Below are 61,711 nucleotides of genomic sequence, written 5' to 3'. Positions count from 1 at the left end.
GGTATCTTTTTTCGACCGTCGGATAAAGTAAACTAGGGTCAGTAAACTAGGTTACTAAGCGATCATAGTTTACTTCCTAGTTTACTTAATGGGCATTGTTTACTTCCTAGTTTACTAAGTGATCCTAGTTTACTTTCTAGTTTACTAAGTAGGCATAGTTTACTTCCTAGTTTACATCATGGAATGAGGGTGAATTTGGGTTTGGGACTTAGAAAATTTTGGAGCAAAATGTTATGTGCAAAAGAGGATTTGAACTCGAGTCACCATTGGAAACATCTTACCACTACACTATACATTCAAGCAACGAAACCATGTGGTTTCAAGCCATTATATTCTATGTTTTTCACCCCTAGTTTATTGGCCCTAGTTTACTGACCTTAGTTTACTTCATCCGACGGTCCAAAAAAGGCATCGCAATTTTGATGAATGCCATCCATTGATATCATCTGACAAGGGTCTTTAAGACCCCGTGGCACTTAGTCTCCTGAGGGAGATCGGACAGGGCTCAGACACCCCTTAGATTTCCCCGCCTGGCTCTAGAAGCCACCTAGTGAACTTTTTCTACAAACTAACTTTGGAGCAATGCTAACAGCTACTTGACCTAGCCGCATACTAAGTTTGGCCCCAAATGGACAAATTTGGCATTTTGCTATTTTTGGCAATCTGACTTGCTAAGTTTTTTGCTTGGCTAAAAATAGTAGTTTTGTAATGAAAAAGTAGATGCAATGTACCAATAGTGTCAACCATAGTACCAGCAATCTACATATTAAATCTTGTGCTAGTCAAACCTTGTTTGGCCCTAAAACAAATTGGATACAAGTCTGTTCACATCTAAGTGTGTTGGCTAAAAACCAAGTCAACTTAACATTATTTTTGGGCTAATTTATAGCCTACTTTCATCTGGATCTAGTGGATAGAGCTTATACCCTTTTCGGACAAGACTTTGCACCAAGCTTGATACTTATAAGGTCTACTCGGATACTTTCTGAGGCTTGGACTCATAAATCTACATATTGACTATCTACATATTAAATCTTGTGCCTTTTTGACAAATTTTGGCCTTGTTTTTGGACCCTCTCTCAAAAAGGCCCTGAGCTCGCACGTTTCTTGGCTAAAAATTACTACTCTGGAGTTTAAGAGATGAAATTATCCATTCCTATGCCTGGCTATAACTCATAGCTTATTGATTCAAATCAAGCAACATACCTTAGCCTTGTGTAGTCACTTCACGAAATATCTAGCGGGTGTAAGAGAACAAATCGAAATCAGAAACCTCCTGGATTTCCACGCCTGGCACTCTTTCTCACCTTGGGCAGTGAAACTCATCTCAGAGTAAGTTTGTACCCCAAAGTCCAAGCTTGTTAGCTCACGTCACTAAGGCAATATTGTAAGAGTTTATGTGGACAAATCAGAAAAGTCCTCAAGTGAGGGCAATTTTCTACGCTTGGCTCCAAAACACTTAATTTGAACTTGTTTTTTTTTTAAATTGAGTATAGGGCTATGCCTACAAAAGCTTGTACTATTGATGCACCAAGTTTGGTCTTGTTTTGACAACTTTGGTTTAGTGGATATGTTTAACACGTTCTTCCCTGACTTGGCTTAAATCAGTGGATTTGTGGCTAGATCCCTATAAGCTAATCTCATTGAGGAAAAGATCCTCATATCTTGAGATGACAAGGAAAACATATATTTTTAGCACTCTATGAAGGTAGCCCCCCCAGTGAACTAGTGCTTTGAAAAGTTCTTAGTTTTTCATGACCAAAATAAGATTTTCAAGCCAAAAAAGTTAGCGATCTTGGTTTTGGAATATCCTGAGTCAAATTAAGAACAAGCACATTCCCCAAAGTGAAGACTCCCAAGATTGCTATTTTTAGTAGGTCGTGCTTTTCGGCCAAAATTGAACAATTTTGTATTTCCAGTGTTAGGATTTCTTTCCACGAATGGAGCACATGAATGGTGTGATTGTAGATCCATTGTTTTCGCGTATAAGGAATTTGCTCGAGACTATCCAATTTAGAATACTGTAATTGATTCGCGGATCTTATGCATTTGAGCTAAGAGGAACACCTTGTTAGTTGATTGCTATCAGCAAACTACTTCGGATCAAGGTTGGAAAAAGAATCTTATGCACTAGTTGTGTTGCATCCTTGGAATTACAGAGCGTGTTGAATTTGTCACTATCACTTTCGGGGATATTCCCGAGACTGGTATACAAGAAAATACTTTGCTAAACTAAGGGCAACTCCTTTCTAAGATTTCAATCCATTTATAAACTTGATTAACCGATTGCCTTTCTCTTTTGATGAGATTAAAACTTGGAGAAGCGAAGACCTTGGTTACTTTGAAGAAACTGAAAATCAAGTGAAAGAGAAGTAATTTCTCACTTTTTCAGCGAAAAAGGACCTACTATCAAGAAAGTCTATTTAATGAAAGGCCCCTCCGAGTTTAGACTCATTTGGGGATTATTTATATGCCCTTGCATAAAGGAAGAATCTTAGGAAGCTCTTATTTTGGTGGTTCGAATAGAGCTTCTTCTTGCTTTCATAGCTGGCAGTGGAACTGAATCTGTCAGACGACCTAATAACGTTGGGTTGAGAATGGAGTCAAGTAGTGAGTCTCACCACATTGATTTTGAGCAAAGAGTCTTTGTTTTAAGATATTATGCCAGAAGCAATAACTACCGTTTCTAAGAAAGAAGCTGTGATGTCTAATTGTAATACCAACCCCTTTATTAGATCTTCTACTAGTGGAGAATTGGCTACACAAACTCTTAGTGATTGGGCTATAAAATCTTTGGGGACCTAAAAATTTTTAAAAGCTAATCTTGCATGAGTACACATCTCTGATGAACATAGCAGCTTCAATAAGGGGTAAGTATACTAATTCTTTAACAAGAAGAGCCCCACTCTCTTGATATGCATGTTGTGGACATCACATTAAGGCCAAGTGTTTGAATAGAATTTATAAGGATGCCCCATCAATGGTGGACAAAAACCCTATTCCATTGAATAGATGGTGCAATGGGGTTGTGGTATTGAGAATTTGCCCAAAGACCACCCCTATCGTACTACTCTACCTGCGTGAGTAGTGGACCTTGTGACCTACTATGGCTTTAAATATTTTTTGTGTCTCACAAAAAGGTCAAATATTGATTCTATCCTCATCTTGGTTAATGATGTGTTGACACGAGAACACAAGCTAAGTTTGCTAAAGGAAAAAGTGGCAAAACCGCTGACCTCGAATCTAGCACTTCTAAAAGTGCAAAAAGAAGAGATAAACATGAAAAGAAGATTATCCAAATTGGAAAAGGAGATGAGAAAGTCAAAATCTTGGATGGAATTGATTCTTCTGTTGGATCTCTACCTTCGATCCATATGATGAAGAAAAATTATGCTTCACAAACGAAAGCAACATAAGGTAGTCTTGCGAGCGAGCACTGCATATAGTGAGCACAATATCCTAACCCTATAAAAGAAAAGAAGCACCTTGTGGTAGCTCAAGGGTTGGTTAGGAAAACTTAACAAAAGATAGAGGGAGTACTGGGACCAATAAAGACACTACTGCCTAATATATCAGCATCTTTATCTACCATACTAGAGGGTTGGTTAGGCAAACTCAACAAGAGATAGAGGGAGTAATAGGACCAATAAAGACATCGATGCCTAATATATCAACACCTTTACCTACCATACTAGAGTCCGACCATGAAGTATTGATTGCGCGTGACTCTGAGACGATCTACTGGCAAGGGAGATGATGAAAATAAGGACTTTGTTGGTGATGATGAGTTGATTTTCATTTTAATGAGACAAAAGAAACATCTCCTCCTAGAAAGGTTAAATTTTTTCCTTCTTATTTTTTGAATAGATGGAAGATCTAAACCCAAAATGCTTTGGTAATATATGACTCCTGCATCTCTGCCTTGATCTAAAGTTCCATATATTAATGCCACTTCACTTCTAGGATCTTACAAAAATGGACTCGACCTTCATTCCCTGTCGGGCTCTTTGGGGACTCTTTCTTGATATCTAGGGAGTGAAAGTGAAAAGTAAAACATGCTAGAGAAACTTTAACCTTTTATAGCAAGATCTACATGATTTCCCAAGGAAGCCCAGGTGCACAAAAGAGGTAATCACCCTAGGTATTTAGAATTGTTGTAGACTATATTTATCTACTCCAGTCACCACTCTCCTAGGTTAAGTTTTACAAGGCAAACCTTTGATGTGGAATGATGTACGTGATTGGTTAGGAGGTCGGCTCAGTGCCAAATACAAAGAGTTTGATAATGATTGACGAGAGTATTCAAAAAGTTCCAATTAACAAGCTTGGTGAACATTGATACTATGAAGGTGAAGATATAAATGCAATCATTCCCATCTGATTATAAGGGATATTTAATTCTTGCCATCCTCCTTGATGGTGGAGTGACTATAGCAACTAACATGCTCTTGAACCCACTCTCTAGAAATTAGGCCTTAATAGGCTATGGTGGTTTAAATCTCTTCATTACGTATACAGAGAGATAGAGTAAGAAGAGATTGAGTTTAGAGAGAGAAGAACAATGGCCACATAATTTGCATGACTAAATAAAGATTGATTGTTGATATGTGACCTCCACCAAGTACATGCTTTTTATAGGCGTAAGGCCTTATCTTTTTATAGGCGTAAGGCCTTATCTTTTGACTTAATTAAAACCTAGACTAAGTCTCCCTAAGGAAACTTGCTACACACTTGCACAATACCTTGATTATCTTCAACAATAAAATCTTTGGTCTTATACTTCAAATCTTTGGTCTTTTACTTCAAAAAATAATTCTTTTCCTTATGATTCTTCTTACCACAAAATCTACATCCATCACCACAAAATCTACATCCATTATTGATGCAAATCCCCATAGGATCGATGTTCTAATGCCTAGGGAGGATTGATACAATGCTAGATACACATATGTTCTAACAAGCGATACATATCTAGATACATTAGAGATCTAATACCCATAGGATTGATACAAATCCTAGTTAAAGCTTTCCTGTCAAATGTTAGGCCAAGAGGTCCTAGTAGCAAGAGTAGCCTAAAAAGCCCAGCCACAAAATTGGCCTCTTTTGCTAAGGCCTCCGCTTTATCATCTTCTTCTTGATTATCTTCAACAATCAGCTTTGGTCTTTTACTCTTCAAAAAGCAGTTCTTTTCCTTATGATTCTTCTTACCACAAAATCCATATCCATTACTGGTTTTGTTGGTGAAGCCCTTGGAGAAATTTCTAGTGCTGGTGTAGTCCCTCTGCTTCTTCTTCATGAAGTAAGCCCCCCCTTTATCGCCGAAGATAGATCAGATGGAGCTGGAGCTTCTTTGCTTGATCTTTCTTTCCTCCTCTCAGAGAGAAGCTTCAATATCCACCAGTTTTAATATTGGTAGATTTGTAAGAGTGGTAATAATGTTACCATACGCTTCATCTAGAACACTTTTGAGTAAGAGTACAATTGTGACGTCTTTATCTATGGCATATTTGATACCTACTACCAATCGTGTTTACATGCTTTTCATTGAATTTAAATGTAAGAGGAGAGAGTCCCCCGGTTTCATTTTTAGCTCAAAAAACTTGGAGCATTGTACCAAGCCAAAGATTTGATACCATGTATGAGAAAGTAATGTGTGGTATACAAGAGAACACTCACAAGAAGTAAGATCTTTTACATCACAAAACTATAAAACTCAAATTGCACAATAATGGAGATAGAGAACACTCACAAGAAGTAAGATCTTTACATCATAAAACTTTAAAACTCAAATTACACATTAATAGAGATAGAGAAGAATATATATTACTAAAGTGATACAATAGATGGTAAATCCCTACACCCATGTGATCTTTTGAAGGGAGCTTCAATAGAGAAGAATATGTATTATTGAAGTAATACAATAGATGACAAATCCCTACACCCATGTGATCTTGTGAAGGGAGCTTCAATGGGCTGATCTGGAATAACTAAGATGGAGGCTAGTAAGGAGTAAACTCACACTAAGTGACTAATGAATTATGTGGAGAAGGGGTTGGCTATGTATCTATATAAGCATGTATATGGCGTAGGGTAACTCTGATGGTCCGCGGGCATAGTCGGTGGTGTCATCGTCCGCAATGTAGACTCGGTCCATAAAGATGCACTACACATTATATAGCAATATCCCTACCTCCCATGGCCATCCGGGCTCACATTGGTGGGCCATGTTTGGGCCTAAAATGTCAGGACAAGGTGTCTAAGAGTAAAGTCTACCTACTCCATGTGTGGACCATTGTGAGATAATGGTCTAGTGTAGCAGTATGTAGCCTACTTGGTAGTATGTCAAATGTAATCCATGTCATCTCTAAACCATCTGGCCTTATAGGCCACCTTCCTATGTGAGTATGAGGATGCTGAACACCCTGGCTACTCCTCATAATGGGGGCCGTTCAAACATGAGCTAATTAATGCCTGGATATAATACAATATGAGGGTAGAGCATTGATATCCAACACCCCCTACTAATGTCCACCCAAAGGTGAACTACCTCTATGGTCCGATACCGAGTCGATGAAGATGTCACTCCATTTGATCCCTGCTAAGAGATTTTGTGACAATGTTTGCACAACTCTCTATTGTTAGGAAGTAGACCATCTTGACCTCCTTGAACATGATGAGTTCACACATAAAGTGATAATAAATCTTAATGTGTTTTGTACAAGCATGAAACGTAAGATTCCAAGCAATGTCCATGCAACTCTAGTTATCACATTGTAGCATTGTAGGCTGCTTTTGCACCACTCCCATATCTTTTAGAATCCTCCTTAGTCACAATGCCTCACATGATACAAAGTATACAGCTTTTGTGCGCTCAACCTTTATCAATGGAGTGCAACTATGGGCTATGTCTTATTGATCCAAGAAATGCATCCCAAACCAAGAGAAAAATAATACCCAGTTATTGAGCACCTAGTGTCAGAGTCACTTGCCCAATCCGAGTCACACAAGCCACTAAGGGTCTTTCTTTGCAGCATAGGTGATGTATTTTTGATGTATCACAACACCCACATATCTTCTTTCCAATGATTCTCCCAAGAGTCATTGGAGAACCTGGTGAAAACACCAACAACAAAACTCATGTCTAGTCTAGTACTACACAAGAAGATAACACTACCAAAACAACCAGTTTCTTATATAAGGTCTCATCTAGAAGGTCTGAGGTGTCTTAAAAATAGATGGCTTCAGATCAACCTCCCTTGGGGTAGCCAACTACCTTACATTTAGTCAATCTAAATGCCTTAAGTATCTCACTTATATATTTCTGCTGAGAGATGAAAATGTTATTATCTAGATTTTTTCAAACCTCAATTAATAATACATGAGCTGAAGATCTATTATCTTAAACTCTACACTAAGCGTATGTTGTGTTTGAGAGATCTTTTAGTGGTGATCCTCTGTTAAGATGGGGTCATCTACATAGAGAACATGACCATATACTTCCCCTGCTCACAAAAGACATATAAATTTGCATTTGAAGGGCTGTGTAATAAGAGAAAAATACTCACAAAGTAAGTGTCAATCCTCTAGTACCATGCTTGCGGGGCTTGATTTAGCTTGTGGCTTCTCCATACAAGCATGAAGCACACATCTAATAGGTTAGAAGACTCAACATCAAAAGCCATCCAAGTAAGTTTCTAGAGTGGGGGACTTTGGCGATGGCAAACTGGCCCAAAGTACAACCCATCACCTAGATAACTTAGCTTTATGCCATTTTTACATAGCATGTTGTTCTTTGGTGGTGGGGCAACCCTAGCCCAAAGTACAACCCATCACCTAGATAACCTAGCTTTATGCCTTTCTTACACAACATACTATTATTTTATGGCATCTTTCAACAAGTGCACGCATGAGGCACTCTTAATGGTTTATATCCAAGTACATGCATTGCACTTGGATAATTGCAATGTTGTCAGCAAGACAGCCACTTCTAAAATATTCAAGACTCAAGAAGCTGACAAATAGAGAAGAAACTCTTATGGTTGCTTATAAGGTTTGTGATGCACTTCATTGACACTGGTGGAATCTCTCTAGATTCTTAGCTTTTTCTTCTCTAACACGAGAACCAAACCCCTGACTTTGCAATTACTTGTATAGATTCAAGGACGGACCTACATCATGTAGGGAGAGATGTTAACCCAATTTATGGCAATTAACTAGGTGAAAGACTTTGATAGGCTCTACCAATAAATTTTTAGTGTAGTCGGAGTATTTACTTGTAACAAACACCAAAAGTTTTATTTAATTAGGTTACCTTGTATTATAATTTTTTTGCTCTAAATGTAATGTCTGCATCACAAGGAGCACAAATACATAGTTTAGACTAAGGCCGACTGCCCAAGTCTGGGTGCAAGCACTTAGTAAGTTGTATAAAAGATAACTTCTCTAATAATGGGAATGGACATTTTCCTTGTGTGAGGTTAGAGCTCGTGTGGTACATTATCTCTTGCCTTATCCTTTCTTACATGAGTGAGAGAGAGAGTGTGTGTGTGCCCTTGGCAGGTTATAGTCTCATATCACCATAACTTCTTGCTATGAGGGGTTTGTCCAAGGAGGTCCACATCCAACACCATGGGTGACAATGGTGGAAGATATTATAAGGGTTAGATACAACAAAAGTGGTTAGAGAGTCTCCTTTGGGAAGCTCTAACTGGGTAGCACCTATGACAAAGGTAAACTTTTTGTACATTGTTTTTGAAGCTACACTATGGAGAGGATACATTTCCCAGTGACCCATTACATTGTGTAAAAATGGGCCTAACTATGATGAATCCCTAGAATCATATAAGTATTGGTGGGGTCTATGCTCTTAGGCATTTGCTAGAGTGGTCCACCTCAGTTTACCTCTTGGGCTACAATGTTTACTTTGACTAGAGACTTTACACTTTAGGTAGTGTTAGGATTGTAACTAGAGATGAGAGTCATACCCTCATTACATTCTTGTCGATGCCAGCAATCCTTTGCTATATGTCCCATCTTACCACAATGATGGCACTTCATCTTAGCTCTTGCTTCTGGTTGTGATCCTAGTCATTTGTGGAAGAATCCTTGTTCTCCCATTGTAGGTGCAATTCTAGCTTTGATCCTTTGGTCTTCCTCCATGAGTGTCGCTTCTATGCCTTCAAGCGTTGGGTCGGGAAGATTCTTCAAGGTGGCTACACCACCAATGGCCAAACTCTTCATCTAGCATGCTTTTAAATAGGATGGCAATTACATTTTCTTCTATAAGGGAGCCAATACTAGCTAATTATTGCATGCTCTTCAATGGGATGGCCATGACATCTTCTTCTTCTATGGGGGAGCCAATACTAGCTAATTATTGCGTGCTCTTCATTTTATTGACATATGAGAGAAAAGAATCATTTAATTTCATGTCCAAACCAAAAAATGAATTTTAAGGTTGATTTTAGATCCCAAATAATTTTTCTAATTCATCCCATTCTCCTTTGGAGTTCTCCTCCGATGCAATGTGGTGTATAAAGGCATCACTTAGTCTCAATGCAATAATGGATATAGATTTTTCACCTCTACTCTTCCATCTAGTCATCTTGGCTCTGAACTCTGGACACTCCTCTCCCCCATTTAGAATGCTCCACATACTAGCTTTCATGAGTAGATACTTATTTTTTACTTGCCATGTGTGGAAGCCCTCACTCGCAGTGAACTTCTCCTCTACACTAATACGTAACACATACATGTCTTGTTATTCTCATGGTAGACCTTTACTTCTTTGATTTTTGAAGTGCTCAAAAAGGGCAATGCATGGTATGCACTTACTTTTGTTGAGATTTTTCCTTCACACCCTCTTCTTTTTTCTTCGGGGACTTAAAAGCAAAGTGGTCTGATACTTTGGTTTTGGTTTCTTGGGTTTCCCACCTTCGATGTCTTTAAAATTGCTCTCCCTCCCTCCCTCCCTCCCTCTCTCTCTCTCTCTCTCTCTCTCTCTCTCTCTCTCTCTCTCTCTCTCTCTCTCTCTCTCTCTCTCTCTCGTAATTTTCTTGAGAGCCTTGTGAGAACTCAAGCTATTTTTCTTTAAACTTGGAAGTATCATGAAAAATATGGACATGTTAAATTGCATTTTTCAAAGTCTTAAAGGATTTTGATTGTACATGCAAATGTTAAAGGTTCTAAACCCATGATAATCATATATACCCTTAAACTTAAGGATGCACTCCTTGTAAGAGGCAATGTATTGGTCTAGAGGTTTTATGGATATTTACATTCAGCCCAAAGTAGTCCAAGCACACTTGAATTTTTTTTTTAAGTTTTTATTTTATCCTTTCTTTCTCATAAAAAATTGGAGGTTTCAAATCCCTATAGTGCCTAGAAGTTGCTTCCATTAAAAGCACTTGTTTTACATTTTTAGGTCTAGAAATTGAGGCCCTAGGCATATGAGTGTCCTTAATTTGAAGTCCTCGTAAATTATTAATGGAATCCATTAAGTTCTTTTAGGAGGTGTAATGGTATACTCCAGACTCCTAAACTTTCTAGTAGGGATTGTAAAATTTTATGGGTTAGCTTAGAAAACCCAAGCTACTTATCCATTATCTCTCGTCTTCTTGGTCATGGAAGTGTACAGACTCTTCCATTTCTTGATCACACTCCCTGATGATGCTTCTCCCTAATTCTCCTTCTTCCTCAACCTTCACATGATCTTTTCCTCTCTTAATCCTAAATTGTTGCTCGCTATTTTTAACATTTCTAAATTTTCTTCCAGAATTCATCTGACTATTAAAATATCAAACATGTGCCCCTCTCTCTTGTGGGAAAGCTATTATTGCATAAAATAAAATGGAAATAGAGTGAAAATTATCAGGTTAAATAAAAACAGGGCACTTCCTAATTTTTTGTTGGGAAGCTTGTTGGAGGAAAGAAATGCTAATTTTGCAAAGAAGATGCTTCAAGCTACAATGCATAACATTTTCTTGGACTCAATCACAACAATTGAGGGCTAGTCGAGACTCATGACATGCTCCCGTTCCTTAAAGTCAATGTTAAGATGGCATAGTATTATAAGTTGACCTTTTTTAAATAAAATAATATTTCTTTAAAAGGTAGAAGCTAAGGTATGAACGCTTATAAATTCTTTACTATTTGATTCTTAAAATATTTTTAAAAATAAAAAGGATCATCGCTTGCTCCAAAAAAATGGTAGATGGAAGCTTTGAACTGGGAAAAATTAGTTCATTTGGGCTTCACCTTACATCATGGGATTCACCGATGAAATATTCAATATCTATCTTCTCTAGTAGGCATACAATACAACCTCTAAATCCTAATTATAATAATAAATAAGTTAAAAAATATTGAGCATAAACATGTATAAACCCTAGAAACATTAGATGGCTTCCTTCCTTCTTCACCACCAGTATGGCCAATATTCTGCATGTCTCTTTTCTTGATGGTACAAAAGGACTTTCTTCAAATTGTGCTATTTTTATATGGTAGAATACACCCCCTTGCCCAATGCTTGCCATGTGGCTGATTACTTTTCTAATGTATAAACCTTTATTAGGGCTTTCACCTTAATCCTTTAATTAATGCCTTTAGGCGTCCCCTTAACTCACATCGGCCACCCCAAGGATTGGCTTCGCCCTCTAGACTTCCAATTATGCACCCACCCCTAGGGGAATCTTTTAAGGCAAAAAGGCTCACTCCTCTCCTCTTATCCCTTAGTGTTATGGGCATGATTGAAAAAACGATCCTGATCCACAATCAAGGGAGAGATCTTTTGTTCACTCCTTTCCAACATCCATTGCCACCTTTGTGCAACTTTGGTGTGGGTCCATTTCTAAATGGGTTATGCCCTCTCATCACCTCACACATGTCTCTCTCATAAGAACATTGTCATGGATTAAGAACACTATCATGGATTAAGAAAATGATTAGTAAGAAGGTAGGCTCAAATTCCTAAAGGGCATTGTCCTTGCATTATGAGAGAACCCTGGGAATCTCTATAAGCTTGTTGCCGCACACTTTTAAAGTGGGAATTACAAAAATAACATAGTTTTTGGTTCCACAGAAGTGTGGATGAACAAATATGTAGTTAGTGAGTGGTAAGAGATTAATCAACTTTCTTTGAATATATGAAGCTTGTCAAGGTTTCATTGGATATAAGTTGTCCCGCTTGTCGAGGCTATGCATGTGGTGGAGTGTTGGTGGAAGAAATACTTGATAATGAGAGACCTTTGTAAGTGGTGTAGGCCTATAAAAAGAAGGAAGGTGAGACAATGGGCCCATGAATTTGCTTAAATGTGCTGGATTTCAATTTACGTATTCTTTGATTGTAAGGTTTATTTCCAATAATCTAATGTTTTTATTTGGTGTTTAGAAATACTATTGACCTCATAGTATGAATTTCTAGTTTCCCTCCTTTCCCTTTTCCCTCTATTCCCACATTAATGGTCATAGATGCTCCCATTTTGTGGTAGAGATTAGGGTGAGAAAAAAGGGTTAAAGATGAAGAGTGTGTTGGTTTCTAGTGCCACAGAGTTAGAACCAAAAAACCATGTTACTCTTTATTGAATTTTCTTGTCACACTAAGTTTAAAGAAGAACAAAGCACATTCTTTGCAACATTCTTATTTGCTTTCTCAAGAATATGTACCCTCTCACTTATTTGGGGATCACAGTTTAAGAATGTGGTGGTACACTAAAGTTTGTATTAAAACTTGAGGAATGTGAGATTGTTAAAGGATAGAAGTTAGAGAGAGTAATCTTGACTCTTATGAATAGATCCTTAAGTTCGGACATCACAAAAGAGCATTTAGATTATTTTAGTGTTTAATCAAAAAATGAGATATGGTGGCTTGCTACTTTTGAAGTCCCAAAAGAAGCCATGAAACATTAAAGCTTTTATTTAACTGGACAAGGGGAGGAGTCCTAAAAGTAGATGAATTTGGTGAATACAAAGTGGCATCTCACATGAGATTTAAAACTATTGGGAATCCATTGTCCTCTTTTATAGGATGGTCTATTGGGAATACATTGGCCAAAGAAGTAGGAAGTGTCTTCACTCCATTCTGGGTACATGGTCAATATGGAATAAAGAAGCGGGAACAAAGAAGTGTCGAGAAGATTATCTTCAACTCCTAGGGGTATGTATCAACATTTAGAATTTTGGAAGTCCGGCATGGATATGCATGGGACCCTTTCTCACTATAAGTGTCGAGAAGATTATCTTCAACTCCTAGGGGTATGTATCAACATTTAGAATTTTGGAAGTCCGGCATGGATATGCATGGGACCCTTTCTCACTATAATGGTGAAGTTAAACTCCAAAATAATTAGCAACCATCAAGTGATGCTATTATGACCTATGGTGCAAGTCTTATTCACCAAATACAGTAAGGCATGATGGTCAATAAAGAAAGAAATTTTGATAGTGTATATACTTCTTTATAGCATATACTATGGTTAAATCCTATCTCTCTTGGTAGTGTAATTGCATTTAATGACATTGATGTCTAGCAAAAGTTACAAGGAAGTCCATGTTGTGCTCCCTCAATGGAGTGTGCTAACATGCATCCAATAGGGAATGATGATGCATCAATATGCACATCAAAATCAGATCCTAGTTAGGGGATCTCAAAATGAGTGTTCTTGCTAATTCCTTCTTTATCTTTTTGTATGTCCATTCATATATCTATTTGAAGATAATAAGTAGCATGTACAAAGGTTTGGCATATATGGCCCCAAGAAAATGAATCTATAATACCCAACATGCCCCATAAATATTTTTTGCACCCCTTGGTGAGAGTGGTGGAAACTCCAAGATGCCATTCTTGGAAACGATGTGTCCCTCAAAGATGACTCGATGCTTTACCTAGAATTGGCATTTGAGTGGGTTCAATGAGATTATGTGGTAGAGTCTGCACCTCTTGAAAGCATGCATAAGACAATATTTCCACTTGGAATGCATGCAAAGGTCATATATGAATATCTCTGAGATCTTTCAAAGGATATCCAAGTGCATCTAAAGCTCATGTATAAGACACTATTTCCACTTGGATTGCATGCAAAGGTTTTACATGAATATATGAATATCTCTAAGATCTTTCAAAGGATATCCTAGTGTATCTAAAGTTCATCTAAGATCTTTCAAAGGATCACCTAAAGGTATGCATATAAGACATGCTAGATCCTCTTTCCAAATATTCTCTTTCCACTTGGACTAGCACGCAAAGGTCATCTATGAATATATCTAAGATCTTTCGAAGGAGATCCTAGCGCATCTAAAAACATTGTCTATGAATATCCTATGATCTTTTAAAGGATATCCAAAGGAGATCTGAATGAGATCTTCCAAAGGATATCCTTCAAGGAAAGCATTGGAAAGTGGCAAGGGTGTTGGTTAAGCCAAATGGCATAACATGTGTGATATGTGTCATCACGTGTGTGATACATGTCACCCATTCCATAGAAAATGTTACCTTGTTGGATCAATCATTCACCCATTTCATAGAAAATTTTATCTTATTGGATCAATCATCACCTGCTTAAAGCCTGAGAAGCTATCCAAGAAGCTACATGCCTAGCTATGTACCTCTTCTCTAGAAACTCTATCTAGCACGTGGTCAGTGTGGCATGGGATAGTGAGTTTAGAGGCATTGATCATTTTAAGGTTAACACACACTTTGAGCTTTGAAGGAATTAACCATTTTAACATTTTTTTTATTTTAGGAACAATCACTATCAACAATGATAGCTCAAGCTTATACACAAACTTGGCATCAATGAGCTTGCCCAACTCTTCTTTGACCATTGGTCATACTTGGGATTCATGTGATAAGCTCTCCACTTTGATGGTTTGGCACCTTTAGTAAAAGGCATGGTGTGTTTCACCACTTCCACCAAAGGAATTACCTTCATGTTTTTGTAGTAGGCAAAAACATCTTAAAACTCCTTAAACAAGGCTATCACCTCTCCTTCTTACTCAAGGGTGAGGTCTTTGGCAATAAATAATGGTTTAGGCTCTTTGCCAAGGGCCTGTGAGGTTTACTTCCTTGACCTTGGCAGGGTCATTTATAAGAAGTATGAGAGGATCTCCACTTAGGATGTAGATATGCATGCATGTAGGAGAAATAACTTTTTGCCACATGGCTAGTGTGTTATTGTATATGAGTAGGTGTTTAAGCCACATGGCCAGTGTGGATCACATATGAGTAGGTGTTTAAGCCACATGTGAATGTGGATCACATATGAGTAGGTGTTTAAGCCCACATGTGAATGTGGGCTACTTGTAGTCAAATGTGCTTAGAGCAAAAAATAAGTCTAAAAGACAGCTGCAAACATCATGGAGTTGGTTTAGAAGAGATATGCACACTAAGTGAAGTGAAGAAAAGTGTTAGCCCATGCCCCATTGTGTTCTTCATATATCTGATATCAAATTAGTATATTAATTAAGCTTAATTAAGTGAAAAACACTGACAATCAAGCTACCACCATATGGAAGCTACAATTTCCTCTCTCAAGTCCCTAAACTTTAATTTCATATCTAGAAAGGATTAGGGTGTGTAGAAATGGATTAGAATAAACATCTTGACATAGTAGAAATGTACAAGTAGGAATGCAAGTACTACACTGACAAAGCTAATGACAAAAATAGAGCATAATGACAAGGCAAGAGGTTTAGGAAAAAGCTCATATGATAATCCATTAGATAGAGGGACTTTTATAGGCTTGGGTACATTTCCATTAGCCACTAACTATGGCCCATAAGCTTGATTAATTCACCCCTAATTTTTACTAGATTTGAGCATTATCTCCCTTTGATGAGAGCACCCACTTGGCCACTTTCACACCTTCTTCTAGGTACCTACTTTTGGCTTCCACATGGGTTGGACATTCCACATGTTCCTTCATATTTGGGCTCCCTTTGAGCCTTTGAACCATAGTCCATGCTTATGCAAGTTATATAATTGATTAAATTTCACATAGTACTCCCCCTTGCTCCTAACATTTACCCAACATTACTTTCTATTTCAACACCCATGAGGTAGGCTAGGAACTACAATCATTTAGGGAAAAGCCTTCTCTAGGAGGTAGGTTGGGACCTCCCCAGGAGCTAGGTTGGGACCTCCTACAATCGTATAGGGGGGAGAGCCTTTCCTAGGTAGGCTGGGACCTCCTACAATCATATAGGGAAGAGCCTTTCCCAGGAGGTAGGCTAGGACCTGCAATCATTTAAGGACTTTGCACAAGTCAAGAGATTCTCAACTTTTAGAAGGAGACATTTTCCCCCACCACAACTAGATTGACCACTAGCTTTGGTTGCTCACATGAGAGTGGCCAGTGATGGAGATGGATGTGAAGTCCACCTTTATGAACTGGCATCTTAAAAAGGAGGAGGTGTATTATGAGAAACCTCTGGGATTTGTGTTGTCTGGTTTAGAAGGCAAGGTATATAGAGTCTAGAAGGAATTATATGAGTTGAAACAGGTACCTCAAGTTTGGTATAAGCAAAGCGACAGACATTTTATGAGTATTGGTCTTTCTAAAATCTCATCAGATGCAAATTTATACATTTTCTCTAAGCAAGGCAAGTAGATGATCATAATTCTTTATGTGGACAACCTCAATTTGATGTGGAACTCTAGGAGGATTTTGATGCCTAGTTCAGAAGGCACGATATATAGACTCCATGAAGGAATTATATGAGCTAAAAACAGACCCCTCTAAGCTTGGTACAAGCAAATTGACACACATTTTGTGAGTATTGGTCTTTCTAAAAGCCCATTAGGATGAAAATTTATACATTTTCTCTAAGTCCTTTATACATTTTCTCTAAGTGAGGTAATCCACATAAGGGACTATGATCATAGTCCTTTATGTGGATTACCTCACTTTGATGGTGAATCATGATGAGAAGGAGGCGACTAACGAGATGTTAAGTTTAGAGTTTGAAATGGAAGACCTTAGGCTTATGAAATTTTGTTTGGGGGATTGAGGTTTGCAGATTACGTTTTCATTTCTCAATAGAATTATGCAAAAATTTGGTATGTCTGAGTGCAAGATTGATGCAAAGTTACCTACGTGGAAAGACACTTTTCCACTTGTGAATATGGAGTATAAGAAATTGGTGGGGAGGTTAATCTCTCTGTGTGTAAAACACGGTCGGACATTAACTTTTACAGTTGGTGTATTGAGCAAGTTCTTAAGTCATCCCAGATTTTGTGGTTTGGATTGGGTAGGAGATTGTGATAGCAAAGTTAGTTTCTCATTATTTTTTTCCCCACTTCGGTCTAGAGTTACCTCTTAGATGAGTACAAAAAAGCAACCTACAGCGCGGTGGCACTTTCTTCTATAGAGGTAAGTACAAGAAGACAACATGCTATGCTTCGTGTTTTTGTGAAGTAATCTAGTTGAGGAGAATTTTGGAGGACATGAGTGTGGTTCAAGAATAGAGAGCTAAGTTTTTGTGGTGATAATGAAAGGTACATAGTAATTCCAAAGTAGTTTGTTCCATGTGCGCATGATATAGTATCATTTGTGCACAAGCCGACCTTGGAAGGAGAGGTCGAGCTAGTGTGCCAATAATGGAGAATTGTAAGGATATCTTTACAAAGCCTCTTAGGGGGGGAGAGAGAGAGAGAGAGAGAGAGAGAGAGAGAGAGGGATCCCCTACTCAAGTGGCATCTTTATCAACTCAAAGTTTGTAGACCAGAGAGGTAGTTCACCTATGGGTGGACATTGAGATGGTTTTGGAATTTGTGCAAGTAGCAGGTTGCTTTATTTTGTAAGGCCCTCTATATAAGGGTAGTTATTGTGTTGATGAGAACTCGAGCAACTAAATTATCCCCAATTTGAAAATTGGGGATGCCGGCTATGTGTGGCCAGATGGTTACAAGATATGTGCCAAAAGTAGGATGCATGTTAGTGTGGGGCTGATTGGTCGTACTCTTGGTGGGTAGAAGGAGATCTTCTAGAGACTCCTTGTCATGGGGTTTTGGGGCTCAAACAAGTGCCTAAATGACCTCATATAGTTGCAGAAGGTCCATAGGTCTCTATAAAGTCCAAAGGTCTCTATTATAGTCCATGGTTCCAAATGACCTCAAAGCCGCACAACGATCGTAGGTCTTTATGTGGCCCGATTGGGCACACTCTTGGATAGAGGTTGCTCAACCATATTAAAATCTCCTCCCACTATCCAATGATCAACCTGGGGAATGACATTTGTAATGGTGTCCCAAAAGGCCACCCTTTCACCTCTCACGTTAGGTGCATAGATATTCAAGATTGCCAATTTCTGACCCTCATGCATGATCAAGATCCACTACGCTCTAGCAGGGATGATAACACCATGCCCAATAACATGAGGTGTAATAGATGCTGCCACTGAAATACAAACACCCCCTCTAGTCCCAACTGCCGAGGACCAGAAGGTATAATAGATGCTGCCACTGAAATACAAACACCCCCTCTAGTCCCAACTGCCGAGGACCAGAAGGTGTGGCCAAAAAGCATCTTACCAATTTTGCCACATTGAGATCTATCCAATTTGTGTTCCTGCAACAAAAGCACATCCATAGGCCCTCCTATAACAGCAGGGTGAAGTTGGTCCTTCAGAAGGCGCTTCCTACCACGGGTGGGAAGCCCTCCAAGGCCCTGAACATTCCATGCGATGATTCTCATGGAAGAGAAGAGGGTTTGACCCCCCGATCTAAGAAGACGATGGGTAGCCTGAGGACGCCTCTCATAATGCTGGAGGAGGGGAAAATCCACGGGGCAAAGTCCACTGACATGCCCTTGTCCGAGGCCCTGCACCGTGCCTACATATGTACGAGAAAAGGGGACAGCATCCGCCGAGGCAGTGACCACCTGGCCAGAAGATGTCGGCAAGGCGGGGGGCACTTGAAGAACAAGCCCAAAGGCAGACCCGATGGCCTCTAACATAGGCCAATATGCGCGAGGAAGACCTGGGAATCTGAGAGTAATCAGGAAACGGTTCCGGTCTTCCTCAACAGGGTCAAAATAGCTGGAGTAGGGAAGAAAGAATATCTTCCTCGGGCCCAATGGCAAAGGGCTGCCCTTCAAAACCTCTGAGGCTGCGTCCTCTGAATCAAAATCCACTTGGAAGAAACCTCTTCCAAGCAACCTGACATCTCGAAAGTGTAGAGCGAGGTCGGAGGGCAGTGCCGCCAGGACCCAATCCTCCCGAGCCTGGAGACGGGACGGGTGAGATCCAAAGACTCTGGCATTGAGGGTCGTTTTGGAGTCTTTTTCTATTTCGGCATAGAGCACCGCGAGCTTGGCTTCGGAAAATACAATGGTTCGCCCCGCCGAGGGAGAATGATTAGCCATGATGCTAATCGAGGAAAAAGGCCGACTTGAACCCAGACGAGGAGCAATCCGAACCAAGGGGGAGGCGTTGAGGCGGAGGAGAGGAAAGGAAAGGAGGGTGGAAAAGGGAAAAGCAAACCAAAAAAAAAAAAACAAAGGGCAATGCGGGGGACGGGCAGCACAACATTGCTGCACAGAGGGAAGAGAAGGCAGGGGCAGGGGCGGACAGAGTGGAGGGAAAGGCGAAATAGGGCGGGCAAAGGCAAGGAGGGGAGGCGGAGGAGGATGGGGGGCGAAGCAGGGAGAGAAGCGGATGGGCGCAGCGAAGGAGGATGGAAACGATGGAGGAAGGAGGGGGCAGCGAAGGAGGAAGGAAGCAAAGGCAGAGGAACAGAGGCGGAGGCGGAGGGGAGCGATTCAAGCAGCGAAGGAGGAAAGAGACGAAACAGGGGCGCAGCGAAGGAGGAAGGAAGCGAAGGCAGAGGAACAGGGGCACAGCCAAGGAGGCAGGAAGCGAAGGCAGAGGAACAGAGGCAGAGGAAGGATCAGAGGCGGAAGGGAGCGAAACAGGGTTCGGGGAGCTCGCCGTAGATTACAGAAGATGTTTGAAAATGTTGAACTTCTTGCAAGCCTTCAAGGACCTCCACAACCCGTCCTGGATGGCTTTAACCCACCTGGTGTGAATCCCTATCACTGTGCCACCACTACCCTGCCCATCATGGGACAAAGCAAACCATTTGAAATCTTTGGAAATTATGTTGAGGTTAGCCAAAAGCACATACCCATCCACCTTTACTTCCCGCAAACACATCCAGTCAAGAGACATTCTTTCTCCAAAAAGCCAATTCTTGATTACTGCAGCTCTATTCAGGTCAATCGGCCCCTTTGTGTTGAAAGATAAATCTTATTAAACATTATTTTCTAGGGAATTTTGTGCCTCGGTAAACTTTTCCTAACGAGGGTCTGCTCTGAGTGCCTTTTTCAAGTGGGATGGGAGACGCAATATTCTCCCCCACTTTAGAGATCCTCCTTTTGGAGGTAGAAAATTCTTGCAGAACAGGAAGAGGGAATGCTAACCCTGAAGCTACTTTGGAGTAGCTAGCCCCTTTCTACTAGGAGCTATTAATGCCTGCCTCTATAATTTATTGAAGGGACCCTCCTGGAAGCTTTTCCTCTTCCAGCGTAGGAAAAACTACCGGGCCTTCTTCTTGAAAATCCGTATCATCTATTTATTTTTCAAGATTGAAATCAATGGGCTGAATTTGAGAGTTGGGCACAACTTCAGTGTCCAATTCTCTATCATCATTGGACTGAGGGTGGGATGGATCTACAATATCCACAAGCAAGGGGGAGAACCTGTTCTAAAGTTTCTAGTCGTTTATTAGCTTTAAGATTATGGGGTCTAACAGCTTTCCCTCTTCTATTCACCTGTTTGAAACCCATCTTGGGCCTCTGTATTCCCTTCCGAAGCAGGAGGATGCACATTTGCAAGGGAAGAAGGGATGGGATTTTTGCTTTGGCAATCTCTAATAAAATGTCCCTACTTATGGCAATGGAAGCAAGCATTGGGCAGATTTTTGAATACTATAGGTTGTTCAGTACAAAAATCACCAAAGTTAATGGCTAGTTTCTCCAGGAGCTCCTTACTCGTGTCCACTTCAACCAGGGCTTGTGGATGCCATCTCGGGTTTAGGTCAGCAACAAGCCTTTGACCAAGCAACTTGCCTATGGGTTCTCCACTATGAGGGTTCAGCAGAGGATGAAGGTGTATGGGAAGGTCAGGAAGCTCTACCCAGACTGGGCAAAAAGAGGGTTTTGGGCCGTGCGGGGAGAACTCGTGGTACCACCTGAAGAGGGAGAGGGGGGGCATTCTTTGTCATCCATTGCCCTACACCTAGAATACTGAGTGCCATAGCCTCATCTCTAAACAAGAAACAGAAGCAATTATTTGGAAGATATTGAATATGATCAATAATAGTACCTCGAGAAGCCCAATTTACACTAATCCAATTCCTGAGTAGATCAGCTGGGGGTCTAGGACCATGACACATCCCAACCAAGGCTTTCATCTGGTAAACACGACACCATTCTCTTACCAAATTGAAAGGAAGAGAGACGGTCAGTTTACCTTTTGAAGCTCTACTATCCCCTTGGTGAGAACACAACTTCGGCCCGCCCCTCTAGCCGTCGCCTCGGGCTGTCCTTTGCTCTGAGCTCTGAAGGGTGCAAATGCCGCCTTGTGCCGCCTCTTCACCACCAAACAAAAAGTGCCCAGAAACACCCATCCGTATGAGACAGAAGAAGAGTACTCTAAACCTGGTCTACGTTGATGCGAGCATGTTGTGAGTGGTTTCCCAGTTCTGCTGGTAACTTCCCGGTCAACTGGTTGTGAGAAAGATCTAGAGCGCCAAGAGGGATAGAACCCCATCCAACAAGCCAATACCCATTCAGGATGGGTGTCATGTATCCACATCTCATCTGTTGTTGCTAACCCCATCACTGTGTCAGGTTCATGGGTTCCGTCAAAGCCTGGAACCTGTACAATTGCAAGCTTCGCATGAGCCTTGTCGGTCATAGTGGCTTTGTCAACACTGTGACTGTCTCTCCCAATGGATCTTTGCTCTTTGCCATTAATGTGAAAGACAATGGCAAGTTGCCGTCACTCTCTGCATGATGGACTCATGAGGGCCACTGGTGAGATCATAGCTGGTCACGTGGTGGTTGTTTGTGGGTAGGGTGGTGTCGGTAAGGGTTATGCTACTGCCATGAACGCTGTAGTTGCACGGGTGGTTGTTACTGAGATTGATAGCATATGTGCTTTGCAAGCTTCGATGGGTCTTACCTCCGAAACAGGTTGGTGTGACTGCTGTGACTGCTGGCATCTTTGTCACTACTTCCTGTACCAAGAACATTATAATGGTAAGCCACATGAAGAAGATGTCACTACTTCCGGTACCAAGAACATTATAATGGTAAGCCACATGAAGAAGATGAAACACAATGCCCTTGTCTGTAATATTACCCACTTCAACAATGAGATTGACATGCATGGATGGGAGACCTGTCCTAGAGTAAAGACAATAACCATAAAACCTCAAGCCTGACCGTTGGGCGTTCCTCGAAAACACAGCTGGCTTCATTGTCTTAGTCGAGAGAAAGTTCATACACTTGGGTTGTGCCACTAGACACCCTTGTTTTGTGATTACTTGCTCTTTACCAATTAGGTGATTACCTGTTTGGAGCTGTGGAAGGAAAGAAAGTCTTGCAAGTATACCAAGCAAGTGTATATCCTTCCCAAGCATTTAGATGCTAAGGTTGAAAGTAAGGGGTGCAGGTGAGAGAGTGAGTGGGAGAGAGCTAGCAAGGCTTCCCTGCTACCATAACGACAGCCGTTGGCTACAACTTCTCGAACAACATAACTCCAACATCAACCCCGGCAAAGCTCCAAGACCCTCGGTAGGAAGACCGAGATGCCTCCACACCAACCCAAAGCCGGCATAACCGCAAGCAACCAACTAGTGCACTAACCTCCACATCTTTTCAAGGCACTTTGAACACAGGATCCCATTTTTGCATGCAGCATCCATGTCTATGCCAACACCTTGCATGTTTGCCTTCGATCCAGTTGTCTTACTTGGTCTCGTCTTAATCATTGAATCTCGCTCTTCCTCAATCCAGCCCTCTTTCCATCCATGACTCACAATTTGGATATCTCCACACTCACAAGGGCTCCTAGAGTTCCATCTTTGTACGGCACGTTGGGAATTCATGAAGATGTCACTGGAGAATTCTCCATCTTGCCCAAACAAATGGGCATCCCAATCGTGGTCTTTGAAGCCATCGGATCCATGCACCCAAATGGAGGTTTTTACACTCAATGGTGATTTAATCCACCCCGCTTTAGTGTCAAAACTAGTCACTTGACTTGCTCAACCACTAGCAATGGACCTAAAACAACTCAACAATTAATGAATACCATGCATGAACTGAACCTGAATTTACACTTCAGGGGGCTCCCTCTAAAAACAGTACTCCCAACTGGTTGAAAGTAAGGGGTGCAGGTGAGAGAGTGAGTGGGAGAGAGCTAGCAAGGCTTCCCTGCTACCATAACGACAGCCGTTGGCTACAACTTCTCGAACAACATAACTCCAACATCAACCCCGGCAAAGCTCCAAGACCCTCGGTAGGAAGACCGAGATGCCTCCACACCAACCCAAAGCCGGCATAACCGCAAGCAACCAACTAGTGCACTAACCTCCACATCTTTTCAAGGCACTTTGAACACAGGATCCCATTTTTGCATGCAGCATCCATGTCTATGCCAACACCTTGCATGTTTGCCTTCGATCCAGTTGTCTTACTTGGTCTCGTCTTAATCATTGAATCTCGCTCTTCCTCAATCCAGCCCTCTTTCCATCCATGACTCACAATTTGGATATCTCCACACTCACAAGGGCTCCTAGAGTTCCATCTTTGTACGGCACCTTGGGAATTCATGAAGATGTCACTGGAGAATTCTCCATCTTGCCCAAACAAATGGGCATCCCAATCGTGGTCTTTGAAGCCATCGGATCCATGCACCCAAATGGAGGTTTTTACACTCAATGGTGATTTAATCCACCCCGCTTTAGTGTCAAAACTAGTCACTTGACTTGCTCAACCACTAGCAATGGACCTTAAACAACTCAACAATTAATGAATACCATGCATGAACTGAACCTGAATTTACACTTCAGGGGGCTCCCTCTAAAAACAGTACTCCCAACTGGTTGTTGAGATCACATGTAAACAAGCCTGGAGACCAGCCACACCACATACAACAAGACTTAAACCATCTACTGAAGACCATGAGTAAGCATATACCATGCATGAACTGAACCTGAATTTCCACTTCAAGGGGCTCCCTCTAAAAACAGTACTCCCAACTGGTTGTTGAGCTCATAGCCTAGAGACCAGCCACACCACATACAACACGACTTAAACCATCTAGCTGAAGACCATGAGTAAGCATATGTTCACAAACCCCACCTCTCTTCCTGAAGCCACTTGTAAATGCAGCACATGCTGTAAAACAGGTTTAAGAACCTAAAAACAATATAAATCATTGAGGCAGCATGCCCAGAGAGAGAGAGAGAGAGAGCTAAATATAATTTCATATAATTGGTTATTTATTATGAGTGCTCCTTGACCAAACCTGGAACATGTTGCTTAGTACAAAAACACACATCATCAATACTAGTATGATAACTGCAGAAACCTACCAAGACATGAATTATCTCAAGAGCAGAGCACACACACAAGTTTTGCATGCACGAGGCATTTAGTACACTGAACCCATACATCTTTGATAAAATCTCAAGCATCAAGCCAAAACTCAAACCAGCTCAATTTCCCAATTGTTCACAGTTTACAATCAAAGGCCTCCATTGAAAGCCAACACTTGAAAATGTGGCTTCTAACAATCCTTAGATCAATAAAAGAAAAAACTCTGCTTAACCGACGGACGTTCAAAGGATGTTATCAACCCTTTCAGCTTGTCCATCTCCAAGGGACAAAATAACTAGCTAGTACTACTAAGATTTACTGGTGTACAATTCCAAGAGGTTAATTAAAGAACCCAACTTGACAATGTAATACAAGTGATCAATCACCCTTCTTCCTGAAGGAACTTCCCTCGGTGAGGCGGGCACGGCCTCCTGTCGGCTGGCATAAGACAGTTGAGCAGCTTCCACAAAGCACAACAGTCTGGGAGTGACTAAAAACAGTGGTGCTGTAGTCCCAAGAAACATAAAGAATACTGGTAAGAAATGCATGCAATACAATGAATCTTCCCATAGTGATGTGCAACACTGATTAAGGGCATAAAGATCACAACAAAAAAACTCACATGCTGAAGCATCCCTGACATTTCACATCCTGCATTTCTAGCAAAAAGCCATCAGTTGAAAGGAACATACAAACACACTGACATTTTAACTTTCCTCCACCTTAAGCCTCACCAACTCACCTACAGTTAGCTGAGAACATGCTACATAATTTAAACATGTCAATCTTTAGCTTCGAACCTACCATGAAGAAGGAGTTTGGCGACTGCACAAGGCGTTTCAACTTGTGTTTCTTCTTCTCCACCTCTGCAGGTGGGTGCAGTAAGTCGATGTCATTTGAAAGGACCTGCAGTTACCTACACTCACTCAGTCGTTTGCAACAATAACAAGGCCAGCCAATCAGGAAGTCCTTATAACAGCTGGTAAATGTATCCTGAGCTAAAACTATATAGCAAGCTTAGAACAACACCATCAAATCAACCCAAAAAAGGAACAGAAAACACATCATAGGGATGGCATCTGGATTCTGTGTACAGGCAGAATAAATGAAGTTATGTGTCAACCATAGTTGCTCTCGTACGTAGTACGACAGTAGTACAGTATCATACGGACCTTTTTTTTTGGGGGGGGGGTGCTGTTTTTGTTTTTGTTTCCCCCCCTCTTTTGTTTTCAAATGTTGCTGTTCTGCGCTTGCTTGCTTTTGGTGTCCTTTTAGGCTCAGCAACCAAGGATATGTGGATGTTGACTTTTGGTGTGGATGCAAAGGATCTGTTCTCTCTATCCTTGTGATCACTGCTCCGTATTTGGAGGGTTGCGGTGAGGCACCTTCCTTAGTTAGGGCAACAAGAAGCAAAGGCTTCTCCTCAACTACCTCCCTCTCTATGTCAAGGACCGTCTTCCAACAGTTGGGCCTTGGCCCTTGGCCTTGGGTGGGTGCCTTGGACTCTTTGGCCTCCCTTTAAAAAGCTCTCCTCCAAACTTCTCTCCACCACAAGTTAGCTCAAGCTCTCATACCTCTAGCCACTCAAGCTCAAGCTCCCATTGCTCTCAAGCTCTATAAAAACCTCTGAGCTCTCTATCCTTTCAAATTGATTATCCCGTATGATATTGTACCAAACCATATCGTACGACCGTACGCAAACAACTATGGTGTGAACTAACAATCAGTGAAAAATGTTTGCAAGTTTACAACACTATTGCCAGAGTCTGCAAACAAAAAAGGAGAGTTCTCACATACAATCAAGGTCCCTTTTATGTGCAAACATCAACCCTTATGTTTACAAGATAAACAAAGCAGCCAAAATTACATGGGGCATGGTCTAGGTAAATCATAGTCACAAGGAATGGGCATTTATAGACTCGGGAATGTTGGGGATGGCAGCATCTTCCCATTCCCATTCCTGTCCCATGTCACTCTATAGTCACAAGGAATGGCCTTTCTCAATCTTTTCCGTCCTCGTTCCCCGTCCCCGTTCCGCGTCCCATGTGACTATGAGGTAAATCCCACAATTACTAACAAAATAAACAAGTAAATGAATAACTTCCTTGCCAAATAGGAGACTCTGCATCCTAAACTAGCTGTCCTAACGTCAATACAATCTCCTACTCTACAAGGCATAATAATAATAATATGCTATCCATATGGTGTCCTTTCACACCGGGTGGTCAAGGAAAATATAGCAAGTAAAAAGTGCCTCTAATAAGCCCATGTTCACACCTGGCACTACCACTGAGTTTTCCTACAAATCCCCTCCGTAGTGATGGTGTGAAGACGTGCAGGGTAGAAAATCACTCTCCAAATGGGAGTAAGCTCAAAGCTTGGTAGAAAGCTTAAAAAGATTGCCTTAAGTCATAATCACCAACCTAATCCAAATCACTGTAAGCAAGGAGCTGAAAATTACCCCCCTTGGCATAGAAATTGAACGCACACTTCACAACTTGCCAATGCTTAGTTCTTGGGCAACGCATAAATTTTGAGCACTCCAAACTATATGTCCCAACTTTACGTTACACAATCATAAGAGACAGCCAACAGCTTGGCTATAAAGAGTGCCATCACAAGGCTCTCTGGTATCATACATACTCAGTCTAAGCACGGGTTCTACAGGAGTGGAAATAGGCTTACAACCCTGAAATTTGAACCTTTCTCCAGAAAAACAATGCCCTTTTGTAAATATACAAATTGTATCATGTTAGCAACATATCATCTACATATAGGATGATCCTCTTTGTCCACCTTGACGTAGAGGGTACTTCTAGTTGAACTATATTGGAAGCCATACTTTCCCTTCCTAACCATCCACCACAAAACCCATGGGTTTACTCACATACACTTCCTCATGCAAATCCCCATTAAGGAAGGTTGTTTTGATATCCAACAAATGCACAATCCATCCAGGATGGGCAGCCAATGCAATAACACTTCTAATGGTGATCTTGGAAGTAGGCGCAAAAGTCCCATCATAATCAATGCATGTTTGTTGAGCATATCCCTTTGCCACAAGTCTTGCTTTGTAGCTATCAATAGGACCATCTAAATTTCTTTTGACCTTGTAAACCCACTTCATACCAATAGCTTTTCTGTCATATGGCCAAGTCAACCAAATCCCATGTCATTCTTATGTATGGCATCCATCTCGTCATGATGTTCATTTTCCTAGACTTTCTTAAAGGAGTCAAGCTCATCGGCATCCCAGAGATAACTCGAGCAATAACTTACTAAAAACAAGTATGTCATCTTAAAAGACCACGACAAATACGGACAAAGAAAATCATTCATCCTCTACTAGAAAGTTGTTGGAGCATTGGTTAACCCAAACAGTGAAATCAAAAACTTGTAATGACCATACCTTGTGTGAAGGCACAACACATCCTCAAATCTAATCCTGATTTAGTGACAACCCAACCTTAAATTAATCTTCGTGCAGTATTTAGCTTCCCAAAGCTCATCCATAAAATCATTCATCCAAGGTAATGGATACCGATTTCTAGACACTTACTAGGTCAAACAAACCCTCGTTCGAAATATTTCATGTAGCAACCTTTGAATCGCATCCTCTTCCGGATAAGAATACTTCGAGTTAGGCTTGCTACCAAGTAAAATCTCGAATGCGAGATCTACCCCTCTTAAGGTACTCCCCCCCATAAATAGACCGAAAACACGTTCACGAATTTAGTTCAATATCTCGTAGCGAACATGCCTCATGAGTCATCACATGTAATAGGGATGTCATTTGCATAATAATACGCATCTGTCAGAATACGCAGCGGAGATGATGACCAGATTTGGGAACACAAGAGCAAAAACGCATGCAGAAAAAACAGCACAAGAGAGAGAGAGAAGTAGGCGTGTAACTCTGCTCCGATATACACAAGAAGATCCCGGTTATGGTACAAGTGTGGTATGGGGGCTGGGGGCCTATTTATATGCCCCCAAATGGGCAGTCGGCCTGCTGAAAAAGCCTCCACGACTATAGCATCAGTCGGCCAGCACTGAATGAAGCCCACGACTGTATATGCCCAGTCGGCCAGCAGTACAGAGGTCCACGACTGCTGTTGGGCAGTCGGCCAGTCACTTGTCTGCTGATGGGTAAGTCGGCCAGCTACTCAGTGCTCTTGCCAACTCAGAAGTTGCCTCCCAAGCCACAGAAAAAATGGGAAAAATAAGGGAAGAATGCGAGGAGTGAGGAAAAATGATAAAACACCTGATAAGGGCGAGCACACCCACAACAAAGGCCCTGGTGTATAAATCTAGATAGGAGATGACTTCTAACACCCCCTCTCAGCTCCTGGCTGTGTAACCAACCACTGGGAGCTGGGGTGCCGCCTGAGCAAATCCTGAGAGAGCGACTTCGTGAAGAGGTCCACCGTACTGTCCTCCGTCGAACAGAACTCTAGCAAGATGTCATCAGCAATGATCTGTTCACGAACAAAGTGCCTCTGGATGACCATGGGTTTCTCCAGTGGAAGCCCAAACCTGCAATGCAACCTCTGCATCCTCACCACCTCACAAGCAGCATCACAAACAACCCGGTACTCGGCCTCTGTCCGCGACAAGGCAAAAGATGACTCTCTTACTGCTCCAAAAACCTGCTCCTGGGCATGAAGTAGATCTCCTCGTGTCCGGATCTCCTCCCCAAACCGAGTCACTCCAAACGTGGAGTCGGACTCCATCCAACAATCCCCCTCCTGTGTACAAGAGTCCATGATCCTTCGCATGCCACAGAAACCATAGGAAACGCAATCCTGCCTCCCAAAGAGACATTTGCAACCATGAGCTCAACTGCCTCATCAGGAAGCTTCCGTCCAATCTGGTGTCCATCAACTAGATCAATGAACCATACAGCTTCTGAGTCACAGAGACATCACACTGCTCACAAGGATCAACACTTGTTACGGTGCACAAATAAGTCCTAGAAACCTCCGGAAGACCACGCAAGGCCTTCTGAAACCTGTCAACCACCCCCTGTGAATCCGAAACCACAAAGCCTGGAGAAACCACCTCCTTCTGCAAGTAATCACCTGCCACCTGCCTGGCTTTCCGAAAGGTCCCCGCGAAAAGAACATCCTCATCTACTAGAGGTTCTTTGTCCCGAACACGACGAGACATCAGAGTATAAGTGACCTGTTCAGTTTCCTCTGACTCACGAACACAAGAACCACCAACATCAGTACTGGAAAGTTCCTGCCAACTGCTGCCATATACTGGTAAGCTATCCACCATCAGGTCTCGAAAAGCCTGTACCTGCAACGTATCCACACTTAAGTGGCCATTACCAGAGTGCCACTCATCACAAACCTGAGGACCTGGGAGAGAGTGCTGAAAGCTTGTAAACTCCATTCTCCACTCCACCTTCCCAAACCACCTGGCCTGTTGCTTTGTCCCGGAGAGCAACAAAATGCTCATCAAACTCCACCCGTACGCCAATCTTGCAAACCTGATGCACTAAGAACAGATGAAAACCAAGTGCCGGAACATACAACACCTGGGAGGAATGCTTCCCCCCTCTGCCATCAAGAACTATCTCCATCCTGTCCTCACTGTGAACTAGAATAGTGGATGTATCCCCAGTAATAATGTGACCAGAAAGCCTGCAGAGATTCTGTAAACCGGAACGGGAGGAGTCATGTGCCTGGAAGGACCACTATCGAGAATCCACTCCCGAGTATCCGTTGCGGAGTCCTCCAATCTCCTCTCCATGAAGAAAATAAAACATCGGTGTCCATCACCTCCAGGTGCACAAAAGCCGGAGTCTTCATGATTGCTGCTGAGGAATCTTCACCCTTCTCGGTCTTCCGCTTGGGACACTGCCTCCAACAGTGGCCTTTCTCGCCACAATCATTACAGGTCCTCTCTGCCTTCAGTTTCTCGCGGTCAACGTCGGACTTCTTCTCAGAAGACTTCTCCGATGAAGCCTTCCCTTTGCCCGAGTTACGGCCTTTCGACCGTTGGCTAGTGAAGGCCTCCGAACCTCCACCCTGAGGAGGGTTCGTGAATCGTTCCTCCTGGTCAAGGATCATGGGCACAAGCTCCTCCCACGTGATGGTGTTGAGCCTGCTATTGATAATCAACGACAAGTAAAATGCTGAGTACGAAGAGGACAAACATGACAACAACGTGATGGCCATGTCCTCTCACGATATCTCCTTCCCAGCCTGAAGAACTTCCTGCTGAAGAGCCTACAGCTTGTTAATATGCTCCCGCATCGTCGACGACTTTGCAGGGCTCATAACCCGCATCTGTACTTCCAAGGAAATGCTCTTCATGGGCGATACCCTGTTGTAAAGAGAAGCCAAATGCTGCCATGTACCTCTGGCCAACGTCATATGCTTTACATGATTGATTACCTGCGGTGTGCAGTTGAGGAAAATAAACGAACGGACCCTGGCGTTGACACGATCCCACATCTGTATCTGAGCCTCCCGGTCCTTTCGGGTTAACGGTAACTCCCCTTTCTCTACTTCCAGCCGTGGAACACCACCAACGACGAAATCAGCGAGGTCGTAAGACTCCAGAACAGATTCCATCATAACCTTTCATATGCCGTAGTTGCTCCCGTCCAACTGACGGTCCACCGAGAACGTGGGGAGTGTTGGAATCTTCACATGCCTCTCGGCCATCTCAAACAGATCTGCCATTGCGGGGATGTACTCTGAATAGGGTGGGTGGGTGGGAACAAAGAAGAACTAAAACCTGCAAGTGGCTGTCCAGCAAATCAGCCCGCCTTCCTCTTGCTTCTCCTCTTCCCAAACATGTCAGGATACGCAGCGGAGATGATGACCAGATCTGGAAACACAAGAGCAAAAACGCATGCAAAAAAAACAGCACAAGAGAGAGAGAGTAGGCGTGTAACTCTACTTTGATATACACAAGAAGATCCCGGTTATGGTACAAGTGTGGTATGGGGGCTGGGGACCTATTTATATGCCCCCAAATGGGCAGTCCGCCTGCAAACCCCGTTTTCCCATAAAGAAATGATTGAATTACATAAGGAGTAAGTTGGCCAGCAAAACTAGAGTTCTACTTTGAATTAGTCCATATAATTGAAAATGTACAGAAGAAGAATCTAAAATGAAAGTGATTCGTATTAATGATTTGAGAGTTCTAATGTTCCAATGAATCAACCCTTTTGTTCAAGGGATAAATGGGTAATGCAAATGCGACGTGGCATGCTCTCATTAAATCCACACTTACTCATAGATATACAAACTGTGAGTGAAATTTAAGAGAGTTCTAATGTTCCAATGAATCAACCCTATTGTTCAAGGGATAAATGGGTAATGCAAATGCGACGTGGCATGCTCTCATTAAATCCACACTTACTCATAGATATACAAACTGTGAGTGAAATTTACCTACAACTTAGTCCCTTACCAAACAAAATAGGAGTCTACACTGAACTAGCCATCAATTCGTTAATAACATCACAATAGCAGATCATCAACTCTATCGCAATAGGATCATTGAAATTTCAATAAGCAAACAGCTCAAACTAGTGAAACACTAGAGGGTTTAACAGAAGAGAACCTATGGTAAGAGCAAGCTGTTTACTCTTTCAAAATCTATGTCTAGGACAAGTCTAGCTCTAGAAAATTGGTAGAACCACCGCAGGCAATATCCCATAAGTCAGAACCTATGAAAAGAGCCCGGCAAAGTGAAAGATGAAGACTTTTAATAGTGATTAGGATATCAAGGTTTCTGATGGGGATAAGCGGTTTAGGGTTTGTGATGGATTACTGAATCGATGTGAGTTCGCAACAAAGATTTTCGGTGGAGATTAGGATTAGAGTTTCTCTTAAGATGTCAGGGCTTCTGAAAGGATAAGGCTTTTAGGGTTTCAGATGGACACATGCGTATGTGGCGACCGAGACTCTTTGTTAGAAAGACTTTGTACGGATGTAGAGCTCCTGAGTGTGAGAAGAACCTACCCTAACACCTGTCAGAAACCCTAATCACCATCCAAATGCGTAGGAAAACCTCAACCAGAGAGCCTAGTCTGTCTAGAACCCAGAGTATACCCTAAAACCCACTGAACAAAACAGAAAACGGCACAGATCATTACATGAAAGCCCGTGTCGTGAAGAAAGATGAAGTCGGGCACTCACCATGATAATCGTCGAGAGCAAAAGGAAACGCCGTTGCTCTGCTGCGATGGCTTGCTAGGATCTTGCAACACCAACAAGCAGCCTGAGCGATGGTGTACAGCCGCGAAATCTGTAGCCCATCTAAGGGCAAACTCTCATCAAGCTTTCCTTCCTTTCTAACCGTCGGATCCTTTTCATCTCAACCGTCCCTCTACTTTTACCCCTTTGCCCTAATCATTCGGTTCACACATACAGATTATTATATTATTATTTTTTGAAAACCTACCACAGTGGAAAAAATGTCAACACAAAAGCTCGTTTCTTCATTCTCTTGTGCATACAATGTACATATAGCTCTATGAGAGGGAGAGAGAACAATCCAAATATCAAAATTGTATGCAATTTGGGTCGGGAAGTAATGGATATCAACGCTCCACCCTCATGTTGCATTGTCCAAGCACGGCTAGCTCACTTTTGTACGACCCCGATTATGAGGAGTAGCCTTGGTGGGACACCCACATTCCCGTATTCACACGGAATGGTAGGCTAGGAGGCCTGATCATTATCCCAAAAAATAGTCCACACATGGAATAGGTAGACTATACTCTTTGACTCCTGAGGGCTACTTGGTGGGCATCATCTTCTTCCTCCAGTTCTTCAATGGAGTCCTCCAAAGGTGCTATCTTTCTTTTTAGGGTAGTTGATGAAGAAGGGGTGCTTGAATTTGACTGCCAGTTGAGGTCCCAGCTAGCAGTCTCATCAAAGATCACATCTCTTGACACACAAATGTTTCCTTTTTTATTGGATCATAGAGTTTGCAAGCCTTATGCTCACTACTATATCCAATAAACACACACTTGCTTGACTTGTCACTCATCAAGCTTCTTCCTATTTGCATCTAGAATATGAGAAAAAGCTAAACAACCAAATATTTTGAGATGATGGACTTGAGGCTTAAGTCCATGAAAAGCTTCATATGGGGTGATGCCCTGGAGTGCTTTAGCCACACAGATCTGTTCATCGAAAAGCATGTTGTGCTGATAGCTTTAGCCCATGATAGCTTTAGCCCTGGCTGACTCAAACAGGACTCTGTTCTTCCTCTCATCATCAACTTCATTTTGTTGAGGTATATAGCTGTAGGTCAGTTGCCTTCTGTTGGAATTAGGGTTGCAGGAAAGCACACAAAGCTTGGAGAAGAAGAAGCAAGAATGCACACAACACAAAGTGTATTAGATTGTGTCAATGTACAAAGATAAGTTAGCCCTAGAAGGATGGGCGTATATACAAGCCGGGGGAAAAAACCTCCTAAAGAGGGAAAAAGTGCCCCGGCGGTCCTAAGTGTGTTCACACACATCACTGCCTATATATATGGCAACAAATCCCCCCTGGGAGTGATGGTGTGAACGAGAGCTGGCACTCATGTATAGGGGAGTGCCATGCCCGAAGTAGATCAATCCACAAAGGGGAGCAAGCCCAAAGCTTTGCGGAAAGCTTCGAACTTCTCACGAGGAAGCGCCTTTGTGAAAAGATCGGCGAGGTTGTCCTGTGTTGGCACATAGGCCAAGCTGATCTCTCCTGCTGAGAGTCTCTCCCTGACATAGTGATAATGCACCTCGATGTGCTTTGTGCGAGCATGAAAAACTGGGTTTTTCGCAACTGCCAATGCGCTCTGACTGTCAGTGAAGATAGAGGTGGCAGACTCCTGTCCAACACCCAAGTCAGCCATAAGCCGTCTGAGCCACACACACTCAACCGTAGCTGTGAAAGCTGCCCTGTACTCAGCTTCACAACTAGAAGTGGCCACAGTAGGTTGCTTCTTGCTCAACCAAGATATGCATGAGCTACCGAGCATGAAACAAAAACCACTTGTGGACACTCTTGTGTCATAGCAACCAGCCCAATCTGAGTCCGAAAAAGCATGTAAATCTGGCGGCAACGATCCCCCCTTGGGATAAAACAACCCAAGATGTATGGTGCCACTCAAGTAGCGAAAGATGCGTTTAACTGCCTTCCAATGCTGAGACCCTGGGCTATGCATAAACCTGCTCACCTGTGAGACTGCAAACTGAATGTCCGGCCTCGTAATGCATACATAAATCAGGCAACCAACAGCTGTCTGATAGAGTGTGACATCAAAGTAATCTCCAGCATCATGAAGACTCAACTTCAAACCTGTCTCCATTGGAGTAACAATAGGCTTGCAGTCTTCAAGGCCAAATCTCCGCAACAATGTCTCAATATACTTTGTCTGACACAAAGCAATACCTCCATCACACTGCTTAAATTGTATCCCCAAATAATGATGCAAATGCCCCAAATCTGACATTTCAAAAGAGGCATTCAAATCAGCCTTAAAATCAGCAATATGACTCTCATTTGGTCCTATGAGCAGCATGTCATCGACATAGAGAGCAATGATTAGATGTACACCATCCACACGTTTAACATACAAAGTGCTTTCTGTTGGACTATTCTGAAACCCATGTGCAGTCAAATATGCATGTATCTTTTCATACCAAGCTCGTGGAGCTTGCTTTAAACCATATAAAGCCTTTTTCAACCTGCACACTTTGTTTTCCTGCCCTCTTTGAACAAAACCACGAGGCTGCGATACATACACCTCCTCATGCAAATCTCCATTCAAGAACGCAGTCTTTATGTCCAACTGATGTACATTCCAACCATTATGAGCTGCCAATGCACAAATGCTACGAATGGTAGTCATACGACAAGTGGGAGCAAAGGTCTCATCAAAATCAATGCCCTTTTCTTGAGCATAACCCTTTGCAACTAGTCTAGCCTTATAGCGATCAACACTACCATCTGGCTTTCGTTTCAATTTAAAAACCCACTTACATCCAATGGCCTTTTTACCAATAGGCAAATCACACAAAGACCATGTACCATTCTTCATTATAGCATCATATTCACTTTGCATTGCAGCAAACCAATTTTCTGAATTTTGTGCCTCATCAAATGAAAGAGGTTCTTCCTCTTCACACATACTAGACACAGCCAAAGCATAACAATCTGATGCATAAGAGACATGCTGAAAACCTGAACGAGTACGACTAGTAATAGGTGCATCAATCTTACTATCACGCAAGGTTTGCACCAGCCATTTAGGCATACCTCTAGCCTGCTCATTTTCAGCCCTATCCTCATGAATTACATCCTGTAAATCTGCATCAGAAATAGGCTGATCTATGATGTCGTTTAAAATCTGCATAGGCTGAATATTTGCCTCATTAGGACTTACATTTGAATTCCCACCTGTAAAGAGAGGCAACAACGTATCAAATACATCCCGTGAGCTTACACCTGTCTCTTTGGTACATGATAACAAGGGCTGCACAGCATCTTCCACAAAAACAACATCTCGACTAATCAAGATACACTTTGACTGCGGATGATACAATCTGTAACCCTTGCTCTCAGCACTATAACCAACAAAAATGCATTTGACAGCCTTATCATCCAATTTTCTGCGTTGTTGCACAGGCACTAAAGCATAGGCCAAGCAACCAAAGACACGCAAGTGACCAATAGAAGGCTTCCTGCCATGCCAAGCTTCGTATGGAGTAATAGACTGCAAGGCCTTAGTGGGACACCTGTTGAGTACATATACAGCACACATGACAGCCTCAAGCCAAAACGCATGTGGCAAAGCTTGGCTCTTGACCATACATCGTGCCATTTCCATAAGTGACCTGTTCTTCCTCTCAGCAACACCATTTTGCTGAGGGGTATATGGCACTGTACATTGGTGTTTTATCCCACGACTAGCCAGAAATGCATCAAACTCTTTAGACATGTACTCCCCCCCTCGATCAGTACGGAGGGTGCCCACAGTACAATTGGATACATTTTCAGCCATAAGAAAAAACTGTTTGAAGCACAAAAACAGGAGACATTACCTACTGGGTCAAAGATTCACTTTGATGACAGATCATCAGAGCTTAAAGTGGATCTTCACTCAGAAGGATCTCAACATGCGCCAAAGAAGGTGGATGCAGACCCTGCACGAATTTGATTTTGAAATCCAGGCAAAGAAAATGTGGTAGCAGATGACCTCAGCAGAAAAGCCTCTTGCTTGCAATTACTGTAGTGTCAAATCCTTTGATTATTGAAGCAAGAGAGAAGATCATGTAGGATAGATTCTTTGGCCCTATTGCTACCCTACTTATGCAGGAAAGCAAAACTCCACAGGAGTTGAACCGAGTTCAAGGGTACAGCCTGGATGATGGAATTATGTATTATAATCGCAGGCTATGCATTCCCTATGATGATGAGGGAACTAAGGGTCAAATTCTGAATGAAGCCCATGACAGCCTTATTGTAGGACATCCAGGTTTCATCAAAACCTACATGTCTGTGAAGAAAAGCTTCTTTTGGCCTGGACTAAAAAAGGATGTACTTAATCATGTACGTCAATGTCTGACATGTTAGAAAGTCAAGGCCAAGAGAGTAAAAATGCCTGGAAGTTACATCCATTAGACATCCCCCAGATGAAGTGGGAATGCATCAGTATGGATTTTATTACTGGATTACCTTCAGTGCAATCAGGTTACAACTCCATCTTCGTGGTAGTTGATATACTAACCAAAGTTGCCCATCTGATTCCAGTAAAAGAAACTTACACTGCAGTGGATGTGGCCAAAGTGTTCCTCAAGAAAATCTTCAGATTGCATGGCCTACCCAGAAGAATAGTAAGTGATCGAGACCCCAAATTCACGTCAAGATTCTGGACTGCATTTTTCGAAGCAGTAGGAACTTTCTTGGATCTCAGCACAGCTTACCACCCCGAGACTGACGGTCAAACAAAAAGGGTAAACCAAGTAATCGAAGATATACTTCGGTCATGCTGTGTGGCAGGAAACCCAAGAAGTGGCTAAGTTATCTCCATCTAGTCGAGTTCGCCTACAATGCTTCTTATCACCGAAGTATTGGGATGAGCCCTTTCAAAGCTCTGTATGGACAAGATTGCTTAACACCATTAACTTGGTCCGACCCATTGTTAGGGTCGAGATGTCCAGACAGATGCTTGACGACATGGAGCAGCAGCAGCAGATGCAGTCAATTCGCAAAGATATAAAAGCTGCCCACTAGAATAGACAGAAACAGTATGTAGATAAGAAGAGGACAGACAAAAAATTCAAAGAAGCAGATATGGTCTTCATTCGAGTACGCCCCAAAAGAAGCTCTATCTCTTGGGAAGTACAAGAAGTTATCCCCAAGATATTGTGGGCCATATCTGATTACAAAGAAAGTAGGTGACTTAGCCTACGAACTTCTTCTACCTCCTCATCTCAAAGTACATAATGTATTTCATGTCAGCCTACTTAAAAAGTATGTACCAAGCCCGAATCATGTGCTTGATGATGAAATCTTAACTTCTTCAACCCAAGGGCAGATGGAACTCCAACCTGAAGAAATCCTTGATGTTCGAGAGAAGGCTCTCAGGAATAGAATTCTGAGAGAATTATTGGTTAAATGGAAGTTCTATCCTTTTGAAGATGCCACATGGGAGAAAGAAGCCAAACTGTTGCGGGATTACCCCCAGTTTGCGAGATGAGGACATCTTGCATTTTTCAAGTGGGAGAGAATGTAAGATTCCTCCCCAGCCTCTCAAGAAGTCCAGTATCTTCCCCTGTAATCAAATCCCTCTTCAGAAATATAAAAGATCTTGTTTGTACGTGTTTTAGTCTAGAGAGAGAAAATCTTTTAGAGAGAGATGATTCAGTTTTTAAATATTTTTGGATGGAAAAATATCTCATCTTATTAAAATAAATTCCCCCGAAACAGAAGTTCAAAAAGAATTTCAGAAGGTGCATTAGAAATAAATTATAATCTGTTCAAAAGGCCTTATCCTAAGGGTCCAAATTTTCTGAAAATTTTAAATTAAGGTTCCTATGGACCAATAAGATTAATCCAAATGTAGGGAGGAGGTAAATTGAAGAAATAAAGAAAATCTCCCCAAAAATGAGTAAATACTCACATAAGATGAAGAGTGGACTAAGGACCAAAGGAAATACTAAAAAAAATTGATTTTTGATACCTCAGAGTGGGGATTCCCCCTCATGAAGTAGGTGCCTTTTTCCCATCATTGCTTTTGAATTTTAAATCAATAAAATTAGATATTTCATCTCTCCTCTCTCCTAATTCAAAACTAGATCCAAAAAGTGAACTAAACTGACCCAAAAATGGTCAAAAATCGACCAAACTAATCTGGAAAATTCTAGAATCAGTTTGCTTGGTTAGAAGCTCACTTTTTCCTATAATTAGAAGCATCCCCCTTTGTAGAAGCTTAATAGTGTTTTATGCACAGTTACTCTACTCCTCCCCAGAGCCAAAAACAATGAATTTATTGAAAATTCATTAGTTTTTGACCATTTCCTCTTCAAAAGAATTGGTGGCCACTCTTGTTGCAAACAAGAGTAGATCCCTCAAACCATCAAGCCAAACGAAAGCTCACAAAAATTCATGTAAGCTAGAAATCTTACTTTTTCTTTATTTCATTTAATGGTTTTCTAATTTTTATTTTCTTTAAAATTAAAAATGATGTTATGCCTTGTTGGAAAGGCTTTCCCCCTCTCTTCATTCTTGAATTCAGCCTTTCTTTTTCCTAGATATGTAATCAAATTCTTAGAATTAAACTTTTCATATTGTTTCTCTTTAAAAAGTGGAATTTGATTAGTTTAGAATGCTTTAAACCATTTGGGATAATTTCTAAGTAACTTGAGAATTAAAAAAATTTGAAAAATGGTCAGCCATACAAAGGAGGTTATGGCAAAATTTTCTTAAATTTTGTGAAATAAGTTTTATATTTTATTATTCAAAAAGAGTAATCCCCACCATTTGTGTATTCTAAAAGTGTTATTTTCATTCTATGCATAGAAAAATGCATACTAGAAATATTTTTATTATAAAAGTGTTATTTCCATTAGAATTAATTTCTATGCATAGAAAGATGCATATTGGATATATTTTTTTATAATGATTTTCATTAGATTTAAATTCTATACATAGAAAGATGCATATTGGATATTTTTTATTATAAAAGTGTGATTTTCATTAGATTTAAATTCTATGCATAGAAAGATGCATATTGGATATTTTTAATTATTATAAAAGTGTGATTTTCATTAGATTTAAATTCTATACATAGAAAGATGTATATTGGATATTTTTTATTATTATAAAAGTGTGATTTTCATTAGATTTAAATTTATGCATAGAAAGATGCATATTGGATATTTTTTTTAAATTATAAAAGTGTGATTTTCATTAGATTTAAATTCTATACATAGAAAGATGCATAATAGATATATTTTTTAATTATAAAAGTGTGATTTTCATTAGATTTAAATTCTATGCATAGAAAGATGCATATTTGGAAATATTTTTATTATAAAAGTGTTACTTTCACCAATATTGATTTTTATGCATAAAATGATGCAGAAAGGACTTTTTTAAATATAAAAGTGTTACTTTCACCAATATTGATTTTTATGCATAAAGTGATGCATAAAAGAATTTTTTATTATTATAAAAGTGTTACTTTCACCAATATTGATTTTTATGCATAAAGTGATATAGATGATCCTACAAGAATTGGTTACTAGGTGCCTATGAGGGCAAAGCCTATGACCGAGGGCCATATAGTGGCTATTCACATGGACTTGTCCGAATAAGTAGAGACTGAGGTTAAGGCCTACGAACAAGGGGCCATAGGGTGTCTATTCAGACTTGATAATAAGCCATATAAGACTTGATTACAAGAGGAATATGACCAAGGGGCCATATAAGACTTGATTACAAGAGGAATATGACCAAGGGGCCATAGGGTGTCTATTTAGACTTCATTATAAGGCCTATAAGACTTGACTACAAGATGCCTATCACCAGGGGGCCATAGGGTGTCTATTCAAATGGACTTATCAAATAAATAATGAGGACAAGGTCCATGGTGGAGGGTCCATAGGGTGTCTAATTAAATGGACTTGTCAAGTAAAGCATGATGGTAAGGAATATGACTGAGGGGCCATAGGATGTCTATTCAAACTTATTTATAAGGCCTCTAGAACTTGATTATAAGATGCATATGATCAAGAGGCACAGGGTGATAGTTCAATTGGACTTGTCAGGTAAGGCATCAAGACAAGGGCTATGACTGAGGGGGCATAAGGTGTGTATTCAGACTTGATCACATGGGCTTGTCAAGTAAAGAATGAGGGTAAGGCTTGTAAACAAGGGGCCATAGGGCATCTACTCACATGGAATTGTCAGGTAAAGAATGGGGGGGCAAGGCCTATGGCCAACGGGCCACATGGTGCTTATTCACATGGAATTGACAAGTAATGGGAGAAGGCCTATGACCAAGGGGCCATAGGGTGTCTATTCAGAATTGATTATAAGCCTTTCTTGATTACAAGAGAACTTTGACAAAGGAGACCGTATAGTGTATATTCAATTGGACTTGATAAGTAAATCATGAAGGCAAGGCCTATGATGACTGAGCGGTCATAGGGTGTTTGAGGCAAGTGACCAAGGGGCCATAGGGTGTATATTCACATGGACTTGTCAAGTAAAGAATGAGGATAAGGTCAATGACCAATGCCTATTCACACCAACTTGTCAACTAAAGAATGAGGGTAAGACCTATGACAAAGGGGCCATAGGGCGTCTATTCAAACTTGGACTTGTCAAGTACATAATGAGGGCAAGGCCTCTGACGACCAAGGGGTCATAGAGTGTCTATTCAAATGGACTTGTCAGTCATATAATGAGGACATGTGCTATGATAGAGGGGGCAATAGGGTGTCTATTCAAACTTGGACTTGTCATAATGAGGGCAAGGCCTTTGATGTGACCGAGGGGTCATAGAGTGTCTATTCAAATGGACTTGTCAATTATATAATGAGGACATGTGCTATGATAGAGGGGGCAATAGGGTGTCTATTCAAATGGATTTGTTAAGTAAATAATGAGCACAAGCAGTGTGTATATTCAATTGGACTTATCAACAAGTAAATCATGAGACCAAGGCTTATGATCGAGTGGCCGTAGGGTTTCTGTTCATTTGGACTTGTCAATTAAATAATGATGACATGTCCTATGATAGAGGGGGCAATAGGGTGTCTAATTATATGGACTTGTCAAGTAAAGCATGATGGCAAGGCCTATGACAGAGCAGCCATAGGGTGTCTCTTTACTTGGACTTGTCTCAAGTAAATAATGAGGGCAAGGATGTGACCAAGGGGTCATATGGTGTCTATTCAAATAGACTTCTCAAGCAAATAATGAGGGCAAGGCCTGTGACAAGGGAGTCATAGGTTGGATATTTTCAATTGGGCTTGTTGAGTAAAGCATGAGCCTGCAAGGCCTATCAAAGTAAATAATGAGAGTAAGGCAAGTGACCAATGAGGCCATAGGGTGTCTATTCACATGGATTTGTCAAGTAAAGAATGAGGACAAGGCGTATGACTGAGGAGTGCTTATTCATATAAACTTGTCGAGTAAAGCATGAGGGCAAGGCCTTTGACCAATGGGGCCATAATTCATCTATTCAGGTCTACAAGAATTGGTTACTAAGGGCCTATAACTGGGAGGCCATAGGGTGTATTAACTGACTTGCCACCAACAAGTAAAGAACAAGGGCAAAGCCTATGACCAAAAGGCCATGGGGTGTCTAGTTAAACTTGATACTAAGCCATATAAGACTTTCATTAGCACTGAATTCTACTGAGTTTATCTTTACTGCACATATATTAGGTGGATTGCAACCATACTTTTTAGCAAAACACATTATATTCCTCATTCTCAATTTATATTAACAAAAGTAAAATTATTATTTTTAATAACTTTTTATTTTGTATAGAGCTACACCTCTTGCTTAGAGAAACCAATGAATGTACAAAAAAATATAGGGAGAGTGACCACATTGCACAATCAACAATGTGAACACAGGCTCAAAAATTATTATTGGCTAACGCAAAAACAACATTGCCTAGTATATTATATTCACATTAGTGCTGCATGAACTAATTAAGACATATGTAATTCAGACTTAAGAAACTCAAGATTAACTTTAAACATGCCAAATATTTGTTGGCATAATATACAATTCAAATCCATAAATGTCCATGAGGAAGAATGTCCATACTAATTGGCATTGTATATATCAAAAATTGAATGAAATTTTACAAATGCCATAGTAGCTATGTAACCAATCCAGCTGTTGGGATCGTAGACACAACAAGACCTTCGCATTTGTGTTTCTTAAAAGCCTTATCACAATTTTTCTTTGCTTGAGAAAAAATGAGAAAAAACAAATAACTCAACATTGAATACACATCACATTGAATTCTATCCATTAATTGCTTCAAGTCAATGTAATACAAACCACATTTACTTACTTATTTGTTGTTATCTAGGTACTTTAAAGAAGCTATCTACTTAGTTTGTTGTCAAGAAATAATTTGAGCAAGAGAGCTTGTAAATTTTAAAACATAAGCTCATTTGGCCATGGGGTCACTTAAAAAAGTTTGACAATTTTCCACATCAAAATATTGGTATGACTAAGTCATCCACTTGGTTGAGAATAAGGTTGATCGTATGGCCATGTGATCATAGGGTTAATAGAGCTAGAGAAATTCATGGTCTAGAAGAGCAAGGATGACCCTTGCTGATAGTGCAAGAAGGAAATAATAGTGCAAGAGAGCTTGTAAATTTGAAAACATAACCTAATTTTGCCATGGGATGATTCAAATTTTGACAATTTTCAACATCAAAATACTAAAATGACTTGGCCATCCAGATGGCTAGATGGCTGAGAGAGATTAGTGACCCTATGACCATACGACTGGCTGGTTGAGAGAGATTAATGACCCTATGACCCTACGACCATAGAGTTAATAGAGCCTAAGGGTAGGAGAGGGCGCTTACCTGAGGATCAATGGAAAGAGGGAGGCCCAGGGCGACTGTGGACAAGCCAGCTCTGCAGCAGCGAACAGAAGATGTTAGCGCAACCATGGGTTGAAGTGGTTGGCGGCCCGTCGTCTCTATAAAAAAAAAAATTAAAGTAGCCTTTTTGGCTTACAATTAAGGGCCCCTAGCTTTAGGGGCCCTTAAGGGGCCTGTTTGGTGGCCCCTAGCTTTTGGCTTACAATTAAGGGTCCCTAGCTTTAGGGGCCTGTTTGGTGGGTTTTACAAATGTTCACGTCCCACATGCTCCCACAATTTTCTCTCCAACCAACTCCTTCAACCTCTGAAAGCAGGTCAACTTAACCAAGTCTTGAGCAAAAACTTGTTTCTGTATTCTGCAACCCTATTTCTCTCCACCAACAACATCTCCAGCAGTGGGAAACGTGGTATAGCAGGTAGAAACTCCTGAAATCTTCATGAATTGATGAATTTTGTCAAGTTTCAAGGCTCTTTTGTTGCACCCCTACTTTTCACGGCACCCACTTTTATTAAGTGTGGGGCTACCATTTTACACAATTTACAAGGCCTACTAATCACACGTGGGACTGGGCTCTAAGATATGCATTTTCACTTGCCATAGTCTCAATAATTTGTGCTCAAATTATGAGGTAGAATAGCTAGAAATGTGGTTACATTGTCTCTCATCACTTGTCATTGTAAACAAGAAATTATGTGGTGGCATATTAAAAAAATGTGGTTGCATAAGCCAAGATTATGGGTATCAAAAGGTTTTCCTAACCCCTACGATTTTCTTGGCCCCTAGGATAACCCAACCATCATAACATCTAAAAAGCAGCTTTTTTTCTTGTAGAGAAATGACACCTAATAGATATTGAGACAACTCATCCAAATTTATACCTAATAGATATTGAGACAACTAGATAATAAATTTCACCTAATAGATATTGAGACAACTCATCCAAATTTATACCTAAAAATGGCTTTTTAATGCACTAACTTGAGGGGACTCCACTACCACTCTTTAAAAAAAAAATGCACTAACTTGAGAGGGGGGGTGAGTTGCTATATTGGCACACCTACAAACATGGTTATATTAATGCCTCTCTTTAGTTGTCATTGTAAACAATAAATTATGAGGTAGCTTGTACAAAAGTGTGGTTGCAATCAATTAAGCATATGCATGGTGGAAGATTCACACATTTCCTAGGGTAGCCAACTTAGCTATTATTAGTCTAGTTAAGCCCAAAACAACACTTTTTCTTGGGGGGAGGATAGTTTTTATCCAACCAATCAAACATTTGGATTTTTTCTTGGGGGGAGGATAGTTTTTATCCAACCAATCAAACATTTGGATTTTTCCTGATATATTACAGTTTCTCAAATTAATTTGAAAATAGTACAATTCAAGGCATCTAGATTACAAATTCTTCGCACTAGTTATTTGATAACTCATCCAAATTGGTACTTAAAATTAGACTTTCAATGTAGTAAATAGGGTATTCCACTACCACTATTCAATGTAGTAAACAATAAATTATGGGGCAGCATGTGATTTGAAAATGTGGTTGTGCTAGCACGCGCGCACACACACACACACACACACACACACACACACGTATATATGTATATGTATATGGTGGAAGATTTTCCCATATCCTAGGGTAACTCAGACATTATAAGTGCATCTAAGAAAAAAACATTTTTTCTTTAGGGATCATTTTAATCCAATTCAGCATTAAATTATGATGTTGCATTTGTCTTTACATGATAAATATTTTTTTGATATCTTGGAGTTGCTCAATTTTCTTGATTAAAAAATGGAAAAAATTTAGTAGTTAAGGAAAATAATTTCCCAAAACTTCATAAGAGCAGCTAGATTATAACTTTCACCTGTATAGATATTTAACAAAACATCTAAAATGATACTTAAAAATGGCTTTTCAATGCACCAAAGAGGGCGTTCCATTACCACCCTTTGGGGGGGTGGCACATTCAATGGTCTATTTCTTTAAAAAAGATGGAAATTAATAAAAGTAAATTAGGTAGTTTTTGTTGGTCACAATTAGAGTCCAACCCCATAAAGGGGCACCCGTTAAAAAAAACAACAGTGCCCACGCACACGAGAAAAAATTATGGCGCCCACTAAAAAAACAAAGGCGCCCGCTAAAAAAACGACACCCGTTCACGTGCTCACTAAAAAAACAACGCATGTGTAAAAACAACAATAGTTCTCGTCTTTGCGTCTGCTAAAAAACGGCACCCGTGCACGCGCCCTCCAAAAAAAACAATGGCGCTCGTTAAAAAAACAAAGGTGCTCGTGCATGCGCCGGTTAAAAAAATGACAATGCTCGTGCACATGCATTCGCCCGTAAAAAAAGGCGCCCGTGCAAATTAAAAAACAACGGCATCGTCGCTAAAAAAAAGACGACGCCCACGCATGTGCAATAAAACAACGATGCCCATGCATGCGCCCGCTAAAAAACAACGGCACCCACTAAAAAACAAAGGCGTCCACGCCGGTGCAGTGTCACAACCCCACGTGCCCGCGCCTGCCTAGTGTCATAAACATTTTAAAATTTTAAAATTTGAATTTAATTTCCTTGTAAGGCTAGTGTCACACACCCGCTCCTGCACCCGTGCAATGTTAGAATCCCGCAAGCCCGTGCTCGCATAGTGTCATAAACATTATAATGTGATCATGTGATCGAGTGTCCATAAAGGTCTCCTTGCAAGTCCTGTGAGGGGTCCCCTTGCAAGGGTTGATGGAATAGAAAAATCTTACAAGGCCTATGACCAAGTGGCCATAGGGATCTCCTTATACAAGGCATGTGATTGAGTGGCCACAAAGATCTACCTACAAGGCATCTGAGCTATAGGGTCTCCCTACCATTGACATTGGCCTATGAGCAAGTGGTCATAGGGGTCTCCTTATAAGGCATGTGATCGAGTGGCCATAGGGGTCTCCTCATGTGATGAGGATTTTACTCAATGTGGAGGGAAATGAAAATCCTTACAAGGTCTATGACCTAATGGCCATAGGGTATCCTCTCGAGGGTTTCCTTAATGCGGATGAAAAAGAAAATGTCTACAATGCTTATGACCGAGTGGCCATAGGGGTCTACTTACAAGGACTATGACCGAGTGGCCATAGGGATTTGCTTACAAGGCCTACGAGCTAGAGGGTTTCCATACCATTCACTACTATGACCGAGTGACCATAGGGAATCTGCTCTCACAGGGCCTATGATTGATTGGCCAAAGGGGTGTCCTCACGAGGTTTTCCATATGGTGGAGGGAGAAGAAACCATAAATACTCATGTTGGGGAAGCGTGAACCACCCAACTTGAGAGGGCAAATAGGACCCAATGTTGTGCATTCTATTTTTGGCCTTTCTTCAAGCTTTTGGTCTATAGTAATATTTTTCCTACATGTATGTTAAGGCTCACCCTAACCCTCCTTGAAACACATCCAAAAAGAGATTACCTGGTGAACCGCAACTTTCGTGAGGATATTTCCAACGACCGAGCTCGTAAAACTTGAGGTCTCCAAGCTCTATAACTCCTTGAGAAGCAATTCCACCGCGTCTCCCGTAAGCGTTGTCACACCGTCGTGTTGCACTCTGGGTCCTCGTCTCTTCTCTCATCTCACTTCACTCACACACACTCACTAGCATGCATTAGGGAAAGAGATTAGCAAGAGCAAGACTCAATTGCACAATGGGAGAGTATGTTGTATTATGAGAGAAATTCACTTATATACATGGCCATAAGTGTTCACACTCACTTAAACTGTGGCCGGTCGGGCACTTTAGGCTCATAAGAGGCCTAATGCTATTACAATAACTACTCTCATTGCTTCAACTGCTCTGCATTGAAGTAGCGACTTGTTGGTGAGGATTGAAAGAATTACGTCGACTTGCGAGGCTAATATAGATATCTTCACTAAGGATTGAAGATCATTGATTTGTGAAGACAGTGGCATCGTTTGGAGAGGTTTGTAATTTGAAGGAAAATTCTAGGCGATAGGCTGTACCATTGACCAGGCTTTCACCCACCATAGACCCCCCCATCCACCAGAGATATACCTGGAAGTTGTTTATGGTGAGACATTGGTGCAAATGTTCTCCAGTGCATGAGTATGGATTCGTACTCATGGAGCAGCTACATTAATTTAGCCAAAAGAATAGTAAGCAATAAGCTTAACAAATAGATAGTGGATATTGTGTGATATGTCTTAATCCATGATGAGACTTAAATCGTGAAGGTGCAGGTTCTTAGCCTTGAGATGGAACTCTTGAATTTGAAAATTTTGACCTCGATTTTTTTTCCCTTTCCACATGAACTACTAAGACGTGAAACACTGAGGTGTGAAAGACTAGATGTGAAAGTCAAGATGTGAAGATCCAAGACGTGAAAGTCATGACATGAAGATCCAAGATGTGAAGTCATGATGTGAATCTACAGACGTGAAAGTGTAGACGTGAAAGTCCAAGACATGAATTTGCAGACGTGAAACTATAGGGACTGACATGGGCCGTGACTTTACAACTGTGTTTGCACATGCTTAGGATGGATCATTTATCATTTCCAGAGGGGTGCCAAGAGCATTGTTATTTTGTTCTTGATGTGCTCTTAAGTCTCCGTATTTAATCTTGAATTTGTTGTTGAAATGATGTCAAGGCAGTAGAGAAGACTGCTGATTGTTTGCTTGAACAAACAAGCTCTTGTGTTGGTGCTGGATGCATGAGAGTGGTTGAGGGATTTGTTTGCTATTTCTTGGGCCTCCATTCTTGGTGAACTATAGGTGAAGTTGTTGGGGTTGAAGTCGGTGTGGTGAGGTTTTCTTCACATTGTTCGATTTTGGCAACCATATGATGGAATTACCATTATAGTATCCTTGTTGTTGAAGGACATGGCATAGGTACCCATCTTTGACGAACACTGTAATTTGTTTGCCAATGTGCTTGGTGTTGAGGCTTTCTTTGTGCAAGCTTAGGGGACTTTGTGATGTGCTTGGGGACCCAAGTTGGGGACCCAAGCTTTGGTATTTCTTTGGTAGTACCCTTGTGCTTGCAGAAGTGTTTTTGGTACCCACACTTGTTGCATTGGTGGAGTTCTTTGAGGAACTCGCATAGGCTTTTGTGGACGATGTTGTGGATTACTTTTCTTCTTCCTTGGCTTTTGAGTGCTACATTGAGGAAGAGGTTTTGACTATCGAGGCATCCAAATTTGATTGGCACCTTCCTAGTAGCCTTGAGCTATAAGTAGCTGCTTTTCCACCCACATTTTGATACTATTAAGATATCTTGATTGTGGTTATCATGGTGGAGTTTTCTTTTGGGGTGATGTGGAAGGTTTGGGGCTCTCCTTGACTTTGGTTGGCACTTAGGCTGCATGTTTGAGACTCATGGGCATTGTTGATGATGATGAGGTTAGAGTCTCTTGTTGAGTGGCTGTCGATGTGACGAGGCCTTTGAGCATGTGGTTGTTCTCCTTTGATGAGGTTTGTCGATGAAGATGTATAGGATCCGGGGCCTTTCCTTTGAGTTCCTTGTTAGAGTTAGATAGTTGGGCTTTAGGAACTTCTTTAGGAATAGTTGCTGATTGCGAGGTTTTGGCATCGAACTTCGTTAGGTGAGGATGGGGTTGAAAGAGTAGAGGCTTTATCGGAGTTGGTTGTTGACACAGATGGTAGGTCCTTGTGTAGAGGGGCTTTTGTGAGAGAGGCTTGTATCCTTTTTCGTTCAGCATCATAGATATCCATTAAAGTTGGATCCTCTTCGTGGCAGTATGGTATTGTTAAATTTTTATCGTTGACCATCATGATGACTCTATCGCTAGTAGCAAAGCACAGTGGTGCTTGGGCAGCAATAGTCTATTTATGTCCCAAGATCAAATCTGCTTCCAACACATACTCAACCACAAAAAAATTACAAGTGAGGGGGTTAGTTTCAATATACATTGTATGTTCAAAGTACCCCAGACATGGTATGTTTAAGTCTTGTGTAAAGGTAATCCTTTCAAGATGTGCCATGAGTGTTGGTTGACCTAACAAATCCTATAGCTCGAGGGTAATGAGATTGTGTTCTCATTTTGGATAAAGCTATGCTTGAGCTGTGGTGATTTCATTTGAAATTTCCAATCCAACCAAAATCCTAGGGATCTTTTCAGTAAGATATGTTAGAAGTTCCGACTCCTACAGGGTTTCTTCCTCCCGTAATAGCAATTGTACATTGCATGCAGGAGTATTCAAGGTGACTATTTGCATGGATTCATCTAGTGAATACAATGATTCACTTATCCAAGGTCCGCTAATGATGACATCATACTCAAGGGAATCTAGGGTGACATGAAATGTAAATTCCATATCGCCATCGATTGTTCGAGTAGTGTATCTAAAGTAACCTAGAACTTCAATGTTTTGTTCATTGGTTCTTTTTGCAAGACTATTGCTTGTCGGGGTGAGTTTAGGTTGTCCCAATGACACCCAAGTGTCTATTGTCATGATGTTATGACTTGCTCGAGGGCTAATCAATGCTCGTTTGCCGCGTTGCCTGTAGGGAAATCCAACCATACCATGATTACAATGGAACACCTGGTCCTCTAACAATTCTTAATGAGGGCTGTTTGGAAACTTACGAATCCTGACATTCCTATTTTATGCAGTTCGTTATATCCTTGTATAACTCAGGTTGAGCCATTAAAGGTGTAAGTGTTGATGAGTGATGCTGGCTTTATCATGAGAGAAGAGCATTCCTTCGAATGAGGTTTTGAGAGACTGTTTTAATCTTGTAAGGGAATTATCGAATTCCTTACATGCTTTCTTAATCCTATAGTTTGTACAGTCTGTTTCAAATGACTCTTTTGTAGAGAGTATGTCTTTCTCTTGAAAGGGAAAGCGGTACTCCTCTAGGCTTTGTATCTTGGTTACTGTTTTAGGTTTGGCATTATGAGGTTCAATCACAACCGCTGACCCTGTAAGACATTCAACCATGCTAAGCATCTCTTGAGCTCGCTTTTTGCGTTTCGCATATGTCATGTGATCATTATTATCCATTTGGGGTGGTTGGGTGGGTTCTAGTTTCGTGATTGGTCTATGTAGTGCATTGAGCGAAGAGGAAGAACTTGTTTCATCCTCACTTAGTGATGTACTAGAACTTGTTGTAGAACTTGTTTCATCCTCACTTAGTGATGTACTAGAACTTGTTTCATTCTTTGACTTTCTTTGGTTTGTTAGTTTTTCATTATGTTTACCCTTGCGATGAGATCGAATTTTCTTTTGGGTTTTTGTATCTTGTGTCGTACATATGGGTGTTGAGGTTTGTGTGGTGATCTTTGATGTGGATGCTTCTGCATCTTGTATAGCTTTTGGCTCTTTCGTGTTTATGTCCCCTTTTGGGTTTATGTCCTGTATAGACTCCTTTTCCCTATCTTTTAACTCGACCTTGGTTTCGACAGTTTGTTGTCTTTTATTTTTCTTGAATTTAGAAGGTTTTGTTTTCTTTTGGGTTCTGTTTTAAAGGATGTTCTTCTACCCATGTTGAGGTATTGTCTTTTGCTTTCCTTTTGACTATTTCTTGTGCCTTAGCTGGTAAACGTGTAAGCACATTCAATGGCACTGTGAACAATTGCCCATTTTGTACACTTAAGATGTTAAGAGTTGTATTTTGTGAGACAAGTTGCATTGAAGCAACTCGTCTTGGGCAATCTTGGAACATGTGATCTATACCACATCATTCACACATTGGTCGCAAGGTGTCAGTGACTATGGGCATAAAAGTATTCCAAACTGTGCAGTCTGCCATCTTGTGAGGTCCACGATAATAGAAACACTGCAATTTCTACCCTGTGGATAGTTTCTGTTTGGTGCATGGAAGATGGAGGTTCTGAGTCCATTATGGATGAAGTGGGACACTTTTTAGTATCATGGTCAAAGGTTTTACAATATATGTAGTATAGAAAAACACGTACTTTGTATGTACAATGAGGATTATGATGGCTGTAGTGATTGCATTCAACACAAGGCATTTCGCTCGTCACTTATATAGGTATTAAGGATGTTCGGTTTTGAAGGTTTACATCTTCTCGTATAGATGTTGGCTATAAGGTTTTAAACAAGGCTACATAAAATTCTAGGAATGTCAATTCCGAGATTGATCTTTCTTTTGTTATTGCTTCACTTGGTTTAGATGAGGAACATCTTGTAGCATAATCATCTTCTAGCATGTTGTCATTTAAACGTATTGCTTCTTTGCAAAATTGATCGAATGTTTCCGGATTTGTTACAATGATCAAGTTGTGTAAGCTGTTATTCTTTAAGCCCATCATGAAACATCTCTTTAATTGAACATCGTTTAATTTTTCCCATGACTCACAACGTGAGTCCAAGAGTTTTATCCGAAGGATAAAATCTCTAATGGATTCATTGGATTGACATTCAATTGAATAGAGTTATGTTGTTGCACTCCACCGATCACCTTGTCTGGAAAAGCCATGTATAAAGGCTGATTTCAAGGTTTTGAAGTTGGTCTTGATCGCGCCGACATCAATGCGATGAACCATCGACTAGCTTTTTCCTCTAAGCGTAAGTTCAACGCATGTACCTTAGTGGGACAGTTGGGATTTCCAAAGGCTTCACATCTCTATTCAAATATTTGAATGAATTGAACAAGGTCGGTTGTTCCGTTATATTTGCCCATAATTTTGGAAATTTGTACGACCATATTTTTGTAAGTCATTGAGGCCGTATGAGTGCTCTTGTTGGAAGAGACTCACTAAGTCCTTGGCCCCCCCCTTCCTAGACTAGTCAGTATATCCAAGGTGTGGGTATCCAAGAAAGGGTTGGTACTTATAGGATTTTCGGTAATGTTAGGCAAAGGACCAAAGCCTGGTTGAATCGAAGTGACAAGGGGTGTAAAACCCGATGCCACGCTTATTATAGGCATGGCCAATGGCATTGGGAGGTGAATTTGTGGCATGGATCTCAATGGCTCGAAGATGTCAGCCATTGAGTTTAGTCCTTGTGTGATCCCTGGTACTCCCTCTATTGTGGCCATGTCAGAGTGCCTAAATGCTCCTTAATGAGCAATTACAGTTTTTTTTTAACTTTTCATACTTTCCCACAGCTCGTTACAGCCTTAAAAGGCTTGGCATACTCTTCGTTGGATCAAACGGGTGTCCATTTGCCCTAATTAGCTTAGACGCTATACGCACGTGAACGACCTTTGATATTTTTCTGAAAAAAGTGTATGCTAGGAACTTCCCAGATAGAAGAGGAGGTCTTAAAACCTATTTTTCATCTCCGTCTCTAAACGAATTTTTTTGTGAGAATTTTTTCCTGTTTCGCAGCACGTTTTTGAGGATGATTCAAAAGGAATTTTGAAAAACTGTGTATGAGAGAGTTGTAGTATTTTTGGAGTACTACAACTTTGTTTCCCTGAGTCATATGTGATTTTGTCGTTTAGACCCTCAAAAAGTAGCACAAATATGGCTCGTCGTCATTTTCACGCTATTTTTTTTTTGGTAAATTTTTATGGTTTTTGGACTATTTTTTGCTTTGATTTTCGGGTCAAATTTTGAGGGTGCTGGTCGGAGGCCAAAATGATCGATTTTGACTTCGGGCGACCCGGTCAAAAGTCGAAGAGCTCGATGTTAGCTTTCCGATGGCCCTAGAGCGCCATCATCGGATACATGGTTTAGGAGATACGGGCCTCCAAACAAGGATGGTTTCTAGAGTTTTTTTTTCCTGTGTGAACTGGTTTCACGCCGTGAAACACTTTTCACGCGTGAACCAGACTTCACGTGGATATTAAATTTTGATTTTTTTTCCCCGCATGAATTGGTTTTTCACGTCTGAAACACTTTTCACGCATGAACCGAACTTTATGTGGATAATAAATTTCATTTTTTTCCCACGTGAACTGGTTTCATGCCGTGAAACACTTTTCACCACGCGTGAACCGAAGTTCATATGGATATTAAATTTTGATTTTTTTTTCCCGCGCGTGAACTAGTTTTTCATGCCGTGAAACGGACTTCATGTGGATATTAAATTTCGATTTTTTTTTGGAGTCTAGTGGGAAATACGAATTTCCCTTTTTGGGGAGAATATTTTTTGAATTTAGAATGAAAGGGATATGGGCATTTTTCCAAAAAAGGTAAGTGTAATAACAAAAGTCACCCTTTAATGACACACCTTACACCCTTTATAAATGACCCTCAAAATGGACAAATTGACAACTCATGAGCATCTTCTCATTGAATGCTCATTAGCCTTAATGAGTTATGTAAAAAAGTGATCAAGGATTAATCCAAGATTAATCCTTTCACTAATCTTTTCCTCTTTTATACTAATTAAAGACTCTAATTAACCACTAATCCCTAATTAATTCACACAATTGAGCACACCATTGGATAGAGCAAGGAAAAAATAATCTTTGTGCATCAACCATTGTGTAAATTAATCTAAATTAGGAGATTAATTAGACTCTTAATTATACTCTCCTCTTTAAGGTAAAATTAAGCAAAGAGTCAAATTTCTTCAATTGATAAAAAAATTGATGTGATTAGGTGTTTTGATGCATCTAGATGCTCTCAAAACATTTAAAAACCCCAATTTTGACTACTCATATGATTAATTTAGATCCCAATTAACACATTTTCTAAAAAAAATTAGCCTCTTGAACAAGATTAATCACCCTTAATGACAAAAACCAGTCCATTAAGAGAAATTAGTCAAATTCAAGGGTTTTTTGATGGTTTTAAGAATTTTTAAAAAAATTTAAGCTACTCCTAGTACTTGCTAACACTCTAATCCAAACAATTTCAACAAAAAACACACAATTAAACTAAAATTAATGATCTTAAATCTATGTTTAAACTAAAGAGAGCTAACATTCACTAAGAAATGCAGTCTCATGCATTGTTTGATGTAATGGATACAAACTAAGCCTAATACAAACTATGTGTAAGCCCTAAGAACATGAAAAACCACAAAAACAACAAATTAATCTAAAAATGAAGTAAAAAGCATTCTTTTCAAAAACAAAAAAAAAGAGCTACACCAAATCTCACACAAATCACCATCAAATCCACATCTTTTTCATGGAAAACCACTAATCAAGATAATGGGCAATGGGTTATGCGTATATTAGAGACAAAACAACGAAAAAAGCCAAGGGATGGCTCCCCGGTAACGGCACCAAAAATGTTAAGACTCAGTCTAACCCTCCTTGAAACACATCTAAAAAGAGATTACCTGGTGAACTGCAACTGTCGTGAGGATCTTTCTAATGGCCGAGCTCATAACCCTTGAGGTCTCCAAGCTCTACAACTCCTTGAGAAGCAATTCCACCGCGTCTCCCGCTAGCGTTGTCTCACAGCGCCGCATTGCACTACGTATCCTCGTCCCTCCTCACCTCACTTCACTCACACACGCTCACTAGCATGCATTAGGGAGAGAGATTAGCAAGAGGATTAGCAAGAGCAAGACTTAATTGCACAATCGGAGAGTATGTTGTATTATGAGAGAAATTCACTTATATACATGGCCATAAGTGTTCACACTCACTTAAACTGCGGTGTCGGCTCGGAACTTTAGGCTCATAAGAGGCCTAATGCTATTACAATGACTACTCTCATAATATATCCATGAAGTATATCACTTAGGACTTCATCCTATCTTACTACCACATGCTCTTGAAGCGGGAATTTCCATAAATACTCCATCACACCATTCCGGGTGCCCGTCCAAGTTATAGCTTTGGACACTATTGCTTGATATCTTGAATGTATGACCCTTTGGTGTATCTATCGTGACTCCTTAGTGTAAGATAATGGTGGTAGCTCTTGTTAATCCTAGAATTGGATTAACAATGTAGTTCGAAGCTATGGTGTTTATTCTTTTATTTTTCTATGCTATGTTCATGTGATGATTTTTGTTGAAGTCTTGCCTTTGCTTGGTTTTAAATTTATTTGAAAGGATTTGTGAGCTTTAATATTTTTTCTCCAAGTACTTGTGAAAGATCCTGCATGTTTCAAGGGTTCACATAAAAAAATGTAAGATATCACCCGAGTTCAACAAAAGACCTATTATTACTTAGGCCATTTATAGTTTTGCATTTACATGAAGTGTCATATTTATTAGTTCCAGTGTATTCAAAAGAATATACATATATAGGAAATAGTATGTATTTTCCAAAAACCAATTATACATACCTATTTTTTATATCCTCCACATGCAAGTGATATGTGGGTATTCTTAAGAGTGAGGCCCTCGGGTCTACACAATCCCCCTTCATCCACCCCCCAAGTTAGCCTCTTCCCCCCCTCCGGTGGTGTTTAAGGCAACCTATAAGTATAAAGATAATAGCATTGGCCCTCTTGATGAGTACCTCGAGTACCTCTCGACTATCCTTTGTATACCCTAGTTCAAACATTCATTATGATTCAAACCTTAAATGTGCCTTGTTAGAGTGCTAAGCAACTAATTCTCACTTTTTCACGATTTCACTTTTAGGCACATTTTATTTTTTGATTCCCATCTGTATTTTAGAGTGCCAAGTGCTTATGCAACTAGCTCTCACTTCTTTACCCTTGTTAGAGTGCTAAGTGCTTGTGCAACTAATTCTCACCTCTTCACTATTTCACTTTCAGGCACATTTTATTTTATGAATCCCACCTATATTTTCATGTAGATCCCTTATATTTATACACACACACACACTTTATTTATAGTGCAATAAATGGTTGTAGCATAAGTCCAAATATGAAATACATTTTTAATATGATTGTCAATTAAATGCCAAATGTTTATTGCTCACAATATCTTCGTCTCCTAGAATCCAATTCACCTTTAAGGTTTGAATGGTTCACATTGCCTCAGCTTATCAAAATAAGTCACACCTTAACTTATTTATACAAATCACATGGTTGATTAACGTATGAGGGGATGTATTGGAGAGACAATCTACCAGAGGGTGGCCAACTGAAGCTATGATTGAAGCATGTATACAACTAGGATATCAGATTTCATAGGGGTAGTTATCTTTTGTGTTGGAAGATAAAAAGGTGGAATTTAATATGTAGTCTACTTAACATGGATATGTAGAGTTTGTGGATATGAGTTTGTAATAATTGGGACTAGATGTAAAGTTGTTTTTGGAATTATATATATATATATATATATATATATATATATATATATATATATATATATAACTATTGTTCCCAAAAAGAAAACCAACATAATCATAAGATATTCATTTGATACTTTAGGATAAAAGGTATTTTTCATATATGTTAGATGAGTGGGTAGTTAGAGTACACATGATAGGGACTAAGTTTAAATCTACACATTTACTAAAGATGAGATGATTGAAGCTTGATTCACTTTTTATTATTAAAGTCATGTCTACACCATCATTTATAGTACACACGATAGGGATTAAGTTTTAAATCTACACATTTACTAAAGATGAGATGATTGAATCCTTATTCACTTTTGATTCTTAAAGTCATGTCTACGTTATTACACTATTAAGGGATGCACAAAAAAGAACTAATCATAGTTGAAATGTGATGTCTAAAGGGTTTTTAAGGGAAAGTTACACCACAACAGGTGTACAACTATGTGGAACATTATCATGTTTTATTTTCATGCACTTGTTTATATTTATGTCTAAAAATCCATGGTTTGAATGAATAGAAGCTAGGTGCCATCCACATGTAGCTTCTATTCTTTTCCTATGGCTTCCATGTGATGTATATACCACCCCCTCCCCCTCCCCCTCCCCCTCCCCCTCCCTCTCCTGCACCCCCGCCCCGCCCCGCCCCGCCCCGTCCCTCCCCTCCTCTCTCTCTCTCTCTCTCTCTCTCTCTCTCTCTCTCTCTCTCTCTCTCTCTCTCTCTCTCTCTCTCTGTGGGTTACACAAGCTACGCACTGAGCCATATTGGTGTTAATAATCTAGCTTCCACATCTTATAGTCAAAATGTATGAGATATGATCATCAAATTTGTTGAACATTTTTTCCCCACAAAATTTTTCATTTATTGATCAAATGCAAATAATCATATGTCAAAAAGTAAATTTATGGTATACGTTTTGAAATTGTAGGTAATTGATGTAAAAATTGAGAGAAAGTGGAGGGTTATATAAGTATTCCAATATACATTATCATAGAAAGTAAATACATTTTTTAATGTAAGTGTTTATACATTTAGGATGGGCTTTTCATAGCCCTAATAGGGGCCTACAATGAGTGGAAAAAGAAATTCCATTAATTAGTTTATCCTTTGAGCATAAACATTATTATGTAGTTCTTAAGGTTTTTACACTTTACATCTAAATCTAAGTAAACTATGAATGTGATCAATTTATTGATAAAAAATCAAATTAATTCTATGTGTAAATAGTTTGAATGGGCTTTACGAAATACCGGTAGAAGATTTGGTATCAGTGATAACTGAAGTACTAGTATAGAACATAGTGGTAACTGAAGTACTAGTATAGGACATTTCGGGAAGCTCACGGTAGTCTAGATGAGATCTATGGATATAAAGGAAGTGTATAATTTATTGTGAGCTTTTGATTAGCTATGGAAATGCATGAGACAGTGGTCATAGTGGTAACTAAGGGGGGTTCAAAAAAGCAAAGCTCCAACAATGGGGATGTTCGTGTGAAAATTGCATGTTTGCAACTTCAAATGAAAAGGGGGCTACATTAAAAAAGAGAGAGAGAGACAGAGAGAGAGAGAGAGAGAGAGAGAGGAGTTTAATGAGGCAAGGGGCATGTGTTGAGGAGTCCCCACGCGAATGTTGTCGTTCGATTAAACGCCATGCACCCTCTCGAAGTGAACGTGAACAACGTTCATTGAAACACCGCCAACACACACACACACACACACACACACACACACACACTAATCAAACACACACACACATATACACCCCTCTACATCAGCTAGAACTCTAATTGCGCACTTGTTGCAATCGATCCTTCATTCGATTTTGTGTTGAAGGTGTTTTATGAATATGTTTTAGTTCTGGCCTTGTGTGTGTGTGTGTGAGAGAGAGAGAGAGACAGTGTGTGTGTGTGTGTCTGTGTGTGTGTGTGAGAGAGAGAGAGAGAGGCGGGTTGCGGTTTGCATGATGCACGGGGCTTCTTTAAATGAGAAAACATGCCCAAGAATCCCGCCTTCACCATCGTTCCCGTTCTGAAGGCCTCCTTCCTTATTACCACCCCGCATCCTCCCTATCAGCCTTACTAACCTTCCGCTAATACCACCGTAATCTCTATCCACCTCTCCTCTAATCACCCCATTACCTCACTAATCCTCCATTCACTCATCTCTTGAATCGCTTCCTTAGATCCCTAGTAAGTCCCTACTGCATCTCCTTGTTTCTACATACATGCATATAACCTGCTCATAATTAACTCCCTTGCAGCACTTATCAGTAATTAGCTTTACAAATTATCTTTTAATCCTTTTTGTGATCCAGGGAGAGTGTGTTAATATTTTCTTCTACATTGCGCAGCTTCCATGGATATTTGCATTTAAAAATACAGAAATTTTATTTCATGCTGCCATTTCCATCCAATCTGTCATTAGTGTGTGTCCTCCTGTGGCTCTAGGCCATAGGCAATGTCCTTCTACCATGCACTCGCTTCCAATCTCACCATGCCTAGCTGCTTTCCTAGCTTTCCTGCCATTATTTCATGCTACATGTTTGCCCTTCACCTAATCATGGGCTTATTTCATCAATGCATTTCACTAAGCACATGCGCCTGATTCGTTTGTAGGTTGAACGCCATTGATCAGCTCGTATTTGAAGCCTTTGTCCCCCTGATTCTCCATTGAACATGCAGACAGGTGCCTAGTCTTGACAGAGGTAATGTGTATTATTTAAACACACACCACGGGGCTAAGCATTGCATTAAGTGGGTATAACCCATGTAGTGATCTACTAATCAGAGAGAAATAACAAGTCCTAGTGAGTTTTTTAATACTACCGAGGTATAGCTTTACAGTTAAGTACATTGCTAGATTATGTATTAAGAAGAGATTAAGGAGGATTAGTGTAAGAAGCGTTAATGCTTTAGCCCGGGTGAACTGTTTTCACGTGTTGTAGTCGACGCAATACGATGCATTACCTCTGTCAAGACCGTGCACCTAGCTGGTGTAAAAAAAGCTCTACAGAAAGATGGACGTGCATGCAGCTGATCGCCACCATTTTATGCTGTAAGTGAAGATTAAGGTTTCCATGCGGAGGGTTTCAGTTAATCATGAAATGTTGCATCTTGTAAGTGAAGATTAAGGTTTTCATGCAGAGGGTTTCTGTTAATCATGAAATATGCAGATGCAACACGGAACAAAACAAAATGCTAAGTGAGCGAGGCTTTGCTTTCTTGTTTTTTTTTTCAAAAAGATATAATGTGGGATTTTTTAATGCTTGATCACAAAAGTTTCTCACTTTTAACTTTTAATTAAAAACACAGACGATGGTCTTGAGGCAGGAGGCAGCATTTTCAAGAGCTCGGTATAAGCGATGCACTGATGACGACTGGTGAAGGTAGAATACGATAAACTCTTTCAAACCTTTCTTTTCACTTTTTTTTAAAAAACTTTGTCCAAAAAGCCACTCATGTGTGTCGTAGCCCTTTTTATGCTCTTAAGCTCCCAAAAAAAGCCACACTCATGTGTGTCGTAGCCCTTTTTATGCTTTTAAGCTCCCAAAAAAGCCACTCTCGTACCCTCTAATCTCTATCCTTCCTTTACCCCAAGGAGTTCCATATTTGAGTCAAGTACACCCACATGTGGTCCACTTAGCCACTTGGTGTGAACACCCATAGTCATTAATCTAACCATGCCCCATACATGGTTTCAATGGATCCGTGCATCACTACCAAGAGATCACAACATGCCCTTGATCGAACTATGTGCCATAGCATGGTCTCAATCAAATCATGCCGTCTGCATAGAAGCATGCACCTAAGCAAAGTCTCCAACTTTGATATCCATGGTAACCATTAAGAGAACCATGCACTAGAGGATAACAATGCCAAAGTCGAGAATTGATCAAACCATGTGTCAAAGAAGGGTCTTGATCTGTGATGTCCATGGAAGACATTAAGAGAACTGTGTGTGGAAGAGCGGAGCATCTTTGATGTCATGGTAGCCATCAAGAGAACCATGTGACAAATGAGTGTTTTGCTTCTTGATGTCCATGGCAACTAATGTCCTTGTTTCAAAGACTATGGAACTTGAGGAGCCTAAGTAGTTGTTATCAAGGCATGAATGCCGGGATCCATCCGAGAATCTCCACTTGTTTTTGTTGCATCGTGAAGAATATTCCACAAGCTTAGTTAGATAGCCATTAGATAGAATTAGGAAATGTGGTTAGATTTGATTTGAACTTAGATATTTCCCATTTAATAGAAGTAAATTACAAATACATTTAGTTAGATAGCCATTAGATAGAATTAGGAAATGTGGTTAGATTTGAACTTAGATATTTTCCATTTAATAGAAGTAAATTACAAATATGTTTTTAAAATTATCTCTAAAGGATTTTATATAAAAGAATATGTAAGTTCCTATTAAAACATGAGTTTGTTTTCGGATGGGAGCTCTACCCATGGAGACGAGAGTTGGAATTGAGCTCACTCCTCTCCCTCACTCACCAAGAGAAATTTATGTATCACATGTGTAGTTTAAAACATGTGGCTTGGAAGCAATGATGATATCATATAGTTTTATGGTACATTGGAAAAATGCTTGTAATCAAAGTGAATGGAAAGTGGTAGTCTCAATCTGAAAGGTGAGAAGGTGGAAAGGGAACATTATAATGTGTATATTGTAGTGCATCCCACAGGTGTGCAAGGTGTGTTGGTTTGCGAGCATAGTAGATGGGCATTAGGGGAAGGCCTTAGTAGAGAGATAAGGAGAGTTGGAGCAAGGATGATTTTTAACGGGGAGAGTCACCCTTCAAAATGATTGGTTTAGTAGAAAGAATGTCTGTT

General features: G+C 40.4%; 1 protein-coding gene and 1 pseudogene across 1 annotated transcript; one reads left to right on the top strand and one right to left on the bottom strand.

The window, feature by feature from the left end:
- The first annotated feature begins 21,982 nt into the window (after positions 1-21,982).
- LOC147604207 (adenosylhomocysteinase pseudogene) lies at positions 21,983-22,675 on the top strand (annotated as a pseudogene).
- Positions 22,676-24,699: 2,024 nt separating this feature from the next.
- LOC147604206 (small ribosomal subunit protein eS27y-like) lies at positions 24,700-32,904 on the bottom strand. Its single transcript, XM_086795128.1, has 4 exons — positions 32,768-32,904; positions 25,407-25,508; positions 25,225-25,253; positions 24,700-25,107 (listed from the first exon to the last, which is right to left on the bottom strand). Exons 1-4 carry the CDS (start codon positions 32,768-32,770, stop codon positions 24,981-24,983), a joined length of 261 nt encoding a protein of 86 aa, XP_086651254.1. The 5' UTR covers positions 32,771-32,904; the 3' UTR covers positions 24,700-24,980.
- Between the last annotated feature and the right edge of the window lie 28,807 nt (positions 32,905-61,711).

The sequence above is a fragment of the Cibotium barometz genome, chromosome 62 (genome assembly GCF_041138505.1).
Source record: "Cibotium barometz isolate CiBa-2024 chromosome 62, ASM4113850v1, whole genome shotgun sequence".
Lineage (NCBI taxonomy): Eukaryota > Viridiplantae > Streptophyta > Polypodiopsida > Cyatheales > Cibotiaceae > Cibotium > Cibotium barometz.
This window is presented reverse-complemented; position numbering and strand designations above follow the sequence as displayed.

Bases quoted from the DNA above. Each gene is read 5' to 3' on its own strand.
- LOC147604206 (XM_086795128.1), bottom strand. The intron at 25,254-25,406 runs GTAGGTTCGAAG...CTAGAAATGCAG, and splicing joins CGCCAAACTCCTTCTTCATG to GATGTGAAATGTCAGGGATG. The intron at 25,108-25,224 runs GTGAGTTTTTTT...TTGGGACTACAG, and splicing joins TGTCAGGGATGCTTCAGCAT to CACCACTGTTTTTAGTCACT.